Source organism: Ylistrum balloti, unplaced genomic scaffold, assembly GCF_031769215.1.
Source record: "Ylistrum balloti isolate Yb309-2 unplaced genomic scaffold, AGI_CSIRO_Ybal_v1 Utg371640, whole genome shotgun sequence".
NCBI classification, from domain to species: domain Eukaryota; kingdom Metazoa; phylum Mollusca; class Bivalvia; order Pectinida; family Pectinidae; genus Ylistrum; species Ylistrum balloti.
Window position 1 is genome coordinate 139,970 of NW_026782834.1, and position 72,089 is coordinate 212,058.

General features: G+C 35.1%; 2 protein-coding genes across 2 annotated transcripts in view; one reads left to right on the forward strand and one right to left on the reverse strand.

The window, feature by feature from the left end:
* The window catches only part of LOC132563210 (SET domain-containing protein 4-like), an 8,785-nt gene extending 2,190 nt beyond the window's left edge, over positions 1-6,595 (forward strand). Inside the window, exons 3-8 of the mRNA XM_060227964.1 lie at positions 126-543; positions 1,059-1,233; positions 2,096-2,180; positions 3,095-3,175; positions 4,947-5,070; positions 6,476-6,595. Of these exons, the coding sequence (XP_060083947.1) occupies positions 126-543; positions 1,059-1,233; positions 2,096-2,180; positions 3,095-3,175; positions 4,947-5,070; positions 6,476-6,583 (991 nt within the window). The 3' untranslated portion in view covers positions 6,584-6,595. The remainder of the gene's footprint in view (positions 1-125; positions 544-1,058; positions 1,234-2,095; positions 2,181-3,094; positions 3,176-4,946; positions 5,071-6,475) is intronic.
* Positions 6,596-10,745: 4,150 nt separating this feature from the next.
* On the reverse strand, positions 10,746-56,979 carry LOC132563202 (uncharacterized). The gene is made up of 36 exons (XM_060227954.1): positions 56,841-56,979; positions 52,386-52,572; positions 51,855-51,929; positions 49,666-49,747; positions 49,202-49,283; positions 47,051-47,180; positions 46,672-46,763; positions 44,828-44,932; positions 44,262-44,346; positions 43,573-43,685; positions 42,564-42,725; positions 41,888-42,119; positions 41,484-41,629; positions 33,624-41,253; positions 33,020-33,059; positions 29,152-30,183; positions 28,712-28,834; positions 26,603-26,874; positions 26,219-26,548; positions 25,834-25,949; positions 25,498-25,616; positions 24,332-24,450; positions 22,654-22,795; positions 21,943-22,193; positions 21,006-21,063; positions 20,615-20,694; positions 20,023-20,092; positions 19,169-19,276; positions 18,836-18,945; positions 18,594-18,708; positions 17,239-17,376; positions 16,576-16,766; positions 16,004-16,231; positions 15,162-15,228; positions 14,868-15,029; positions 10,746-14,558 (listed from the first exon to the last, which is right to left on the reverse strand). The coding sequence occupies exons 1-36, from the start codon at positions 56,977-56,979 to the stop codon at positions 14,409-14,411; spliced, it is 13,281 nt and encodes a 4,426-aa protein (XP_060083937.1). The 3' UTR covers positions 10,746-14,408.
* Positions 56,980-72,089: the final 15,110 nt, after the last annotated feature.

Genomic DNA, 72,089 nt, shown 5'->3' on the forward strand with positions numbered 1-72,089 from the left:
TCATTTGAATGAAATTGAGTGAAATCTACATAATCCTTCCTGTAACAAGCACACTGCAGCTATATTTTATATTTCAAAAGTTGTCTTGTTGAACTTTTTGTATTTGATAATTGTTTTGGTTTCAGATGGGACAAACAGTTATCTTCTCAACAAGCTATGTCAGTTTTCCTCTTAGTTGAAAGACAAAAACAAGAATCGTCCTTTTGGTTTCCGTACATCAGTGTATTACCTAAGAGGTACACCACTCCTGCTTTTTTTTCGGAGGCAGAACTGAATCTCCTGTCAAAAACTGTGAGGTCAAGAGCTTCAACAGAGATCTCAAAAGTCTACACAGCCTTCAAGTTAGTAACAGATTTTGTCAGATCCTGTTGGCCGGAGATAGTACCACTTGTAACACTTGCAGACTTTTTGTGGGCATGGTATTCCATTAATACCAGATCTGTTTACTTCAAACAAGAATTGTGTGATGAATTTCTAGCTGATGGCAACTTCATAGCCCTAGCACCCTTCCTGGATCTGCTCAACCATTCATTTAATGCTAAGGTATGATCCGTTCAAACTGTGTATACCATAACAGTGATTACTGGTAGCAGTCTATGTAACAGAAATTTTTGTTTAGTAAAAATATGTTTCTTGTACTATTTCTTTGAAACCTGTAGCAGAGCTTGACAAGGTGACTAACTAGCTGACTCTCTTTATTGTCACTCTAGAGGTATAGGCTATTTCCTGAAATTACTGACTTAAAAGGAAATACCTACTTCATACTGAATGTAATTGTTTGACCGTTTTAAGACATAAACAAGACAAAGTATGGATTTATAAAAAAAATCAGCAAATACTGGTTTCAATGCTAAAATCAAATACATATGATACTTTGATTAATGCATTGTATTACTATGAGAGGTATGGCCTTTTAATTGTATTTTGAAGTAGGTCTGTTGTAAGTGTACAGTGATACAGATAAAGGTACAGAAAAACACTAGTCTAATCTGACAAGGATTAGTACAGGATGTAGGCAGAAAAGCTTATGCCACTGTGTTCTATTGCTTGCCTTTCAGATAAATGCATCGTTCAATGAAAAGAATAACTGTTATGAGATACAGACTGAAGACACATACAGAAAGTATGATCAAGTATTTATATCCTATGGTAACCATGACAATACACACTTGTTAGTGGAGTATGGCTTTGTTCTACACAACAACCCTAATGATGTTGTGGAATTTTCTTTTGGTAAGTGGTAAGATATACCTTGCACCAAATAAATATTCGCTGGAGATCTTTTCAGCGTTGAACCTAACTCATTGAGAGAAATAGCTAAATAGGGAGCTAACTTGTTACGAAACTCACTACTAGGTGAATTTACATCCCAAGAGTCTGTCTGATGGATAATTCAGTAGGAGTGTAACTATTGGGGAACTCGCTACCTACAGACCTGACTCATAAATGACTTTACTGACTACATAACTGACTCATTGATGAACTCACTTTCTAAGAACCTTGTTGTTGAACTCGCTATATAGGAATCTGACTCATTGATGAACTCGCTTTCTAGGAACCTTGTTGTTGAACTCGCTATATAGGAATCTGACTCATTGATGAACTCGCTTTCTAGGAACCTTGTTGTTGAACTCGCTATATAGGAATCTGACTCATTGATGAACTCGCTTTCTAGGAACCTTGTTGTTGAACTCGCTATATAGGAATCTGACTCATTGATGAACTCGCTTTCTAGGAACCTTGTTGTTGAACTCGCTATATAGGAATCTGACTCATTGATGAACTCACTTTCTTGGAACCTTGTTGTTGAACTCGCTATATAGGAATCAGACTCATTGATGAACTCACTTTCTAGGAACCTTGTTGTTGAACTCGCTATATAGGAATCTGACTCATTGATGAACTCGCTTTCTAGGAACCTTGTTGTTGAACTCGCTATATAGGGATCTGACTCATTGATGAACTCGCTTTCTAGGAACCTTGTTGTTGAACTCGCTATATAGGAATCTGACTTAATGATGAACTCGCTTTTGATGAAAAAGAAACATAATCATACTAGTCCTTTCAGTTTCAAAGTTTGTTTTAATTTTTACAGATTCTTTATTAGATATTGCATTGAAAATGGAGCATGAACATCTGAAAGAGAAAAAGTCTATTTTACAGGCAGGTGATTTTGATAAGTAAGTATATCAGTTTGTTGATTTTAATGTCTGTTGGTTTCTAATTCATCAATGTCGGATATTTACCTGCTGAAATTACCCTTCTTAAGAATTTTCTGATAAGTACTGTTTCTTTAAAATACTCAGAGATATCAATCAGAATATTCTCTGTGTTTCATGTTTCAGAATGATGACCTGTGTAAAACAACACAATATATATTTACCTGATTATTAAGTCTGAAGAATTACCTGTTTCGTGTTTCTACTCAATTAATTACCTGTATGCTTACACATATAAAATATCTGTTGATCATGTCTGATTATTTACCTGTATGCGTACATTTCAATATGTCAATCATGTCTGTGTTTGATCATACCAGGCATGTGATGGGCATATCTAGATCTTTTAGTTTTTGGTTTAAATATTCCCATCCTTTGACTTAATAAACTTGAAAGTCAAATCTCTGATAAATTTTATGTGAGAGACAAAGATGTGTTGCTTGATATATACACAATTCTGTGCATTATTTAGATTATGTATTTAATATTTAGTATAAATTATGGTTATATAATCAGTGTGAGATAACACTTGTTTATTCTACTGCTAGAATTATTTATACATGACTGAATTATAATGCTGATGGATGCTTTTATAAGGCTGTTGTGTATTGACATGACACTAAGGTCATGGTGAAATTAAAACAAATCTGTATATTCCCCAGTCTGACCAGCTAGGACTGTTTTCTGTTTCACCTGTTATTACATAACAAATATTTAAAAAAGAAAAAAAAAGTGTTGGCTTCACAATGGCTCTGAATTGTAATTGTTGAAAGATCTCCATGACAGGTAGAGTTGATGAACGTCAACTATTGCCAGTATGATCACACATGCATTGTCTGTAAGGTATCAGAACTGTGATGTCATCTGTTTATCAGGAAATTGTGCTGTTGTTCTGATGGCTTGTCCTGGAACCTGCAGGTGGCGCTGCGAGTGCTGTGTATGGATTGGATTGAGTTGTAAGTGGACACACCAGCGTTACAATTACAAATGAGTTTATATCATGTTTTATTTTTGTACTATGCTGTAAATACTACCTTTTATCTGATACTGTTATATCAGGGACACTGAATTCTCACTGATAAATTAGAATTCTCCTCTATTTGTTATACATTATACTATAAGCATGATTAAGTTTGGATAGCTATGTTTTAATTATCAAACAGCCATTTTGAATTTGACTCTTGAAGATTTTTACAAATTCATTTCTCCAGATTAAAAGTACAGGATGGATCATTAAAAAAAATATGTACTTGATAGATCCTTTCGTTTGTAGCTTCCCCTTGATCCCTAGTTGTGTCCATTGTGTTTTGGGAAATGGCTGATAAGCTACCATCTTGGATTTGGAAGTTAAATATCATTACTATTCTTTCTTAACAGGAATGTTCAAATTCCTTATCATAAAGAGCAAAAACAGACAAGAGAAGAGAAAAGAAGGGAAAAGATCCAACTTTTAAAGAAGAAATAAATAAATCAAACAATAGTGAGCACCAAGATCGCTCTGGGATCTCTTGTCTTGTTATGCTCTATCAGAATACCTTATTTACAAACAAGAGGCCCAGAGGGCCTACTCAGCTCATCTGATATTCAATATTCTTCAAAACTATAATCAATGTTTATCACAAATACATTAACACATACACCATTAACATTTAGAGTGAGCACATCAAGTCAGTTTTAACCAATTTTCACAACAAACTTTAATACCGGTACTCAGCTCTAAGCAGTTACAGATATGGCTTGAATTATAGGAAACCATCATTTATTTTCAGGTCATCTGACTCAAAGTGTCAGGATGACTTATTGCCATCATTCACCGTCATACAATGTGTGTAAACTTCCCATTTAAATGACTTCTTGTCAATAACCAAAAGGCTCAGGGTCCGGATATTGGACCTGTAGCATGCTGGAATGAGGGGCTACCAAGTTTGTTAATATGATTGACTTTGCCTACTTTCAAGTTAATAGGGGTCAAATGTGTTCAAATGTTTACCAACTTCTTCTCAACAACAAATAGGCTCAGGATGCTGATATTATGCCCATAGTATGCTTGAAGGAAGTACTACAATGTATGTTCATATGATTGACCTTGACCCACTTTAAATCTTTAAACAACTTCTTGTCAATAACTAAATTGCCTAGGGTGCTGATATTATACTTGTAACATCCTGATGAAGGGCTTTTAAGTATGTTAATATGAATGACCTTGACCCACTTTCAAGGTCACAGATGTCAAAATCTTTAAACAACTTGTCAATGACCAAAAGGACCAGTTTATTTATATGATTGACCATGACTGACTTTTCAAGTTCATAGGGGTGAAATATCATTAAAGTTTTAAACTTCACCTCAATAGCCAAAATACCCAGGGTTCTGATATTTCCCTTGTGGTATGCTGGGATGAAGAGCTTCCAGGTCTGTTGATACTTCTCACGCTTTTGGCTTACTAGACGAGGTCCTCAACAAATTCTAACAAATTTGGCCCCTGGGACCTTGTATATGGTTCAAGGTAGGTTCTTTTCACAATCTTTGTCGAGCTTTGTACCAGCAGCCCACAAGCTAAATGTAATGACATTTGGCCAGTTGATTATTGAGAAGTGGTTTAAATGAAAAAGTTGATGCAGGACAACAAATGCTGTGCCATGGTATAACCTCACAAGGCCCTTTGGGCCCAAAGGTGAGCTAAATGGAATCTCCTCATTGGTGAAATAACTTTCATTTGGTTTTTAGGAAAAACTGGAAAGCTGTGATGCAGGGAGGAATTATTTCAGACAGAAATGAGGTGTCCACCAAAGCAATGGCTACAACTTTGATCAAAACATCGCTGAATACATGTCAGGACAACTTAAAAAAAGTAACAATATAAGGTCTTAATGAGCGAGTTATAGTCCTAAACTTGGAGTAACAGTCTTAATCAAGTATAACAGTTTTAACATAGGAGTTATAGTCCTAACCTGGAAGTAACAGTCTTAATTGAGGTATAACAGTTTTAACATAGGAGTTATAGTCCTAACCTGGAAGTAACAGTCTTAATCAAGTATAACAGTTTTAACATAGGAGTTATAGTCCTAACCTGGAAGTAACAGTCTTAATTGAGGTATAACAGTTTTAACATAGGAGTTATAGTCCTAACCTGGAAGTAACAGTCGTAATCAAGTATAACAGTTTTAACATAGGAGTTATAGTCCTAACCTGGAAGTAACAGTCCTAATCTAAGCTTTACAGTCCTAACATGGGAGTAACAGTCCTAGCCCAGAGTTATTGTCCTTACCTGAAAGTTTCAAAGTCCTTACCTAAGAATTGTTAATCTTTACCTTTCAGTTGCAGTTCCAACTTTGAGTAACATCAATCCTACTTTACACCAGATAATCGACTTATTTTGTTTGCTGAAACACAGCTTTACATGTAAAGGGAGATTACCCCACTTACCCATATGTTGAAGAATCACTGCATTTTGATTTAGCAGATTAACTAAAGCTAATTAATTTATCTACTAATGGTAAAACCACTATTCCCACAAATTGCCAATACATTTTTAGGTTAAAGATTTATCTTACTGATTAAAACTACTTGACTCAACAAGTTAAAAAAGTTTGCTCTAATTTAGCTGCCTTTGAGAAGAATTATAATTGTAAATCTTTCCTCGTCATTATTCTTAATGTCCTTCTGATCCTAACCTATCAGACCTTGTCTTAACCTAATAGTTACAGTCCTGACATAGGATTTGTAATCCTAACCAATGAATTATTATTCTAATCAGGGAGATTTTGAGAGATTAATAGTCCTTACACAAGAGTTACAGTGTTAACCTAAGAGTTACTGGCCTAACCTGGGAGTTACAATCCTTATCCAGGAATTATAGTCCTTACCTTAGAATTTCAGTCCTTACCTAGTTTTAACCCTAAAATAGGGTACAAGTATTTATATTAATGAAAAACTCTACTGGACTCAAGTTAAAGGTTTTGCTCTAACTCAGCTGCTTCTGTTGCACTCTGAAGAAGAAATATGCATCAAGAGCAATTTTTAATGAATCTTTATTCAACAGTTCAGTACCAAAATAGCTCTAACTAATCCCTGCATCAAATTTTAGGCAACATAATGGTGTTTATTAGGTATAAGTTTGTCATAAGGACATCTATTAATGCATTTTCTTTGGTCTGAAGTTTTAAATGAGCACTATATCCACAATAGAAATTTTAAAATGTTCAAGAGTATCTTAACTTGATGTTATTTTTCACTGAAAAAAGATTTGTTCTCAGTTTCAGGGTGAGCTTTGTGACAACATGAAAGAACATGTGAGACTTGCCTATGACTTCATTCTTATAGAAAGGACAACCTTACAATCTGCACTGGTGAGTGTCAAGTAATAGTGTACTAGAGAGAAGATATGACAGATTATACAACAGATGAGACAAACCCTTCTGAAGACTGTGTTATAGAAAAGATTATTCTAGTGTCAGCAGTCATGTGTCCTGTCCCAGATGAAACACCAGAGAGGACAGATGGGATTTACCCTACTGAAGACTGTGTTATAGAAAAGATTATTCTAGTGTCAGCAGTTATGTGTCCTGTCCCAGATGAAACACCAGAGAGGACAGATGGGATTTACCCTTCTGAAGACTGTGATAGAGAAAAGATTATTCTAGTGTCAGCAGTCATGTGTCCTGTCCCAGATAAAACACCAGAGAGGACAGATGGGATTTACCCTTCTGAAGACTGTGATAGAGAAAAGATTGTTCTAGTGTCAGCAGTCATGTGTCCTGTCCCAGATAAAACACCAGAGAGGACAGATGGGACTTACCCTTCTGGAGACTGTGATAGAGAAAAGATTGTTCTAGTGTCAGCAGTCATGTGTCCTGTCACAGATTTTAAAAAAAAAAAAAAAGGACTTGGATATCACATATGTTTACTCTGATGTCAATTATCATGTGTCCAGTCTCAAATTATACAAGTTATTTTTTATTTAACTCAGTCGTTGCAAAAATTCTCTTAGAATATTGTTTTCCAGACCTTTTGGGTTATCCTTTGAGTTATTGAAATGCAATTTGGTATATGGCTTCTTGTTGGAAGGGTACAGATTAGTTTTGACATCCAATTCGATTTCTGGGTGACCGTGACACTTTATGCAGGCAACATATACAGTTCTGATGAACTCTTGTTTTGACTTGTATCAATAAACAAACTGAACTAGAATGAAAGTGAATGTGCTGGTGTTTCCTTTACCAGCTCAGAAGCTACTGAAAGCTTAAAAGGACCTCTCTTAGTTTTGTTTTATTTGATTCAAAGTTAATCATTAAAGTAATTCTTCATCCTTACTTTAAACCACTTGATATTTTGAAAGTTTTGGTTTTCTAACCGTTATTTTTCTCAACTACCAATGGAGTATGCATGTTTCCATTCAGCACAAACAGCTTGTATACATTTCTGGTACTGCCCAACCATGTATTTAATTACAGCTGAGTTGACAAGTGTCACCCTATGCAAGATTATCTGCCCTTGCTTTAGATATTAGGCAGTATTATCTGTTTTGGTTATATTACTGAGTTGATGTTTATAATATTTAATTATTAAGCAGAATTATCTGTTTTAGTTATATGTTCTGACACAAAGTCATTGATCTGTGGGGGACATATATTAAGGTCACTTTACTACGCTGTACTGCTGCTGCTGAGGCAGGTGCACAAACTGCGCAATAGTTAATACCTAAAACGCTGACAAATGTTTATGTGACGTAATTTTTGAAAGTCTTTTGTTTACACTGGGAGACCGGACCTTGGCGTGTGTGGCCGAATTGAAGGCTTTGTATTTGTTTTCGACTGTTTTAGCTCCAGAATGTCTGGGATTCAATTCAAAATTAGTAATAGTTTGACAGCCTTAGTCAACCGGGGTCACCCATCAAATTTGACAGTCACGTAGGCATTAGACATAAATAGGAGGAGACAAGATCGTCCCTCACTCCGGTCACTAGACAGCGTATTGGACGGACTGGTGTCACGAGGCCTGGGACCAGGGCAGGTACGGGAGCGGGAGAGTTTTGTAAGCTTACCGGAAATAAAAGGCGCTTTTCTTCACCTTTGGTAGTCCTTCAATTGTGTCTCTCGAACGGTTTGAGAGGGTTACACAAGAGCATGAAATCAAGATGGTTTAGGTACCAGAAGTTGAAGCAGTGACCCTTTGATCATCTGCCCAACATCCTACAACTAATGATCATTGCATTCGCAAGTTAGAGTAGTAGAGTACAATAAGTTAGAATTGGGGTATAGGTATCGCTCATACATACAAACTCTGTATTAATACCAGAGAGAAAAAGCTCACTCTGGTGGAAATCACCACAACTTTGATATATTCTGTGTTTCATGCAACAAATTTCACGTTTCAACAAACTCAAGTTTTACAGAGTGCAAACTTTTCTTGGTTGGTTCCCTTTTCAGACCCCAAAGGTTAGAGGTTAATCTGCAGTGTTTTCTGGTCCTAGAGTACACTGTAATTTGACCATTTTTATGAAGTGGTGTGTATGTATTTTTTAAGAAGATCAATACAGACCAAAAACAACCTCAACATTTAGTTGACCATTTATTCTCTGCACATACAACTACCTTGTATAAACTCTAACATCACAATACAGACTCTATAACATCTTAATGCAGTTCTTTAATATAAAGATATATATATATTTATATATTATATTTAAAAAATCTGGATAAAATTTACCATTTGTACATCTTTTTTCATACAAATATACCACCCAGGTATTGCACAATAAGCAGAGTGAGCATGTCCCTGATTTAACTTTGAAATATTCATGGAATAAGAAGACATGTAGCTACATACCATAATCTATATACTATCAATTCTTCACATCATTTTATGAGGGTTCCCCCTCCCCAAAAAGATTCAGATTCATGTCAAATCGCGACAAAATGTACACATTAATAAGAACATATTCAAGACTGTAAACTTATGACATTTAAACAAGAAACAAAATGTTTTTTTATATAGCTGTTTTTTTTTTTTAATTGAAATGTGAATATAAAACTTTCTGACATTTTTAAAAATCTCCAGGGAAAAATATATTTTGAGAATTTGTATTAGTGACATACATAACAAGACAATATACATTGTAGTTCTGATAAAATAAATCTGACCAGGTTATGTATTATAAAATAATTTCAAAAATCGACCTTTAAAAAATACATTTGTTTTCTGAAGGAAAAGGAAAAAAATCTTTCATGCTGACAATATGGTACCCCCCTGAATTTATCATTCAAATTCCAACAGTTCCAATTAAAAAAAGAAAAGGAACAAAGGGCAATCGTCCCATAAAAATATGGTTTGTATATATCAAAACAGGACAGACAAACAACAGAAATCATAACATGAAATCATTTGTAGAATGGTGGTTTACAAATGCAGAAATAAGTTTTTAGCAATCTACTTCAAAAGTTCAAAATAGATCTATCATGTGCAGATTCTGATTACAGTCACTTTGATTCACAACATATACTAGTATTTTGGAATTAAATAATAATACAAAAAAATCCAAAAGGGTTGATTTCATGATCTGTTGATATGGTTTCCAACACTTAGTACATAAATTAGAATACAACCATAAGATAAGACACATCAGTCTGTAGGTCTGTCATTATCAAAGGTATAGTGACATAAGTACAGCCAAGACACATCAGTCTTTGAAACTGTCATTGTTATAAGTACGGTCTACACATACTGTCAGTCCTCAGGGCTGTCATTATCATAAGTACAGCCAAGACACATCAGTCCTTGGGGCAGTCATTATCATAAGTACAGCCAAGACACACCAGGCTTTGGGACTGTCATTATCACAAATACAGCCAAGACACATCAGTCCTTGGGGCTGTCATTATCATAAGTACAGCCTAGACACATCAGTCCTTGGGGCTGTCATTATCATAAGTACAGTCTACAATCATCATCAGTCCTTGGGGCTGTCATTATCATAAGTACAGTCTAGACACATCAGTTCTAAGGGCTGTCATTATCATAAGTACAGTCTACAATCATCATCAGTCCTCAGGGCTGTCATTATCATAAGTACAGTCTACAATTATCATCAGTCCTAAGGGCTGTCATTATCATAAGTACAGCCTAGACACATCAGTCCTCAGGGCTGTTATTATCATATGTACAGCCTAGACACATCAGTCCTCAGGGCTGTCATTATCATAAGTACAGTCTACAATCATCATCAGTCCTAAGGGCTGTCATTATCATAAGTACAGCCTAGACACATCAGTCCTCAGGGCTGTTATTATCATAAGTACAGTCTACAATCATCATCAGTCCTCAGGGCTGTCATTATCATAAGTACAGTCTACAATCATCATCAGTCCTCAGGACTGTTATTATCATAAGTACAGCCTAGACACGTCAGTCCTCAGGGCTGTCATTATCATAAGTACAGTATACAATCATCATCAGTCCTCAGTCTACAATCATCATCAGTCCTAAGGGCTGTTATTATACAGCCTAGACAGTACAGCCTAAGTACAGCCTAGACACGTCAGTCCTCAGGGCTGTCATTATCATAAGTACAGTATACAATCATCATCAGTCCTCAGGGCTGTCATTATCATAAGTACAGTCTACAATCATCATCAGTCCTAAGGGCTGTCATTATCATAAGTACAGCCTAGACACGTCAGTCCTCAGGGCTGTCATTATCATAAGTACAGTATACAATCATCATCAGTCCTCAGGGCTGTCATTATCATAAGTACAGCCTAGACACGTCAGTCCTCAGGGCTGTCATTATCATAAGTACAGTATACAATCATCATCAGTCCTCAGGGCTGTCATTATCATAAGAACAGTCTACAATCATCATCAGTCCTAAGGGCTGTCATTATCATAAGTACAGCCTAGACACATCAGTCCTCAGGGCTGTCATTATCATAAGTACAGTCTACAATCATCATCAGTCCTCAGGGCTGTCATTATCATAAGAACAGTCTACAATCATCATCAGTCCTAAGGGCTGTCATTATCATAAGTACAGCCTAGACACATCAGTCCTCAGGGCTGTCATTATCATAAGTATAGCCAGCCTAGACACATCAGTCCTCAGGGCTGTTATTATCATATGTACAGTCTACAATCATCATCAGTCCTCAGGGCTGTCATTATCATAGGTAAAGCCTAGACACAATCAGTTTGTAGGACAGTAATTAGCAGATGTATGATATGCACACATCAGTCCTATGGGTTGTCATCATCAGAAGAAGAGCCTTGACACGTCAGTCCTCAGGACTGTCATTATCGAAAGGACAACCTACACACCAGTCCATAGAAATATCATTATTACAAGTAGAGCCTAGACAAATCAGTCCTAAAGGCAGGAAATCTTATTAAGTAAACTATACCTGTAAATAATGAAGTAAAAAACAAAAAATAGAAACTATGTAACTGGAGATCAGTCAAAAAAAATAAAACATCAGAAAGACAAATCGTTCGTTGTAAAAATATAATGATGAAAAAAACCCTGCCATCTTTGTGTGAACACTATATAATGGCACCTTGCAGTAGTAGGTTCAGGAGATTACATTACCAGCATCACATCACAACTACACGTCGGGACATCAGGATCAAGATATTGTCACCTACCTACACTTTTAAGTTGTTCTGTTGTACATTTAACAACCTATCCTTTGACAATGTTGATGAAAGTATCTGTACTTTTATTCAGAATTAACTTCATATGGAGATAACCCAGTATCCTTTTTAAACATATTCACTAAAACATAATCATAGCATCCAGCACATATAATAACTGAATTAGAACAATATTTCTTCTCTTCAAACATATTTATAGGATCAGCAACGTCTATGAGTGGTCTAGACAAACACTTACTGTACAGGATAAGTTCTATCATTTCCTTATTTACACTCACATACTACGTGGTCAGTATTAACCTATCACAACAATGGACTACCACCACATATTACAGCATCTGTTCCTCATCTATTCCTAATAAAACCACACATTACAGCATCTGTTCCTCATAACACCACACATTACAACATCTGTTTCTAATAAAACCACACATTACAGCATCTGTTCCTCATAAAATCACATATTACAGCATCTGTTCCTCATAACATTACACATTACAGCATCTGTTCCTCATAACACCACACATTACAGCATCTGTTCCTCATAACACCACACATTACAGCATCTGTTCCTCATAATAACACAATTACACATATTAATTTTATATTTGTCTCTACTAACTGACTGCTCATCATACAGTCAACAGGTTCAAATTTATAAACAGGTATTTCTTCTATATGACTTCAGTAATCTTACACATATATACACAATATACATCAACAAATTAGATAGCTGCCTTAGTTTTGATAAACCAATATACATCAACTCAATAAAAACATGTATGATATGGCCAGATTCACTGCTACATCCTTTAGAATCATTCCTTCATAGTATACGATATAGGTACAAAACATCCAGCTGACATAATACACTGGTAAAATATCTCTCATACATCAGGTTTTCTAAAGCACACATTGAGCAGGTGTTGAAGGGAGGAGGCCAACAATTAGTGAGTCAATGATGCTGGCAAAACTGATATAGGGAATATCTTAATGGTAGGTCACAAGTTGAAAACAACATTTTCATGCATGGAATTTCAGAATCATTCAACGTTCAAATCTTTATATTGATGGTAATGAAGACTATGTTAATGACTATTAAGGTGTCATTTTACTCCAGCAATGGTCTTATAAATAAGCCTGCAAACTATAAACCCTGAGAATTTTATCTATCTGATAAATATTAATTCAGGACTACATGTATTGATGATCTTGCCTTCTGGGTAGAGACTGTTACAATGAAGGGTTACAAACTTGATCTGTGATCAGTCAAATGGGTATAGAGAAATAAAATGTTAAGTTTTGTGAGTTCAATAATAAGGGATTTTAAGAGTTAGGATGTTGTGGTATTAGATGGTGTAGGGGAAGTTATAAGAAGTACAAGTAATGAAGTATGACTTTTGTGGAGTCTATTTATTTCAATACCAATAGTTTTTTAACATTTTTGAAAAAAAAATTCAGGAATAACTTTTGCATTGGTGACCTAACGTGAACAGCTGTTACATAGGTAATTTGATCTGCTGGAAAAAAATCACACTATTAACATCAATAACATGTTGATATTTCATTTTAAAAAGATCATTTAAATTCTTTTTTAATAAAGTCAATGGCTATGAGTAGCTCAAAACGCTGTAATTGTTGATTGTCATCAATATTGAGCACACAGCCTTATATAATGAGATTTTCAATCGGTAAACAGGATGTAGGATTAATAATTAAGTATTGTTGTGTAACTTATATTCTCAAGGTTTGTCAACTTGAATAGTATACAATACATGCATTATACTTTATGGTGTACGTCACAATGGTAATGTACAATGAAAAAGAAAGGTTTTTCTGAACATTTTCTTCAACTTGGTTATGCTTGTAGAATTGGAGTTATTATAACACAATCAGAAGAAGTTTTGAGTGTGACATTTCAATGTGTAGCCAAATTGACCACAGTACATTGCTACCATCTACTGTATTATTTGGTCTATAATCTGTTTACCAACTGGTTGCCCTACTATTCACCTTCTTAGTGTCCTAGGTCAATTCCTTACCATCTTTTACACTACCTATGTCACTTCTAGTACCCTCCACACTGGTCATTTGTCTGATGAAGGTGACTGTGTAGTCATCAAAATCTCACATACAATTCTTCTACAGGTTGTGTTATAAGAACTCCAATTCTAAAGTCAGGTTTTGATTTTAAGTTTCATCAAATCAGCAAAATAATTTGCTTGTATGAGGATTATCATTTCCAGTTGGAAGAAGATGATTTTTATGATCTTTGGTACATTTTCTCTCACTTGACATGTTTATTACCAGAAAATATCATCATATCCAGTAGGCAGGAGACGAGTTCTGTTTTCTCAACCTGGTCCTTTCACACAATTTACAGATTTACATTAATAGCGCAAATTTCTATAACTAAATGTATTTCTGCTCTTGATTCTCAGCACATATCTGGAATAGACATCCAGAAATTTGACAGTTACATATCCAGAATGGTTATACTGTACGATAGCCAGTGCAGTTATCTATAACCTGAAATGTAGTGGTCTAGAAGTCTAAAACTTTGATAGCTATGCATCGTAGTTGTTCCCCTTTCATGATGTCCAATTTAGCTGTCCGCCGCCTGAAGAGTATTGGACAATCCATTGAAATACAAGGTTGATTGCCATCCTGAACACTCATACAATTGTTACAAATCTGGAAACAGAGGTATGTATGTAAACAAAATGATATATATGTAACAATCCTGTTTTTTTTTAATTCATAAACATTTCCAGTATTCTTTTGTTTTCTTTCATTACATCTGCAATTTTGATTTGACAAAAATACTATCATATCCAAAGGCCACATGTCTGTGTTCTTTTCAATATGTGTTCTTTATAAATAGATTTTGTCCTGATCAATCATGAAAGGTACTGGCTGACAATAGTTCTCATTTGTTGAAGTGTACATACTTCAATTTAGAATGATTTATGATCAAGACAGAATCATGATCAGGATACACACCTTGGTGAGATTTGCATACACCTGGTCCCACTCCCGGATTCTATTGTTGAGTGTGATGGCCACCTTCTGGGGATCCCTGGCACATATGTTGCATATATCCTGATTAGTTTGTTCATCACACACAGGACAGTTTATCACAGAGAAAAACTGGGAAATTGTGCCCTGTAAGACAAACAAACACTGTGTGCAATCATGTCTGTTCTGTACAATTAAAATCTCAAAGAGACATTAGATACTGAGCTCTGGTGCTTCACAACTTGTACACATGAAATAAATGTAGAGCATTTCTGTTACCTTCTTGCTGTCTGGTGCCAGTGCTGTTTGAGGTACAATTCTTGTCACCTTCGGCATCTCATTGTACCTGTAAAATAGATGTAACTTTATTCACAATAAATAATCCTTTCAGGTAAGTGTATCACATTGATCTTATAAAAGTGTTAAAACTGAACTTGAAGCTCCTGTTTGATTCTTCCATACCTTGGTGTTGAAAAGATTTTGGAATTTCAGACAGTTTGACCCCTTTTGGCACTACCCATCTGCCCTTGGGTCTTAATATGTGCATACCATCAAGCCGTCATTCATTGCTAATAGTTCTTACCAAGTTTAAAATATTTCCAATGGAAATTAAACAAATTATGCTTCAAATTGTACTTTTCATATATAAACTATAGTAAATCATACCCCCTCCCTAGGTGGAAATGTGAAACCCTAGGTCATCAATTTCACAATCTTGGTAAAGCACCTTAAGACCCTTCCTTCCATGAAGAGCATTTGATTCTACAATACCTGGGCACTGAGAAGAAGATTTTTGAAATTTTAGCCAATTTGACCTTTTTTGGTACATATAATTCATTATCTTGATTCATCTTTTGCCACAGAAGATTTCTACAAAATGTCATTGTGATTGGTTCAGGGGTTTCTGAGAAGAACTTAAAAAATGCTAAAAGTTATAGGACGCACGACAAAAGGAGTTCACAATGGGTCAACATGAGACTTTGTCTTGAGGTTACTATTGGACTCATACACACGAAGAGTCCTCAACTAGACATTTGTTTTTTTAAACAGACTACTTTTTTCTCAACTTTACATTTTGATACCAATTAAGCTGTGGCACCACATACAGGTAATCCACTCACCAGGAGAAGACATTAACACCCATCAGAGAGAAGATACGATCCAGAGGAGGCAGGATCTGTTTGGTTATATAGTAGGTAGCGTTGAGTCTGAGAGAGGGGTCAGTGAGAAGATCTGCTGGAGCTCTGACCAGTTGTATAAGTGGAAGACCTGGACTACCATATACGATGACATATGGCACACGTTCACCTACTCTAGGTTCACTACGACGATCATGCTGCAGGCATTTCCTGGCAAAAATAAATTTGTTTCAGCAATCTCCACAATAAGGTGATATGTTGTATCAATATCGGAAAGATCAGCATGCTAATGATCAACCCAATATATTATTTCATATATATTTATTCTATCCTCCAATCACACATATATCTTCAATGATACTATTTTCTATCTGAAAGATTAAGAAATAATTCTATTATTTGAGCACTTACATTCCAAAAGTATCAACCACAACTTCATTTTATGATTTTCTTTGTTCCAGTTGTAAATATGATAAACAGGAGAACGGATGAGGGATGCCTACATCAAATGAATTCTGTCTAATCTATTATACATCTGTGATCTTCTTACTTACTTAGAAATCTCTAAAGCTGGCACACAGGCCCCTGGTTTGTAGCCAGCCATACCACGATACTCTTTAGCAAAGACAAGATCCTGTAGACTGACCTTGCCTTCCATCAGCTTACGGCATTGTGTTTGGACGTATTGCTTTGCCTGGGACACATCACGTGTGGTAAACAGTGTTTTGATTGTGCGCTCAAGAATCTGAAATAACAAATAAGTCAATCTGCTGTAAATAAACGTTGCCTGAGATAAGGAATGTTGTCACGGCATCCTTTGAAATCTGGCGATACCTCAAGTCAAAATTTAACAAATCATCCTTTGTTAACTGATAAAATATAATTCATTTTCCAACAACCAAAATTAAATGTTTAAAATTGACAACAGTTAATCTTAAATTGAAGACAGTACAAGATAACTATGATTGCTTTTGTTTATAGAGAAAACCAGTTCATCAGCATTTCAATGCAACTTTTGGGGCATAAATAAGATGGACCTGCAGATGATGATACAGGTCTTAAAAGGCGTAGTTAAGCCAAATAAGAAAGCACAATAAAATCTGAGAATCTGTCCTTATGTCATAGACAAACATCCCTAGTTCAGCTGGTCAAGAAATGTGAAGAAAGAGAGGTCCTCTATCATCATAGAGCATAGTATTTAACCCTTCTTTATTAACCTTAGCTACAGCTGGACAAGCATCTCTCCTGACAGTCTCTATTCCTTTGGCATCAAATACAGGCTCCTTTTGCTCTGGGGTCTCATAACTAAATCCGACATAACGCTTCTTACTTTGCAGGATGCAAGGGAGATAAACCTGAAGGATATTAATTATTTATATCATAAACATCTGAGAGACTAAAAAATCTGTGTATCCATAATTATGGTCAATTTCACATAATTCATTCTTGATGTATATATACACCAGGTAAGTCCTAACAATAATTCTGAATAAATATCACCAGTATATGTATAATGTGTTAGAGTCCTAACACAAACCATCTGTATAATGTGTAATATCACTTAACACAAATCATCTGTATAATGTGTAATATCACTTAACACAAATCATCTGTATAATGTGTAATATCACTTAACACAAATCATCTGTATAATGTGTAATATCACTTAACACAAATCATCTGTATAATGTGTAATATCACTTAACACAAATCATCTGTATAATGTGTAATATCACATTACACAAATCATCTGTATAATGTGTAATATCACTTAACACAAATCATCTGTATAATGTGTAATATCACATTACACAAATACATTACACAAATCATCTGTATAATGTGTAATATCACTTAACACAAATCATCTGTATAATGTGTAATATTACATTACACAAATCATCTGTATAATGTGTAATATCACTTAACACAAATCATCTGTATAATGTATAATATCACTTAACACAAATCATCTGTGTAATGTGTAATATCACTTAACACAAATCATCTGTATAATGTGTAATATCACATTACACAAATCATCTGTATAATGTGTAATATCACTTAACACAAATCATCTGTATAGTGTGTAATATCACTTAACACAAATCATCTGTATAATGTGTAATATCACTTAACACAAATCATCTGTATAATGTGTAATATCACTTAACACAAATCATGAGTAGAATATTTAAAAAAAGATTTTAATACAAATCACAGGTATAATGTGTAAGAAATCTAAATACAAATCTCATGTATTATGTATAAAAATTCTTAACACAGAACGCAATGTATAGAAAATCTAACATAATTCACAAGTACAAAGTGTAAGAAATTTTAACATATCACAGATATAATGTGTCAGAAATTTTAACACAGTTGTAACATGTTTGAAAGTTTATACCTTATAAAGTTTAAGGTCAATCAGAAACCCATGTAATAGATATAACAAGATACACCCTTCACTATAACAAAACTTACACTTCTGATGTATATACTCAAGCTTACTAAGTTACCTGAAGCATTGAGAGGCACTATCATCCTACCTAATAGTCGATGATTAACTAACCTTCTCAAATTTAAGCTTCATTGGTTTCGGATTAGCTGCGGTCACTGCGTCACAAATCTCATAACCAATCTTAAATGCTTCCTCCTTGCTGCGGCCCTTCAGCTCAATAAACATACTGAAACAAAAGGCTACAAGGTGGCTAGTCTGTATTTGCGTAGAAATTAAACAAGATATGTGTTCAGGTTAAAATTATTAACAGTACTTTATTGAGATACTGATCTACCATATTTTGAGATGTTTACCTGTCAGTGTCGCCATAGACAACCCTAGCTCCCCATCGAGGTGTGTCCTCTACCAACTTGATGGCCCTCTCCAAGGTTTCTCGGGCTTTCCTTACAATACTATCACCAACCTGGCAAATTCAAACATTCCCCAATAACAATCTAATATGCCCATTGAGCATGATTTCACTGACTCAGAGCGAAAGTTTATATCAAGAACTCAATTTGAGTAACTTTTACAGTTATAAACATTGAAAATACCAAAATTTTTACTAAGGTTTTAACAAATGTTTAACTTCACAAATTCAGTAATTATGCCTGTTTTCAAGTTCCTGTCATTTTCTATTACTATACCTCAATGCAAGGCATTCTTCCTGAGAAGTTGGCACCTGTATATCCATAGGTAACATTAGCAATGAGTTTAAGGCCCATTTGTCTGGCATCTAGCAGCTTACTCAGTGCCTGTAACAAAAGCCTGATAGTATGAACTACAATGAAATTATTAAGGATTGGTAACGCTATATATTCCACCCCCACCATAATAATACCACGAGCACAAACAGGATAGGTAACACTATATTCACCCACTCCCCACCTCTACAATACCACGAGTCAGGACAGGATAGGTAACACTATATTCACCCACTCCCTACCTCTACAATACCATGAATCAGGACAGGATAGGTAACACTATATTCACCCACCCCCCACCTCCACAATACCATGAGTCAGGACAGGATAGGCAACACCATATTCACATACCCCCCACCTCTACAATACCATGAGTCAGGACAGGATAGGTAACACTAAATTCACCCACCCCCCACCTCTACAATACCATGAGTCCGGACAGGATGGGTAATACTATATTCACCCACCCCCCACTTCTACAATACCATGAGTCAGGACAGGATGGGCAACACTAAATTCACCCAACCCCCACCTTTACAATACCACAAGTCAGGACAGGATGGGTAACATCACATCTACCCACACCCACCTCAACAATACCACAAGCCAGGACAGGATGGGTTACATCACATCTACCCCCCCCCCCCCACCTCTACAATACCATGAGTCAGGACAGGATGGGTAACATCACATCTACCCACACCCACCTCAAAATACCACAAGCCAGGACAGGATGGTTAACACAATATCCATCCACCCCTATCTCAATAATACCAAAGTTAAATATCACACTTTACCTTGTCCTTCCTGTACGTCTTCATGGCTTTCTTCACCATCAACCTGGTGTTTAGGATTTCCTCTACCATACTATGAAGCAAGATATTTCATGTTTTCATAAGGTTGTAATTTTATAATACTGTCTCCACAATTACACTCCTGTTAAGGATCTTTTAACACACTACGGTTTAAGGTTCATTCTTAAGTTATCACATTTAAATGACAATTCTTCAACAATTTACTACAAAGAGGAGTTCCGATCAAAATCTGTAAATAAATTTTATAACTTAAGTGATCCATAAATTTGACCTACTTTTGCAATCTTTACCTGATATATATATATATTTTTATATATACTATGACCTGACAGATTCCATAGACTTTATCTATTTTTGGAATATTTATATACCTTTTATGACTTGACTGATCTATATCAATTTGACCTAGTTTTAGGATCACTCTATATATCTTATAACCTCACTGATCCCATTGACCTGACCTAAGTAACGACTATAATGCAGATTTTACAAAATTCAATAATTTACTGATTTTAACATCAGATGCTCTTAAAACCTGATCTGATTATGACAAATGGCTGCATATGAAACTTACGCCGAGATCACCCCCTTTCTGATATGTTGCTGGACAAACACCACACCATTGGGAGACACTGTGATGTCATTCTCCAGTTTCTGAAAGTATATAGCAATCTTTGTCATGATTTATAACTGTACCTTACCTCTTCGGGGGCATTATTGCGTAGAAAGATGAAAAGTGACGTAGTGTCCCTTTGGTGCTTTAATGTATTAAGTTTAAAATGAAAAGTAAATGAAAATAAAGCCTGCTTTAGTGAGAGATTTACATGAAACTGGATGGATTTTGTCATATACATGAGATGTCTACTAGAATTCCTTGCTTGCTTTAACATTTAAAGGAAACAAATATATGATGTTTTGATTTGATGTCTTTGTTTTCAGAAGCATGAATGAGTATGTGTATTTACCTTCAGAACTGATGGGGGAACTTTCAGATGGGTACAACCAAACTCAATAGGTCCTTCACTGGAAAACATAAATCAAAATGAAGATAGCATATCAGTTCAATATCATTTTGACATGAAGGCTATAGCGTCTTAATGAGAAAGCAGGTTTTGTGGCTCAACTAAACTTAATAGAACTGCAACACAAATTTAAAGATGTTTACACTGCAAACACCAGCATTGGTTTTGGGTTCAAATGACCAAATGATTTTTCTCCCACTATATTTCAGAAAACATATTTTTGTCAGACTTTATTTCAAATTTAATTTAAAAAGCACTAAATATACTTTTTTCATTAGACCATATATTACAAAAAAACTATAGATCAGTGTTATTCATCAATCATTTTATTGAAATTCAACATATGTCATGAAGTAAAATGAATGATTTCAAAAATAAAAATTCAAAATGGCTGCCATACTGAATTTAAAATCAGCTCCAGAACTGTGTACTATAAGAATTTAAATTTAACATAAAACATCGTTAAGGTGTTTAAGTTTAGCCACATCAGATTTAAAATATCAATGTGTGATCTGACTATATATTAATCAAATTCATCAGTTATGTAAGGGTTGAAACTGAAATTTAAATTAATATAGATTTTCAGGATGGGGGTTATGTTGGAGTTCAAATCAGGTGAAGCATATGCATTGATCATTCATAGTCAAGTATTGCGAAGTTTTTCTTTCATGTCATCAATGGTATTTGAATTTGAAATAAGTTTAGAATATAAGACGTTAATAGAAAATGGTCTTATATGGAGTGCAGATGGAGTGCAATAGTTCAAATGATTCAAGAGAGAAGTGAGTAAATAAAACATTTTAATGAAAGATGATAACAAAGCAAGTGGAAAACAGATGAGACAGATAAAGGAAGAGACTATAGGACCAATATAACTCACTGTGCCTTGTCAAGCCATCTGAGGCGTCCTAGACATGTTGAGAAGCAGTAGTTGTGTGCAATCATGATGGAAGGATAGAGTGACTGAAAGTCTACTACTACCACTGGGTCAGCATAGAAACGTGACTCCGGCTCCAGAGTCAGTGCAATACACTCTGGAGCCCTCATTCGTGCCCTCTGGTGGACACTTGGGGACACAGGGATGTAATTCAGAGGCTTGGCCAAGCGCAGCATCATTGACTCCACACGATACTGTTGGATAAAAATACCAACTGATATTAGAGGCATCAAACTTATAACAAATTCAAAATTCTGATATTTTATTTGATAACTTCTTGGCATATCCTCCTGAACTAGTCATCAAATGTTATAAGTAATAAATAAATAAGTATAAGTATAAATAATAAGTCTGCACATTTCAGGAGTAAGACATCCTTATTTTCTATGTAGTTAACAGAAACAGTTCAATACTATTAATTAAACACTATAGAATTGTATCCAAAATTTGAATTAACATTTTCACTATTCTTTTTAAACCGAGCATCTGATTAAACAGATTTTTCTCTATCAACTCTGATATAGCTGCATTTTCATCCTAAACAAAATTTAATATCATAACATGAATATTACAACATTAATCTACTTAACATCAATGGTCTCTTTGAAAAATTAGTGAAAACAGCGATGAGAAACTCTGGGGCAATAGTAATACCTGAGACCCACGAGACAAGACATGGTAGAACTCTATACCAAACACGCGGGCAAATTCGCTGGTACGGCCAATCAGATCCAGCTGGTCAATCACCTGTAGGTTGCCCTTCACACGCGTGATGTAGTATTCTATCAACCTCCATCTTTAAAATAAATTAATGGAAACAGTCCAATTTAAATTGAAAATTTTAAAATCATCGGGAGTGTTTCCATAACAGAAATCTTCTGCCAAGTATTCTTATTATAATATGCAATTGTATAATAGATTTCCTTGTCAAATGAATTTGTAGGAGCAAAAGGTATAATAGATTTCCTTGTCAAATGAATTTGTAGGAGCAAAAGGTATAATAGATTTCCTTGTCAAATGAATTTGTAAGGGCAGAAATTATAATAGATTTCCTTGTCAAATGAATTTGTAAGAGCAGAAGGTATAATAGATTTCCTTGTCAAATGAATTTGTAAGAGCAGAAATTATAATAGATTTCCTTGTCAAATGAATTTGTAAGAGCAGAAATTATAATAGATTTCCTTGTCAAATGAATTTGTAAGAGCAGAAATTATAACAGATTTCCTTGTCAAATGAATTTGTAAGAGCAGAAGGACACTGCATGTATGAATTATCATAATTAAAATGCAGCTTCTGCCACTGAATGACAGCTGAACTCTTATGACAAAGAATAATGTTGTTCCTGTAATCATATTGTATCTATGCAACTGTATTTAACAAACATTATTATTAAGGTAAGCGATTTTGTATTGACATTCAATATTTCTGTCATTTACATCCAGTTGAACCATCAATATAACATAATTATTTGGGTGTACAGAACCAGTTAATTGTTCACTTTGGATTCAATATATAGTCATCCTTGATACTCCAGGGGTTACGATCACTTTCACTCTCTGCACCCCTAGAACCAGTCATGTTAACATGTCACATGTAAAGTGATTGTAACCCCTGAGTATCGAGGATGATATACAGAAGACCCTTGATAATCTGGACACCTTCATTCCCTGCCAAACATCTTTGGATTACAAATTTTTCAGACTTCCAAGTTTAGTCAACTTGTCAATATATGTATAACCAGAGTTACATCCCTTGATTACATGACAATGAAGTCATCAGTATGATGCTGTTGGATGTTTCAGAATGTCGATGTAGGATTAACTGTGAATGCAGGTATTTATGAGCGTATTTCTTTGTCAAATTTCTATAAACGATGGTATATTCATGAAAATTTACAAAGGGAATGCTTCTATTATTTTGCATGTCTGCTCGATATCAACGTCTTTTGACACAATTCTAATGTGAATTCCCAATCAATAAGATGATTTGCTGTCGTCCGAAACTTTTCTATTTTTAGAATCAAGTTATTGGGAAAAACAGCTGAAGACATTTACTGCATCAGGAGTACAAATGTGGGAGACCCGTTGGAAAAACCCATTCTGTTCCCAAAATATTTGACCAGGACTGGAATTTCTGGATTGATGAATACAATTAAAATTAAAGGAATCTGTTAATGACATTTCCATGTAGACTGAGTTCTCTTGACTATTGGTATCTCGATTATTGATGATTCACTCTACTGCCTTTAAGGATAACTTAATTACAAGACATTGCCACAATGTCCACTTAATTACAAGACATTGCCACTTAATTACAAGACATTGTCACTTACCTGTACAGGTGAGTTCTGTGGTTGAACCAGTTAGACAAGGTCCTAAGTGAAAACTGAGGCACGCGCTGATGAAGGACGTGATAACAAACATTCTCAAAGGAATAAATGTTCAGGGTTATCTAAAACAAAAAAATATAAATATTGATAAAGTAACAAAAACACAAGACTTTCCACAACGCTAAATACTTCTTTATCTAGTATAAGATCATACATGTTATAACCATCAAATCATACAACACTTGTATAACAATTCTGTCCCCATTATTACAAAGCCATTGCAATGATGATATATACTCAAGGGATGAAGACATGCAGGGTGACATTATTTGCAATATCTTGCAAATGTGTTATTCAAAAACAATGAAAATCAGTCAGCAACTCTCTAGGTTACAGAGCATGTGGTCCTGTATCAAATGTTTGCAATGTTGTAATGCATGACAATGTCTTCTGGGGAAAGCATAAAATGGGAAAATCTCCTGCACAGTGTTGTGACATTGAGTTGTAATACCATTAGAGACGCATCATTTTCTTATATTTTGAGTAATTTAAGATAGCATTAAACAATGCCATGGCTAACGAAGTTCAGAGGGGTCAGGTCATTGCAATGATTATGCAAGGTTAACGGCAAATACAGGTTGCCAGACATTTCGGTGTCCATATTTGCACTGTAGAATGTCTTGTTAGATGCTAAGGGAAACTGGGTGGGTTGCTGATAGACCTAGGTCTGTGCATCCGCAGATCCACAAATGCTCATTCATATACTCTCACAGATGCACCAATACTTATTCAAATATCCTGGCAGATGTATGAGCATTTATGTACCCTATCAAAACCCAAAACAGCAAGTTGAACTATCAAAACCTTTCATTTTGCTTTGCAGTATGGCAAATATGTAAACCTATATATTCTTGATTACTTTCAGCTGAGGACGATAATGATGGAAAATAATTTTGAAAATAAAAACTTAAGAATAACCTGTGTCAAAAAGTACTTGTAATATTTTCTATATAAATACACATATTTGCTATGACTCCACACATGCCATACCTTTCCAGAAAATATATGCAGATCATGTTGTGGAATTTAACAAAACATTTTGAAACATGATCAGACTAGCTGAAATCATGTGCTTGTGCTCCAATACAGTTTTAGGTTTTTCAGATTACCTCATGTCGCAGTAACCGCCACAGGTTGAGTACAATCCGTCCAACAATATGAATCTCTGACATATGGTCAGCCCCGTATTCATCTTTGGTGGCACTGAAGTGACTTCCTGTTTTCTCCTCTGAAATACAAATCCAGCTGTAATTTACTCATCTTACATCAATCATTGTTAACTCACTTTGTTTAGTATTTTTACTCACAAATAGTAATCAATTACACATTCTGTACAGATTGGTACATGAAAGATCATTCTACATATATTCTGGACAGCTTGTTACAGAGAGGAACCTTCTATCTATAATATGGCTTACAAGGCACATTACAATATACTGACTTACCCGGCACTCTGGATAGTTTGGAACACAGAGGAATGCTGAGGTGGGAAGCTCTTTGTAGCAGATATCCCCAGGAAAAGTTCTGTATCTCATATCCCACGAGAATATCAGGGTCCCACCTACAACAACAATATACTAATCACAATAATATCAACAAAACAAGGTAATAAAAGATAATAATCACATTGTAAAACTCATTTGTTTTCACATGTCCCAGTTTTGTAACAGAAACAACACTACAAGAGATACTATTGGGGAACTAGAGTACAGAATACTGAACATCTTCAAACATTATCATTTGAATTTAAAAGGTTTAAATTTACAAGTTTTTTATATTTTCATCAGGACTGAGTAATAATAAAAACAGACAGTAAGAAGATAAACATACTTTGCAATAGGATCCTCTAAGAATACATGATACAACTCTTCCTCATCCCTAACATAGGTCACCTGAAGGTCATCAAGGGCGATTCCTGATCGCTGTAAGAATGTGCTAGGTATATCTTCTGTACTATCATAACGACGAGGTGGTGGGGTGACAGCTCCCTTGGCCTTAGCCCGCCTTCCTCTTAGAGTTGAAGGTTTTGGTGATGGACTCCTACATTTTGAAGTTGAAGGTTGGGGTGATTGACTTGAGGATGACAAAGGTGATTTTGACCTTGAAGTAGATGCTTTTGGTGACCTCAATCTAGAACTGCAGGGCTGAGGTGACCTTGATCTAGAACTACCGGGCTGAGGTGACCTTGATCTAGAACTACCAGGCTGAGGTGACCTTGCCAAGTTGGATCCTGATGGTATAGATAAAGGAGATGGGGTTTGTGAGTCATTTCTTTTCTTTTGTCTCTCTTTCAGTGCCATTTCTGCATCTGCTGAGACCAAATCCACAATGATGACCCCAGTGACTTGTGTCTTGCCTTTGGCTGGGTTCACGTCATTAGAGATGGAATAGAATACAGCTTTAATAGCATCAACTTCAGGGTCAGGTCGAAGGTCACCTCTGGTCTCTGCATGGAGTTCAAGACTTAGGACTGTTAGGTTCTGTACCTGTCACAATTAATCAAATTCTTAGTAGTGACACATGTATCATACATATCAAATCTAAATATATTTCAAGGACAAAACCAATGACAGATCTTTTTGATATGTCGGTTACCTTTTTCATTGAGGAAGACATAGAAAAGATGAATAACTAATTGATCTGAACTGATGAAATTTATGCTTTCATATAAGAAGTAAACATAAGAACAACTGCCCCACTAATTTGCAGAACACCTGTAAAAGTGCACAAAGTAAACACAACTCAAGCATAAGGTACTATGAGTGATCACTAAACAATTATATTGGTCAATCTAATTGTCCCTTCATGGGGCTTTCCACAGATGATTTACAAGACTTTGACACACTATTTACACTACGATTTTTATTACAGGTCAATCTAATTGTCCCTTCATGGGGCTTTCCACAGATGATTTACAAGACTTTGACACACTATTTACACTACAATTTTTATTACAGGTCAATCTAATTGTCCCTTCATGGGGCTTTCCACAGATGATTTACAAGACTTTGACACACTATTTACACTACGATTTTTATTACAGGTCAATCTAATTGTCCCTTCATGGGGCTTTCCACAGATGATTTACAAGACTTTGACACACTATTTACACTACGATTTTTATTACAGGTCAATCTGACACAATTGTCCCTTCATGGGGCTTTCCACAGATGATTTACAAGACTTTGACACACTATTTACACTACGATTTTTATTACAGGTCAATCTAATTGTCCCTTCATGGGGCTTTCCACAGATGATTTACAAGACTTTGACACACTATTTACACTACGATTTTTATTACAGGTCAATCTAATTGTCCCTTCATGGGGCTTTCCACAGATGATTTACAAGACTTTGACACACTATTTACACTACGATTTTTATTACAGGTCAATCTAATTGTCCCTTCATGGGGCTTTCCACAGATGATTTACAAGACTTTGACACACTATTTACACTACGATTTTTATTACAGGTCATTCTAAGTGTCCCTTCATGGGGCTTTCCACAGATGATTTACAAGACTTTGACACACTATTTACACTACGATTTTTATTACAGGTCAATCTAATTGTCCTTTCATGGGGCTTTCCACAGATGATTTACAAGACTTTGACACACTGTTTACACTATGATTTTTATTACAGGTCAATCTAATTGTCCCTTCATGGGGCTTTCCACAGATGATTTACAAGACTTTGACACACTGTTTACACTACGATTTTTATTACAGGTCAATCTAATTGTCCCTTCATGGGGCTTTCCACAGATGATTTACAAGACTTTGACACACTATTGACACTACGATTTTTATTACAGGTCAATCTAATTGTCCCTTCATGGGGCTTTCCACAGGTGATTTACAAGACTTTGACACATTGTTTTACACTACGGTTTTTATTACAGGTCAATCTAATTGTCCCTTAATGGGGCTTTCCACAAATGATTTACAAGACACACTGTTTTACACTACGATTTTTAGTAACAGTTAAGTTTTCAGAAATAAACCAAGTTAACAAGATGAATTTGGATGTACTATATGCCATATATTACAGAAGGTTGACCTAAGGATATTTTCAATGTACTTTTTGTATCTGTGAAAATGCTAAAAGATGCAAAATAACTCAGAGAGTATATATTGTAGGAGAACATATCCTTGCAGCTACTTGATAGCAGTTGTTTTGTTATGTGTATATGATGTGGGTGCATTAGATAATTCATTTAATTTAAAAATTTCAGGGTGCTAACATATACAGTCTTACAGAGAAATCTTATGGGGTGACCAATTTACAGTTCATTTAAAGAAATGTTCATATATACCTCATGCAATGCTTTGGCTTCTTGCAGGTTGTCCTGGCTGATCTTGAAGCCAAACGAGTTTTGTGGTGTGGGACCATCTATCTGTGAGGTGTGACCTTTCTGGTCCCGAGGAGTAGCAAATTGCTGAAAAAAGAATCCTCACATTTGTTATAAAATTCTGGTAAAGAATATTTCTGGTATTCTGATGAATTATTTCTCTAAATTATTGATTCCCTAAAGAACTTAATTTCTTTTAACCAGTTTTATGTTAGACATGCTTTAGATATGCTTTGTTGGTCCATTTGAAATATAGACAACATACAACAGCTTTAAAACTTCCTTGCAACAAACCAATCTCCTGTTTCAGAATGTATTGATCAGTTGTATATGTGCTTTGCAAATGGAATTTTGTCGCATACACACCATTACTTTTTTCTCCACAGTATGCCCACTTAACTTACCTGCAATTGAGATAACCGAAGAGCCTCTTGCAGTGACTTCTGTGTGTTGGATGACAGTCTTCGGGGTAGTGGCACTCTTTTTGGTGTAGCAAATATACCTGGACTCTTGTTACCTATGCCAACAACTTGCAATTTGTCATCATGACTCGGAGTACTTGTAGCACTAGGTTTTCTTCCCGACATAACTGGTGTGAATGCTGAGTTATATAGATTTGATATTTGTCTGCCATATATAGGTGTCTTTACATCACTTTTCACCCCCGACATATTACTGGGCATCACAGGCGAGCCTACTATAACAGTGGCAGGCGTCACAGGTGAGTGACCAAGTTTGTCTCTTAAAACATCAGACTCTGTATTTGGAGTAACATGTATACTGTGGCTCACCAAAGGTGTATTCTGGGAACTTGTGATCCTGGACCGTGAGAATTTGGAAAACCTTAATTCTGAAGGAGGAGAAGGGCCGATTACTTCATTATCACTATCAGAGCTATCTCCTTCCAAAAACAGTGTCCGTGGAATGTCCAGGAGTTTGCGGTCCTTACTGCTTTCATTAACTGTGCTATCCTCATGTACGTCTCCACTCAATAAACAGCTGTGTTGATCGCTAATGTCCATCACATCTGACCGATTAATTTTGTCATTTTCATACATTAATGTTTTATCTAGTTGATGTCCAGAATTTCCAATATCAGAATCTTCCCTTTTTTCAGAATTGTTTTTTCTATTAATATTTTTGTCTACATCAATTATATGTTGTTTCTTTTTATTCTTCATATCCTTTAAAATTTTCCTTCCATTAGCCCATCTTTTAACAAGCTCTGTACTTGGGGGTGGATTACAAGGGGAGATAATAAAAGATTTATCGCCTAGAAGAGCAAAGCGGAGTTGTGGCTCCTTTTCCATTCTATTCATTAGTGTTTCATTTTCAGACTGACTTAGAATGATCTGATCCACTGACATCATTCTGCTCCTCCAAGTTAGTAGCCCAGCACAGTCTGTATTACTGATAAAATCATCATAATCTTTTACCTGAAAAGAAAACACAATGTTTTTCTGATCTACTGTACTGTAATACTTGTATAGTAAGTATGTATTTACATTACAACTGATCATTTAAAGTCTCCCTTCAAAGAAAATCAAGTCGCATGAATGTTTTACAATAGAATATATAGTGGAAATGAAAACTATTTCAACAAATGATATATCAGAACACTTTAAGCCAAGTAAATAATATCATTTTTCTAACATGCATAGATTTTTAATTTTCTACCACAAATATTGTGATAAAATCTTATCTTATCTTCATGCTTATTTCACAGCACCAACTATGAGGTACAGTGAAACCCACATAATATAATGTTCCACTTCTTATGGGAAATGTGATAATAAGCAGAACGTGAGATTAACAGTTGACACATTTTTCCGGATGTCTAAACCTGGAAGTTAATTTTCTGATGCACCAAACTGATTTGTTTTCAAACAGAAAATGTTTGAAGCCAATATATTTAATTGATTTGTATTTCCCAAACAAATCGTTAGTTCCTTGATTGTTGTTTGTTTATTCTTTTAAATCCAAACTGCTACCATAAATCACTGTGAATGATTATGACCGAATATTCATGTCATATTAACTTTGTAAGATAATCACATCCAATACTCGGTTTCCCAATTTCTGGACATTTAGAATGTATTCATATTGTGCTTTATGAAAATATTTAGACTTTACTTACAGAATGAGACATCTCTCAACAATATTAATCTTGGTACGACAAGCTAGCCACACAAGTCTCATTAGATTATATTTGAAATACATAGGAGGACTTGTTGCCCGCACATGGTTTGTTGAAAAAATGATACATAAATGTACATGTATAAAGGTTATAAAACAAAGAGGCAGTGTTATAACATCACTGATAGGAAGTATTACATTTTGTCTCCTCAGGTTTCTATCTCACCACGTAAAGAGTAAAAAGATTATCAAACAAGTTAGTAAAATAACACAATATAAAATCCAGGATTGAAAATGTTATATACTGAAAAGGTGAATATTATTAGTATAGAGTGGAACAAACCGGAGAGTGGAAAATTACAATAACCAATCAAATAAAACAACAAACTGTAAATGGCTGAGAGGGCCTGTAAAGCTCATTCATTATCTAAAGTTTTATATAATATGGAGCTATAATAGGCAAATTTTCTACTACATTCAGAGATAACGAGATAACAAAGCTGTGGTATACAATTGCTTGATCTAAGGAATTACCTTTGGCTTCATATCATTTAAATGACTATTGATGGAGGGTGGGAAATAAAACAAAGTTTACTACTAAAGTTATCAAGTGGGTACCAAGTGTACCCATCTGCCCTGCCATCCGCATGCTCAAACACACTATTAAAAGTATATTGGAACTGCAAAATGGAAATACTTGAATTGAAGCGATTAATTACATAATCACTATGTTATCAATATTCATATTTCACTTTCTTCATCCAAATCAGGATTTATTGCCTTCTGCATGTCATAATACAACAGTCTGAAATGGATTTTTCCATATCTAATAGATACTCTTTCATTCTAGTATTATTATCATATTATTCAAAAATCAAATGACTTACACTCAATCTGATTAAAATGTATCTATTAATAGGCCTACACTATGAGAATAATAAAGATATGGTTTTAATCAGAGTGAGTTTACACTTACACCTTATCTCTTTTCCACAATGACCTCTCCTTTACCAAAGATAGCACTGGACATGGTATAAAATCTTTTCCCAGCTCAGTTTAACACAAAGGCAAAATGAGAGAAAAAGAAAAAGAAAAAAACAGAAAATGACCCTTTATTTGATCTCCTTTACAAGTTAAACAATCAACATAAGCTCTGTACAGCTATTATTATAATGCTGTTTTGGATGTTGGAGAAAACCCCGAGTAGGGATAACCAACATGCTACAGTGGGGAAACATTTGACCCAACAGACACCATCCTCTGCCACCAGTATGTCTAGAACCTATGTTCAAAGAAAAAGTGGTCCGAAGCTCATGTTTGATTGCACAACTTGTGACAGCTATTCTATCAGCACATAAGCGATTATGGCTACAGTGGCACCCTGATTACTCATGACACTCAGTTTATCTCAGTGTTGAACATTATGTTAAAAGTATGAATGAGTGATGAAAATAAACTCTGTTAATATGGTAAGTTAAAAAATAAACAAACAAAAACAAAACAAAAATCAAAAATCTTCAAGAAGGACCATTTTTTTACCAAAGAGGGCAATTTAAGCACCTCTCTCCTATTTTCAAGCTATTCTCAAAGATTGAAGAAATGACATGTGTGCCCTCTAACAAAAGACATTGTACCATAGTGTAAGCTTAGACCATGCCAGCAAATGAGCTTGACAGAAATCTATTGTGCACAAGCAAAACCATAACTTCATGCTACTATGTACTGCTCTTCAAAATCTTCAGTCCTTCAATTTGAACAGAACATTTAATTACATATTTTTTTTCATTTCATAACATTAAAGGATTCTTGAATTACCAGATAATGCTAATATGTTTCCATTCTATTGCTTTACCTGTATACCAGTATCCTTACTTAGATGTTATACTAGTGACTATTAACTGGTTCTTTTCAGTATCAACCTAATGATAAAGTCAATGTGCCCTAAACATTTAAGAGAAATAACACATTGTGTTTTTTGAATAGTCTATCAAGTCCAACACATCAGATTATTGTCAAATGTCACACAATTTCAGAAAACAATAGAATAAAGACATTTATCTATGCAGAAATCACAAAAAGAGGGAGAATGTTAACTGAAAATTTTGAAGAGATTTTCTGAAAACTCTTTTGGCTCACCCTGGTAGACTGAACTTCTAATACTCGCCCACCCAGTTCCCTACAAAGGACACAAAAAGCATGCATGTCAATCGTGCTGTCTATCATATTTTCTTTCAAGAATGACAAGCTACATTGATTAAGATCAACACTTTAACAAATATTGATGATAAAAGAAAGCTAAATAATGTAACACTGTAATCAATTTTGATATCATACCCACACAAGCTGAGCCATTAAACATTTTCATTAGCCAAAAAACTGTTTGTTTACTATTGTACTAGCATTTACATAAAGAAATGTTCAATAAATTAAAAAGAAATATTTCTCTTTGGACTCAATAGCTCAACATGATGTCATAAAGTTTTGGGTGATGAAATCAAAGGTGACTTGTGTAAATTGTATAAAAAAAGGGATAGAACAACACACAGCAACATAACACACAATAGAAAATTCATTTAATATACCAGAAAATAGATCTCATTTCTATGGAAAATTCAATCTGTATTCTGCTATAAAATCATCAGGGAGATCCAACATCTGACACAACCACTCATCTCATGACCTGTAACCAGTCAGATGCTAAAATGGGAAATTAATGTAAGGGTAGATAACTCACTCTTACCTTGGTCGCTCTGGTAAATCCTCTGGATTACTGCAGTAGGCACCTACAATCTCTGCCGAATTCAATCCATAACTAGTGGCGGTATTCTGCACCATTTTTCGACTGGGTGGTAATATATCTGGAGTTATCACTTTCAGACATCTCCCATCATTAAAATTTCTTCCATACTCTTCAGTAGGATTGGATTCCTTTGAATTGTTGTCCATGTTCCTATTTTCATAACACGTAAAACTAGCTCCTAATGGTTGACTTGAATTGGAATTGTTCAGAGGGCTATCTGAATATTGTGTTGAATTGGTTCTGTTGTCTCCAACACATTTCCTTGCCATACTATCTACAAAGATGCTATTGTCACTTTCAATGCTGATCCTTTCTTTGATGAGGGATGGCATATCCCCATCTGATCCTGATCCAGACAAGGAAGGCACACCTACACTCTTTATTTTGTCTGGAATCCAAGGTGATGAGGTGGCCCGCTCTTCTTCACTATTACTAGTAAGGTGAGTATCAAGTTCATCATCATTTACTTCCAATTGCAAATGCAGATCCTCTTCATCATCACTGATGTCACTAAATCGATCACTGTGGACCACATTGAGCGACCCATTACTGCAGCTACTTACCGGGGATTTATGCTCATACAAACCAAAACCCATGTGACCTTGGGGTGTTCTGATCATCTGAAGTGTGTCCGGTGAGGTAGTCGACATGAGAAGAGGTGGGGATCTGGATTCCTCTGTAATATTACCAGTCTTCGGATATTTAGGTATGTTTGGAGGTCCTAGGTCTGGTGGTGAGTTGGATCCTTCACTTGAAGACACTGAGATTTGTTTCTCATATACTGGAGAACTAACTCTCTCCAGATTTGCAGGAATTTCTTCACTAGACTTCCCACAAAAGTTCTCAATGTCTGCTGATGATAATGGTGTTAATCTGACAACTGCTTCCTTTAATTTTTTTGTCTTTGTATAGCTTTTAACCATGTTTGAATTCTGTGACTCATCTGAATCTTTGCTATCACCCAAGTTGAAATCTACAGGAGATCTGGTCGTTCTTTCCTGACCAAGGCCATATGCAGGAGTTTGTGAGGAAGGACTTCTCAGAAACACCGATGAGAATGGTTTAAAGTCAGCATCACACATGGTAACTTGGTTCATCAGTGGCTGATAAACTGGAGATATATCACTCCCTGAAGAGTTAATCCGCATTGTACTCTGCATTGAAGAGTAGACAGGTGACTGACTGTTATCACTAACAGGCAAGACAGGGCTCTGCGCCTCAGATGTGGACCTTGTCAGGCCTTGATGATCCCGTGCTAGCTCCTCAGGGGTCAATGGAAGAGGAGGTGAGATATTACCCTTTTCTGAATCAGAAGATGAAATAAAAGACATCTTGAACATAGCATCTTCATATCTGACCTTGAAATCTTCAGTGTTTTCATTGTAAGAAAGTCTGGTGTCATTCAGATTTGCTATTGTTGCTTCATGGAGTAATGACAGACTGTTCATCAATTTTCCACTACTGGGTGCTTTTTTGCGGCGAGATTTTTTGCTTAGAAAGGCTATCTGAAGCTTTTGGTTTCTGGTTAGCTTCTTTTTCTTCCTGTTACTTTTAGATAAAGATTTGGGATCATCTGAATCAATGTCAGCTTGCTGTTCTTTACTGTCATTTGACCAATCATCACAGATTTCTGCTCTTAAATGACTTTTTTTTTCAGGAGATGACTGACAAGATGAGTGATTAGACGAATCTTCTGAACTCTCGTTCTTACACTTTCTGCTATCTTGAGATCCCGATGAATCATCATCATCATATAAGCCCTGTTCTCTTCCACAGGATGAAATTGAAAGTCTGTTGTTGTAAGAATACTTCTGACATTTTGGTTGTGTCACCAAAAAGTCTTTCACATTTACACTTTCATCTTGACCAATCTCCAATCTTTCTAGACACACTGCCATTTTACGATGACCTTTGAATCTTCCAATAACAATGTAGTCTATTCCAGCAACCTCTTTTTTTTTCTTTTTACGTTTTGTTCTTTTTAACTCTTTATTTTCCTTCTCAAATGTGTAATCAACATCACTCCCAGAGTTTTCCATTCCCCTAGATTCAAGTCGATAACTTTGTTTTTCACCTCTTGCCAAACTGGAAAGTTTCCTTTTTCGTGGTTTGACCTTTGTTTTAGAAATGTCTGAAGTACTCAATGAACTTTCTGAAGAATCCTTTCTGGAAGTTGTCCTTGATGACAGCTCTGACCATGATGCTGAAATGGGGGATTCCATTCGACTTTGACAGGTGATGTCTTTCTCTGACAGACAGTAATTTTTTACAGACTGATTAGGTTGGTGTTCTAACTCATTTTTTAGTGTTCTCAACTTGGCTTCCAGTTCATTCCGACTACATATGATATCTGAATCAAACAGTTTGTAGTTTTCCATGCCAAACCCATTACAGTTGTGACGAATTGGACTCCTACCAGCTACAGGTGTCTGGCTGGTAATGGGAGTTAGGACTCCATTCGATGCTTCTGTCAAGTTGACATCCTTTAGTATCACATTCTGGATTTCCTCTCTATCAGGGTCTACAACAGGAGGCACATTATGGATGTGTCCATTAGCTGTGATTTTGAATCGCCTCTTTGTGGAGAGATTCCTTCGTCGGATGACCTTGAGACCTTTGTCATTGAACCTTATATCCTGAAGTCCTTCATTAGTGTGTATACCCACAGAGGGTACAGCCGCTGATACTAAACAACCTCCATCAACTCTATCTCTTTGGAACATTTTTTTGTCAAGTTTATCATCGAGCTTGTCCTTCAAGACTGATGTCATAAGAACTTGTTCAATAATGTTACTAAAATTAGCATTATGTATACTTCCATATGAGCATGCTATAGTTGGTGATGCATTCTGTTGATTGTTGTTTTGTGGAAGGACTTTGGAATGTGAAACTTTTGTCACATGATGATTAATATTTATACCTTGTGACTTGTCTCTTTTCTGTTCTGGTCCAAAATCACCTCCAGGCATTTCAATGTTGTCATCCAAAATTTTTGAATTCAAAAGTTTTTCAAATATGTTCCTAGTGTGGGAATATTCACGGACTCCAGTTTTTGGTGTCATGCCAGAATGGTTGGCTCTATTAAAATCTTTCTTTCCAGGCAATGTAGTTTTGTGACCAGAGGGACAGCCCCCCTGGTCACTAAGCCCTAAAAAATTACCGGTGTTTTGATTTTCATTTCTCTTAATCTCAGTTGAATGTACTGAATTTTCAGAGGAACTGTGTACAGACTTTGGTATGTTGTTCAAGGTTCCATCTCTGTGGTCACTATTCAACTCATTCTCTCGAACGCTGTCATCTCCTACTGGTTCACCATCATTTACTCGTAATGGTATGTGATCTCTTGTCTCATGAACCCCAGGCATTCGACTTTTAGGCAAGTATTCCCGTGGTGTTTCAATCCCTGGCACATGACCTTGAGGTATTGTCCTTGGCTCATGACCTCGTACCATAAATCCTGGCAAATGACCTGATGATGTATGACCTCTTGGCATTTGATTCAACATTTTGCCCTGCATACAATCAACTTGCATATGATGTTGAGGTATATGACCACTCTTAGGTCTTTCAGATATATGACCATCTGCCCCATAACTTCCAGACATCTGATTTTCAGATGTATGATTTCTTAATGTGTTTCCTTCAGAACTTTGACCCTGATGTGTGTAACCTTCTGACATCTGTCCATCTGACCCATGAACTCTTTGATTATCATTGCCTGACATGTAATCTGCTGCTATTTCACCAGTCACATGTCTACCATTATTTCCAGGAAATCCATTTTTTGGAGCAGAATCATATTCTTTATCATCTTTATGGTTTGTAGTAGAATGAGAATCAGGAGAATTTCGAAAATCATTCTCACTTGAATTATCCTGTTTCCCATTTTGTTTTTCCTCATCTGATGATTTTTTTTCTCTTGATTTCCCTGTATCAGAATCAAAAGAACTGTAGCCTCTACTCAAAAAATTCTGGAACTGACTGAGAAAACTATTCTGTTGTGTCTGTGATCTGCCTTTCAAACCTTGAATGGGAGGTCTTTCCCCCATTCCATTTTTCACATCACTTTCATGTTTGAATTCCCTCCTTTTTACATTACATATCTGATGGTTTTGAGCAATACAATCCTGTTTTTCAGGGCACATGCATTTACCCTTATCACAATTGCACAATTTTATGTTAGCTCTTTGTGATAAAGAAGAATTTTGTCCCTGAACATCCTCATAATTTGGCAGGCTAGACATGTTTCCCCTTTCCATGTTATGAAGCATAGGTTGCGGGTGACCTTTATATCCATCAGTGAAATTTTGTATGCCTGCACAGCTTCCTGATCTGTTTGAATCCTTCATGGCCATACGTTCATGCAACATCTTCTTCAGGTGCAAATTGCTAATGTTCTCAGATAACTTTGCTTTCAATAACTTTTTTTGTGGACTTACCCCAGATTCAGTCTGGATCTCTCTCACATGATTTTCTTTTTTAATATAATTTTCATGTATTCCTGAGGAAGAATCCATGGATGATATCACATTTGGTTGTTGATATGGCTGACTGGAGCCTGAATCATCAGAAAACCTCGGTTCTGGTACAACTCCAAATAGATCTTGAGCAAGAGTATTGCGTGGATGATGTATGTTTGACATGCCTGTTGGACCATTCTTCTGGTTACAAGAAAATGTCTGCTTACCTGTATCTGAATATGCAGCTTGTTTTCGAACACATGTTGAGGGAGTTTGTGTACGAATACGTTTCACAGCTTTCTCTATATCTATAGTTGATAAATTCTGTGCTTTTACAATTTCACGTCCAATTTTCAACAAACTATATCGTCTTGCATCCATTGGGTGCATTCTGACAAATTTAACCGTGTTAGGATTGTCCAGAGGTCTTTTCTTGTGGAATTTCAAACGTTTAAATACTGGAGTTGGAACTTGAAATGAAAATGTATATGAAGCATTTGAACCCGATGATTTCCCAATAGAAATCTTGTCTGCCACAGAGTTGGACCTACTTCTTGGCTGTGAAGGTGTTGTTGGACTTTGGGGAGTAAGTGGATACTGTTGATTCTGTGCATTGGATGGTGAATCATACTTTCTTGGTCTTCCACGCTTCTTAATGACAGACAAGGACCTCCCAAGTTTTGGAGAAATCCTTCCCGTTGGTACCCCTGTTCCCATACAATGTGCTGATGTTGGATGTCTCATTGGAAACTTCATAGAACCATGAGTTGGTGTGTTATATTCCCTTGTACCATATGTTGAAGTATTACTCACAGGTGGGTAGTTACCTTGGGAAACTGGACTCCTGTCTTGAAGATTCCAGTATGGTTGGAACTGTTGATGACTTGAATTATGGGACTGTTGAGGATATGTGTTCAAGTTAGACTGAGAATCACTCCACATTGGTTTAAACTGAGGAGAAAACTGCTGATATCCCATTTTGCTATGAGGATCAGGATGAGCAGAATGACTTTGATGACTTTGTGTTTGTGGATGGCTTTGATGAATTGGTTGACCTTGGTGCTGACCTAATGCTTGATGACCTTGAGATAGATGACTTTGAGGCTGATGACATTGAGGTGCATGAACTTGTGATTGTGACTTGTGACTTTCTGGCGATTGACCTTGTGGTGGATGAATTTGAGATGGTTGACCTTGACATGGGGATTGGTAATTTCCCAACTGCCTCTCCTGTTGAACATTGACACCATAGTGGGGGTCTTTGTTAACACTGGACACCAGACTTTGAAGACTTTGAAGACAAGAAAATGTGTCAGAATTCTTTCCTTGTTGTTGGTTTCCTGCAGCTACAGCAGATCCCTGAAAATTACTTGAACAGTCAAGTTTTGGACTCTGTGATGTCTGAGAAGATGGTCTGGAAAATGAATGATTAGTGGGCGTGTCCTGAACAGGAGAAGATAACACTGATGACTGTGACTTAGATAATTTATCCATAAATAGGTCTTCCTGACTACCAAGAAGAGATGAATTTGACAACTGACTAGAATCTAAGATGCTGTCCCCCATGGATGACTGTTTTTCTAATACTTGACTAGAAGGCTTCATCTGAGAGAGTAAATCAGATACCTTCTGGGGCTGGCCTTTAACATCATATGGTGATAGAGGTGAGGTGATAGGGCCCATGTTAGGTGAAGGCATGACTGGTGTTGTTGGTCCAACAGAAGTACGTGATGAAGCTGTGGATAAGTTTGAACATCGACTTACACTCCTTTGTACAGGCTCTGTTTGATTTGAGCAGTCTTCATCCTCATCCCCTAGCAAAAGTCTTTCTAGAGTACTCTGAGGTTTAGTAGTTTGTTCATCTTTCGACATTTTAGCTCGACTTTTATTGGTTGAAACACTGACTGGGACATTATTATTTGACTGAAGTGATCCTGGACTGACCTGACTTGAACCAGTCATCGCTTGTGATTTCTTAGTTTTCCTGCATCTCTTTGCTGCACTTTTACCAGCATTGGCCCACTTCCCACTAGCATTCTGTGTGCCCTTTTTCCTACCCTGGGCTTTCCCTTGTATTGGTGCCTGATTTCCAAAGAACTGCTGAGGCCATTGTTGTTGGTTTGGATTCAACTGCATTTGTTGTTGGTTACCCTGGTATTGGTTGTATTGATAGCTACTTTGAGTGAAGTTCTGTTGTGGTATTTGTCCTCTGCCCTGTTGATCTCTGACCTGATTATACTGGTTCATGTATGTGCCCGGGTTGTAGTCACCACCTGACTGGTTGCCATAGTAGTTCTGGTTATAGTTGTTATAGCCTTGACTCTCAGCATTAGAGTAGTCACCCATACACATTTGAGCGGGTTGCATGGGTGTGATTTGAGGACCCCTTTCACTCGTGTCCAACTGGGAGCCGATTGAAGTTGCAGTTGGGGATTGAAGGGGCTGCATTGGCTGCATTGTTGTGAGAGCTTGTGGTGAGGGCATGGAGGAATGAATGGAAGTGGAAGGTGATTGGAGTGTGGGCGACTGTTGTGTGGACAGTGGTGACTGATGGGAAGAATGAGGTGAGTGGAGCACTGGAGAGGTCACCGGCTCTCGAGGCATCTTTACTGTCTGAAGTGTTTCTAGTGGTGATAGAACAGTGTCTGTTGTGGACTGGAGCTCCCCTCTAGGGACATGCTGTACTGGACTAGGCAGGGGCATTGAGTTGTCCCCTCCCCAGCCTTGGTTTCCCTGACCCCATGACATGGACATGTTGTTCTGCTGGGGTGATATTTCCTGTGGTTGTTGAAAGTTTTGACCCCAGCCACTGTTGTCATAGTTATCAGAACCATGATTTCCATAGTTGTTATCAATGCCATCCATACCATAGTTACAATTGTATCCATGCTGTTGTTGGTAGCCCTGATTATACTGCATGGGCGAGTTTCCTTGATTTCCATACATAAATTGAGAGTTGTCTGTATACATCATCTGTTGGGACTGGTTTTGATATTGAACTTGGTTCTGCTGATATGGTTGATGGCCTTGACCCTGTTGTTGTCCCATCGTGTTGAAGGAAGACATGGAAGAACCAGACACTGCCAGACTCTTTTTTGCCTTGGATTTGGCTGAAAAACATTAATCATTTATCAAATACAGATTTTTGACTTTTAAATTAATCGGACAAAACACCTAATGTATAGCTGCTAAATCTATATTTTTATTTTTCAAATTAATTTGTTTAAAAGACTCAATCAAGAGGTTAAACCTAGTTCCCTTCTTTATAAGTTAATACATTTACAGTTTGTAAATTTGGTGAATCACTTCATCACATAAAAGTATCAAAAGTATTCCTTACATGGCCTTTCATCAGCCGCTCCATCAAATTGTGGAATCATTTCTTCAACTTCCTCATCATTCTCATCCTTGTCAGTTTGTTTCAACTGAGAGTCGTTCCAAGTATCATCCATTCCAGTCCAGTTGAAGTTTTCCTCACCAACACCACTGTGGGTGGAAGGACATATTCTACAGCATTATGTTTCAGCTTCATTTCTTTATTTAGCATATACTGTATCTGTTACTAGTTTTATTCTTTTTATGACAAAGTCAATAAATAAATTTCATTGAAAGGTACTAGTAATTTGTATGCATTTTGTACCAATATATTTATTGATATTAAAGGAAAGAACACATTTTCTGGTTAACAGATTCTAATATAGGAAGAAATGATCCTTTATCATATGGTTGTACATGGTCCAATACCTTGGTCCCTGTGCAGGCTCATCCTCTTCACCCCACATTCTCTGTGACATCTCGAGTGTCTCTGCATCCTCAGACATTTCTTCAGCTTCATTGTCAGGTTGCTGAGTTGTGTTATGAAGGACACTGTCTTCTTCCTCTAGAGCCTCTATCTGACTAGCTGCTACCTGTGAACATACTGGGGAACTCTCCTCTGCAAGAGACGCCAACATTTCCGCAAGTACCTGGCTTGACCCTGCATAACATAGAGCAGAGATGATTTTAATTCAGTTTTCATTGGAGGCAGCCCTTGAGATTCCTTTTCAATTCACTTTTAATTTTCACCAGATAAAAATAGACAAAAATATCAAATGAAATTAATGGAAATTAAAGGGCTCAAAACTTACATGAAACATATTAATATTTAATGCCAATCTCAAACATATGTACAACTGTCACAAAGATTCCTATGTGTTGCTCCCCATAAATCAACAGTTAAATTGCTAGTGTACAGAACCATGTGGACTTCATTGATGACTAGAAACTGAAGTGGTTGAAAGCCTATTAATCATAGTATATCAACAACACATAATCTGCATCGAGATGTCTTACTGTTGCCGACGCATTTTTTCATTTCTTTCTGAAATGTTGAGTTATATTTTTTCTTTCCTTGTGGTTGACCTACAGCTTGTGTACTCACTCTGAGGTTGAGATGATGGAATGCTCTCTGCTGGTGACTCACTAAAGCTTTGACTGAAGGACACAACTCTTTTGATGGACTCCAGACTAATCACTGGGGTAACGCTTTCCTCCTCCTCCTCCTCAGATAAATCAACAGTGTCCTGGGAGCTAGACAGGTTCTCTGTTAAAACAGAAAGGAAGGTCATAAAGGTATGCATAACTCCATATTACTTATCTCGAGCAGGAATATCAAGTGAATTTAAACATCACATTAATCATGAAACAAATGTATTTCCTTAAATATTAACTTTTCTCTTACACTATATCAGTATAAGAGTGACTTACATATACCTTTACCATGATAAATGTCATTTCTCAATATCAGAGTGACTACCTTGACCATGATAAGTGTCATTTCTCAGTATCAGAGTGACTTACCTCGACCATGATAAGTGTCATTTCTCAGTATCAGAGTGACTTACCTTGACCATGATAAGTGTCATTCCTCAGTATCAGAATGACTAACCTTGACCATGATAAGTGTCATTTCTCAGTATCAGAGTGACTTACCTTGACCATGATAAGTGTCATTTCTCAGTATCAGAGTGACTTACCTTGACCATGATAAGTGTCATTCCTCAGTATCAGAGTGACTTACCTTGACCATGATAAGTGTCATTCCTCAGTATCTGAGTAACTGAATTATCTTGACCACTATAGGTGCATGTGTCATTTCTCAGCACTGTATGGGGAGTGACTTACCTTGAACATGACAGGCATCATTTCTCAGTGAGGCAGTGACTTACCTTGAACATGACAGGTGTCATTTCTCAATATGAGAGTGACTTACCTTGAACATGACAGGTGTCATTTCTCAGTAATGTAATGACTTACCTTGAACATGACAGGTGTCATTTCTCAGTAAGGCAGTGACTTACCTTGCACATGACAGGTGTCATTTCTCAGTAAGGCAGTGACTTACCTTGCACATGACATTTGTGATTTTTCAAGTATAAGGGGTGACTTACCATCTATCTGTGACATGTGTAGGTCCACTTCAGAAGCAGGAGTAGGGCTAAAATCAGTCTGTGATTGGTCATCAACCTGAGACGCTTCAGATGTTGTATCAGATTGACTGTCCCTATCAACATATACACACATACAACACAAACATTGCAAACATTAGTAGCAAGACCATTGCCTAAGAAACAAGAGGCAAAATGGGCCTGCAGCACTCACTCTTCAGCCAGGTGAGCTAAAACTGTCATTTTCAGAAAAAATAATGAAATCTTAGATTTCTATCTTAATTTTTTTCTCAAAGTTAAAAGACACATCAATCAGAAGTTTCAATCAACATATTGCAATTTTCCTAGTTTTACCAAAAGCTTGAAGGACACAAAATAAATTACCTACTTATTTGAAAGTATTCTGTATAAATTTTATTTTCAAGTCAGTTTTTTTCCATTTCATCCTCAAGAAAACAATGAAACAGGACCCCTTAAAACCTGTGACATTAATTCTTAAACATGATAAAGTACGAGAAAAGACAGATAAGGTTTTTCATCACAACAATTGAAGGCATCAAACAACTGCATAATATAGAATGAATATGCTGTGTAAATATCAATGGTACTGATGTCAGTATCTGCAGCATATTTACGAATGTCACAATGGTGTTATATAAAAATCCTGCTGTGAATTCAGATCCACAACTTACATATAAGGTTGAAGTTCCAATACCATTTCATGGAATCTCTGTCTCTGCTCCATATCACTCACTGTTATTTCAACATTTTGATGCTCTGAAACAATGACACCATATAAGACTGTTCACATCATTTCAATTTGTTAACTAAGGATTTATGTAGACCAAGGACATTTTGTAAGGTTATGTCTTAAATTCTTTTATCTTCATTATCATTTAGCAGTGAGCTGTAGTATTAATTGAAAAGCATAGGTGACACAAATATAAGCTGATGTTTATGAGAAAAGTTTAAAATTCACAAGCAAGTATGATGACAATAGGTTATCATGTGATGAGAGAGAAGCACTTACTGCTTAAGAAACACTTAAACAGACATGAAATTTGAATAGGTGTAAAAATGCAGTCAGTCAAGTTCAAACATTGTCAATATTAAAAAAATAAGTTGAAACAATGGACAATAATGTTATAATGAATTACACTTTCAAAATTGAAAAACAAATCAAACATTATCCTTGGTATCACTTTGGAAAGATTCCTAATCAAAAGTTTTTTATTCAGAAATATACAAATGAAAAAACCTTGAGAGTCAGGGGGAGCCAGTTGTGAGGACTCGCCTCTATCCCTTCTCCTCTGCTTCTCGTCTTCCCACAAAGCTGCAAGTCCAGGGTTGGTGCCAACATTGGCTGATAAAGACAGAAACAAATAAATAAACTAAAAGCAATACTTTATAAAGGAATTACACAGCTTGGTGCTTACTTATACATTTATGTGTAGCATAGGGTAGAATAAAAATTAATGATCATGTGATATATTCATCATCATTATTTATTGTCCTTATTCCTTGAAACTTTCTAAAACATTCTCTTGACCATTTATCCTCTAATTACCTTGCACATTGTATATACATGTCATTATACCACTTACCATCTACCTTCACTGTTAACACAATGCTTTACAAAATGATTAATGTTATTCAGTGTTACGTCATGTTTTTGCATGTGAACCTATATTATATGACCAACTCCGACATCAGGACGAGATTATGAAAAAGTGTCACACACTTGCTAATGGCATTGTGACATTAGAATGGAGACCATTGATATACAGTGACATGTCCTAAGTATTGCCACAAATCCAAATGAAGTTGTAGATAATTTCCTTATGATTGTCGTTTTTTCCTTTGTGGTGGCGTTCTCATAAACTCAGGTCAACTTTTGGCCAGAATAAATTATATTTCAAGGAGTGTTTTGTGACATGAATCTACCAGATGTTTGAGAAGCAGATGATACCTGGTCTAATTTAATGGTGAATTATAGGGGGGGGGGAATATATATTGCAGTGAATTGACAATTACGATTACAAAATGAATAATACCTTAAGGGTCATAGGTCAAAAAAGGTGAAATAGTCAGAGAACTGGATATATCATAGTCTATAATCAACTGAGACAAATTTTGACATGCAGGAAGGGTGGAAAATAAACCTGGAACAGATAGGCCTAGATTGACTAACAGCAGAGGTGATTGGAAGATATTTAGGATATTTAACAAGAATAGCTATCATTACAGGATATTTCTGCGAATTTTAACACTGTTGCACCTCCTTATGTCAGTAAACATACTGTTCAAAGAAAATTATTTGAGGAAGAATACTCAAAACATCAAATTTGGAAGACAATCATGATCAGCAAGGTAAACAGACAGTGCCTTATTTTGTTGTGTAGAATTGAAAGATTTTGGAATTTAAGACCATGGCAGGAAATTATCTTACTTTGGATGAAACACAGGTTGTAATTGGCAGAAAACCCCAAGAGATTTGGTGACCTTATTGTCTAAACCAACATAAGATTCTAGTAAAGGCGAGTTGTATTGTATGGGGGCGTATCGCTCATCGCTGTGAAATACATAGAACTGTTAAATTTGTGGCTAGTTATTGCTTATAACTTTCCAACAATGTCAAGAGTGTGACACAAAAACTAACAAAATGGAAATTATAAGTGTTGTCCAGAGAATATAAAACTGGTCTTTACCAAACTAAGACAGCTGATGTGCCTCCATTCCACCAAAAAATGTGACAGGTTATCATCCAGAAAGTTTCAAAATCTGATCTCTTCAGGTATGTACTTATTTTACTCAATATTACATTTTTTCTTACATGGAAATGATATCATTGATTTAGACATCAGCCATCTTTGTTGCAATACTTATGGTATGTCGCTGTAGAAAAATGACTCAAAGTTTGTCATAAAAAAAAGATTTTCAGCGATATTTGCAAAATGTTTGATCATATGTTAAAAAGAGGATTTTTAAAATTTGATTCCACCTTAATGTTTCTCATAAATTTAATTTAGTTTGCCAGCAGCTAAATAAAATGTAAAATTTAAGACTCATAAATCTGTTATGAAATGGAAAGATATCACTTACCATCAACCTCCAGTCTGTTGAGAATGTCAGCAGCTACAACATCCACCTCAAGTTCACATGTACTCTGTCTCACAATGTCTAAACACAGCTCACTGGAATACATAAAAGCCAATATCACAAAACAGTTTATAGTAGTACAGAAGTTGAAACTATCTCCACATCAAGATAATTGCATGTAAAGGATAGAATTGTTAAAACTACGAAAATGGAAAATAAACATCATATGTAAACGAAAAATTGCAGTCAATATTTAAACTCCAAAGAAAATCCAGAATGGCATTATTACTTGATCTGGAAACTAATGTAAGTGCTAAATGACCTACTTATTACATAATTACTAAGTATCTCAAACTTGACCTTCAATTATATAATGACTGACCTTGAGATAGTAGTGTCATCCCAAATACCAGTGCCCTGGTTGTCATCTTGGTTGAAAGACAAGGATCTAGGGGTTCCAGTGTTACTTCCATCTGATCCCTGATTTTCTATCTCCATAATGTTACCATTATCTAAAAATGTTCAAAAAAAGTATACTGGGTATTAATAAAGTTTTGCAATACATCATTTTCTATTGTGACACTTGTCAAGACAGGCCCATATCACTCACTTGGTCACCTGACTTTGCTCACCTGAAATTGCTTCATAAAAACTAAAGAAAAAGAAATTCTAAATGTGAAAACACAAAACACACATAATTATCCATTTTCCCATAAGGTCCCATCCCTCTGTTCCTAAAGAGTCAGCCAAACCATTCATGCTTCAGACCAAATTGAGACAGAATCCTGGGATTCGACTTTGACCTTTCTAATGTTTCCCTCCTGTGTCTGGGTAGGAAAATGATTCACAAGACAACCATAAATTTTATCGCAATACATCTGTCTACCCTCCTCAGTTTTATCTTCAACCTGTTCAGACGTTCAAAACATTGATTCTGTTATACACTAAACAATGAAAAAATGAAAACTTTTTTTCTCTCTAGCAATTAAGCACTGGAAGCTATCCAAGGTTGGCAATGCAGTGTGACTAGGGTTAATGTATGGAAAAGAATGTCTTGATGTCTGAGTAATACAATACTAGGTAGCTACTTGGTGATTACTTGTCAAATGAAAACCGTTTAAGATTCACATGTAAACAAGAAAGGACAATCATCCTCCTAACCTTCACAGGAACACTTATAATATATAACAATGTTAAAAGTCAAAATCTAACTGCATCATAATACAGATCCCAAATTTCAGTAACAATGATCTATCTTTCAGAACATTTTCTTCAGTTTGGTAATATCAATAGAATAGAAGTTCTTACAACAAAATCAGTGTAATATTAAAGTGTGACATTTAAATGTCTATAAAGTGTCACTGTCAGACAAATGACAAGTCCAAAACATACTAGTACTGACATGTGTAGTGTATGCATTTTTCTGGCAACACTATGATCCCTTTTCTACCACGATACCCCGTGTTATTCAACTCCCAGGGCATTGGATAATCAACATTTTGTTTATACCACACATGGTATAAACTCTAAATGCATATTTTATTTTGCTGACACTGTGAACTTTGACCGTCCAACACTACTTTTATACCACATGATTTAATGCCACATGCAGATTGTTTACGTCGACGTCATCTACAGTGACAGTGATAGTGAATGAACTGATTGGCAGGAAAGCCGCTTCACTTAACTTGACTTATGTCCACAAAGAAAATAGATAAAATTTGTGATAAAGAACATTTTATACATATTCCTATTCATTATGAGCGTTACTAAACATAACATTTTTGTTATTATTGTAATAAATTATAATAGTTGAATACATTTTTTTGACTTGTCATTTTCGCATATTAATTAGCAACACTCACTACTGGTCATATTTTTGCGCATCAAGCGAAAACGTAAGCAAAACGACTGTGAGAAAATATGTCAACTTGATTGCCTCGGCCAATGTTTTGTATTGTTGTAGAAACAGGTCACACATACTCATGGTCATTGTATATTGAATTTATTCAACTCAAGTTAATTATTTTTCAAAAGTTGCAAAAAACACTCGCTAAAGCTTGTGTTTTTTCTAACTTTTGAAAAATTACTAACTCGACTTGAATAAATTCAATATACAATGACCACTCGTTATGTAACCTCTATGTACACTGCAGTAGCAAATAGTGATGGTGATAAAGATTATAGGGAAATAAAAAGTAACAAGATGGTAAAAATATACAGTAGTTGGTTCAGCAATGCTTCGTTCAACACCTGATCATCCCCTTTCATCCCTGTCTTTTCAGAATTGGACTTCTGCGGCTTATTGTTTATGATGTCATAACAACTATCATTGAAAATGATGTCACTATAAACATATATGTGTAGAATAATCCTATGTGCCAACTATTCCATCAAAACTGAACATACTGATAAAGACGAATCAGCTTATCCCGATCTCATTGCAACTGATTGCTATTCTACTGGTTGTGTTGTAAAAACATCTATTCTATTGATGATCTCAGTATACCTATTTAATGAGTGTAAAACTTACCGTCTTCCCTCCGTCTCCTCCTGAACTTAACAGCTGCCACATTGATTAGATTCATACCATACAGGTTATAGTCAATGAACATCTGAAAACAAGAGACTTTGTTGTACATGAAAGATCACAGTTGATTTTTTCTTATCACTGGCACCAACCTCTATATTAGTAAAAAGGCATCTATTATTTATGATAGTTTGAATATTTAATCCTCTTTTTCCTCTCATCCTTTTTATACAACAGAAAAATTATATATAACTGAATAAAAAGAAATAAAAAAAAATAAGCTGCAAATATTATCTCATTTCAATCTTGTCAATATTAAATAAAGAAATATTTTTATGTTGAGCGGTCATTATTGTTGTCACAAGTAATTTTACAGACTCCAAGAACATAGTAAAATCTTCCAGCCATCCACCTCCAGTTTGTGGTATTAAGCACATAGTTACATTACAACAAGCTGTGTACTATACCTGTAATGTGTATGGAATATGTGACTCATGTGGCTGGTACACCTGATTCATGACTGCTCCTCCTAACAGGAGATCAGCAACCCTGAAATCAAACCATAAAACACTTACAATTCCTATTGCAAAGCATGCAAATTATAATTAGTTTTTGATAGACAAATATTATATAATATGCCACATTTATATGTAAACCCAAAACATATAAGCTTTCATAATGTATGATAAATGTTTAACGTATGTAGGGGGATGTGCCTGCTGGAGCTTACCTAGTTTTAAACAAATAATGTAACACATGTAAAGAGACCCTAGTAGATTTATAAGAAATGAATTAGTCCCAGTGTGTTAAAATTCTGAGAAGCTTGTAGGATTAGTTGATTTAGTGGTAACTATCACCCTATCAGTCATCTGTTGATTATATGTTGTATCTACAACTGTCATATTCTGTACAGTTCTGAAAGCTTGAACGGTTTTCTGTGGTTTAAGTTACTGATATCTCTTAGTAAGCAGACAAGTTAAAAATAGGATATTCTAGTTAAAACTGAGCATCTATACCCATGTTAAATGTTTTACAGAGTTCTGAGATCCATGTTCTTAAAAGAATCATTCAAAACTAGATATATGAAGCACTTTCCAATTTTCAAAAGTAAATCTAAGGATGCAGAAATATAGTAAAGGATCCTCAGCTGTATCTGTCAGCTTATTACAATTCTCTGATATGGACAATACAACTTCAGAACTTGTTATTCAATGAAGTCACTGAAGTACCTCTAGCTCAATCATCAGTTAAACATCATCATATTAGCTCAATGAAAGGTAATACATAACAGTTAATCAGAGAATTGAACAAAAGATAAAACAGATCTGTTTCTATATTGCTCTTACCCATAAACTTGTTGAGCAAGTACAGTATAAAAAAAGCTTAAGAGTATCAAAAACACATGGCAGTATGCAGGGGCAGGACATCAGAAAGGCTGTTAAGATTTATCTTTTTGTACGGAAGTCAAAGATGTCACTGTGTAAGAATAACACTATGATTCTATCTAAAATACAAATCTCTTCCTTCACCACTGACACAGGTAAAATGAGTTTTAGGTCATATATTTTTCTTTCAGAGTATGATAATATCAACACGAACTTCTTCTACCATACAATAAAACACAGACATATTTGTGTACATCTAAATAAGCTTGCCTGTAATGACACATTTTCCCTACAGTAGTTTGATTTCAGACACAACAGCTAATCTACAATCTGTTTATTTTTTTTTCTATGCTGTCCTATATTAGTATCAAACAGGACAATTGTTAAGAGAAACCAGCTTAGCGTATCTCGTTCAGAAAGTTCACATAGATTCATCTTACACCCATCGCCTCAATACCTGTGCAGTAACAAAAGGCAGACTTACATTACACAAGTTTACCTGGATATATATAGCTTTTGATGCAGGATATACTGAATAATTACTCCATATTTGTTAAATATATTAAGAGTTTCATAAACTGTATTTCAGCAGGTGCTAAACGCTGTAATACTGACTTTATATTGAGGAAATAGTTATCCTGATTTAGTGTATATTCTTCATTACTTATTTTTACACTATTTCAATGTAATAGTTACCTAAATATGAGAAAACATTTTCCCCAAGAAAGTGTTAAATCTCACTATTTCAATTTTAATGATCCATAATTTCATTTAATGCATTAAAAGCTAAGGCGTTCATATCCTCAAAATGGACATATGTAAATATAACCCTTTAACCTTGACCCCCCCAAGAAATGAAATAAATTTCAGAAGCTGATGTTGCCACACTATGGTGTAAATATAAACAAAATATGTGAAATGGCCCATGAGATTTCACATGCATCAGCTTTTTTTTCAAATTTTTTCAAATTTTTCCAATATCTACTTAAGTGTTCAACAGATATCTCATTATTTACTATACATGGACAGCTAGATACATGGACACATTGTCAGGTCTAATGATTTAAATATCACAATTTTACAGTAAAAATAAATCCTTACAAGGATTTAACCTGACAATACCTAAAATTTCAGCATCCAGATCACTGTTTAGACATTGTCAGGTCTAATGATTTAAATATCACAATTTTACAGTAAAAATAAATCCTTACAATGATTTAACCTGACAATACCTAAAATTTCAACACCCAGATCACTGTTTCTGTACTTACTTTCTAACAATACCTGGATTATACAGGTAAATCTTAAGAAACTGTTGCTCCTTGTCATGGTAACCATACATTGGTCTGAAAACAAAATTCAATGAAATAGTAATGATAAAAACTGAAAATGGTTATGATAAACATGTCCTTGGTATTTTTTTATTTGTGTTTATTCATCTATCTACTTATCTGTTTATCTAAATTTATTTCTAATGATAGAATTAAAATCTCATCGACAAGGATGAATTCTTTTGAACATGACTAATATACTGAATAAGACTTGTTCCATTATCGCAACCCCATACCAAGTCAATAAAATGTATACACCATCAAGTGAGAAAAAGGTAATGATAAAACTAACTCCCATGATCCTTTTAACTCAAGCAGACTTGTAAATATTGTAATGACAAATATTACCAGTTAAGATTCCTTTTACAATTTTTGAAAACATAATATCAATAAAAAAAAAACACTGAATGCATTTCAATATTCTGAAGATGAAATGGAAGTTTATCCATAGAAGAGAAAAACTGAACTTACATTCCAGACACCATGGTTATTTTATACACATGTTGTATGTTTGAAGTTGGATGACCCTGGGCAACATTGACAGCTTTATCCACACTGGAGGCAAATAGTCGCATGTACCTGTCCCAGGGTTGGGTGCCGTCATAAGGCACATAGAGATACGGAAACACACCATGCACATGCATACATGTCTTTTGACCTGCACAAGAAGAAACATCAACAATAAATCAAGGCAGGTGATTTTCATTTCATGTGTAATGTTATGATGACATGTTGATAAAACAATATACATATACCATATACACTGTGCCTATAGCAGTGATCAATTTACAATTTATTTCCATGGGTCCTTTTCAACTTTATTGCTAAAAAGAATGGGGCTTGCAATTTAAATTTTTTCCAGTATTTCCTGAAATTCTGTGAGTCCTATCAAAATTCTACCAATACAGGACTCGGGCCTCACATGTAGATTGATCATTGCTATAGCTACAATATCCTATGGGGTATAGGCATAAGTTTGACTTAGAAGCTGTAGGTCTAACTTGATCTGGTAGCTGAAGATTTGATATAGTAAGTAAAGGCTTAACTTAGTAGGTGTAGTATTTATCTAATTTTTAGGTTTGACTTAGTAGGTGTAGTTTTGATACCATAGGAACAGGTTTGACCTAGTAGGTATAGGTCTGATTTATAAGGAATAGGTCTCGCTTAGGTGCAGGTTTGATATATTAAAAACAGGTCTGGCTTAGGTGCAGGTTTGATATATTAAAAACAGGTCTGGCTTAGGTGCAGGTTTGATATATTAAAAACAGGTCTGGCTTAGGTGCAGGTTTGATATATTAAAAACAGGTCTGGCTTAGGTGCAGGTTTGATATATTAAAAACAGGTCTGCAGTTTGATCTATTAGGAATAGGTTTTGCTTGATGGGTGCTGTTATTATCTATTAAGAATTGGCTTGGCTTTGGTGTAGGTTTGCTCTCATATGAATAGGTTTTTCAGAAAGTATAGTTCCGAGGCGTAGGTTTGATCTATTAGGAATAGATTTGATTTTAAACATGTAGTTTCAAGGTGTAGGTGTGACTTAATAGGTGTAGGTTTGATCTATAAGGAATGGATTGATTTAAAACGTGTAGTTTTGAGGTGTAGGTTTGATCTATAAGGGATGGATTTGATTTAAAACGTGTCCTGGTTTGTAGTTGTGGGTTTGGCTTTTAGTGTCGTAGCAACCTGTGTCTGCAGATATACAAAGCAATCTTTTTCCCCACACTGGTGATGAAACAGACAATTTTATAGTCTCCAATTTAATATCATACACATATTAAATGACTTAAATGACAGAACAACAATATATGTACACCTGAAAAATACTGATGTTCTGTCAAACACGTGAAATATGTATATATTGCAATTTCAGTGGGAAACCTATATGCTTTGATTTTCTGGAATATTCAACTACAATAACTAAATGCTTATTTTGACCAGATTATTTTCTAGTAATATATTTTAGTTGTCAAATATCAAATCAATATGTTCAAAGTCTTATAATGAAATTAAAATAAAAATAATTTTCGACATGAAGACTTGTATTAACACCTCAATCTGAAAAATTGGTGGTTCCAGGGAAATCTCTTGGGAGTAATCCTTTGTACACACAAATATATCTGATACAATATGCCCAAGACAACTTCAGATAATGACAGTCATCCCTCAAACCTAGTTCTAACATAAAAATTTCATAAATTATGTGTGCTTACTGGCAAATACAAAACATTTGTAATCTATCAACTTTACTCAATAATTCAAACCAATCAATAAGCTAAATACATTGGTGGAAGTGAACAAAGCAGGATCTCACAAAGATCATAGGTTTGAACAAGCTTTCATTCCTTTACTTAAAATATTCAAATCAATATTGGCATGGATGTGCAGTTCATCTTTTCAGGCAATATATATATCAGTCTGACCATTTACAGACAAAATAATCATCTAAAAGTGTTACAGAACAAACTGCTTCGTAGTCAATGAGATATGTATGCAAATTTTACACACATTGTAGTGAAGACCAACAGGTATCAGGAAGCATCATATCCTGATAACATGCTTGTTAAAATGTAGACTTAATTCATTAACATTCACTGTGCTACTTAACATATGTAACAGGCTGAAATTTCCATGTTATTATTCATGAAGTAAAGTCGTGATGTAGGTAAATGATATGTAAGACATAGATCATTCCTGTACTCCTCACTAAATTTCCCTTTCAAATCCACTGCAGATAATTTTACATTTTCTTCTTTTGAATTCTTTGAATTAAAGATCTTGAAAAGGATTTTTATGTCACAACCCACAGGGAAATGTGTACAAGACATTATCGTGACTATATTTATCAGACAAATTACCTGTGTAGTGTGCACTTCCAGCTACACTAAAACCTTTGTACACTAATGAAAATATAACATAAAACCAAACATGTGAGATATAATAAAATTGTTTTGAAAACAGTTTGATTTGGTGAGTTTCCATTCATACTTAAAAGGTAGGAATAACTTACATTTTAACACACAAAAGATGATTCTACTACACTTTGTCTGATGCAGGTGACAGTACAGTCATGATCATGTCAAACACAAATTTTCTAACTGGTAGGATTATATGAAAATCTAAAGGTTGTTCTTCACTGAAATATTTGTTAATGAAAATCCTTTTTTGGAGTTAATATATTGTCTGGATCATAAGTAGGAGCACTTATTTTAGGTGTAAATAACATTCTTATGGTATCTGAAAGGGGTATTTATCTAGATGCCTGAATGCTACTTATTTCCGGGTGTACTTGTGGGTTTTCAAATGAGTTTACCAATTTTTGAGGGGTATCATTTATAGAGTACTTGATGTGGATAATATTTATCTGCAGGGTTTTTGAAGGGGCACTGTTTTTTTATGGTACTTATCTGCAGGATTTTTGAAGAGGCACTGTTTTTTTATGGTACTTATCTGGAAGGTTTCTGAAGGGGCACTGTTTTTAGATGGTACTAATCTGCAGATTTCTGAAGGGGCACTGTTTGTAGATGGTACTTATCTGCAGAGTTTCTGAAGGGGCACTCTTGGTAGATGGTACTTATCTGTAGGGTTTCTGAAGGGGCACTGTTTGTAGATAGTACTTACTGTAGGGGTTTTGAAGGGGCACAGTTTGTGGGTGATGTTCATCTTAAATATGCATGAGTAATGCTCATTTGTTATGACATTATTCTGTTTTTTTCAAAAATGTGATGTGCGCTATACACATAAACAAGGTATATGCATCGAAGTTCATGCTTATACTTGGGTCCATATATTCGTCTATCAGTCTATATGTCCCTTCTGAATAAGCATTTAAATAACACTTGAGATCTTTTAGATCTACTGATGAAGCCAGGTAGCTTTGCCCATAATTGATTGATCAAAACAATGCATGTATATTGAGTTGTAAATCATTTGAAATTACACATCATTTATGTTACAGATGTTGAAAAATGTTTCTAGGACATTTTAAACCATGTAGTGACATTGTTATTGAAGAAACACGTCAAATCATCCTCCTTTTCGAGTCAGTTTCGTCAATCCACTTAATATCGTAGAATCAGATAACCAATACAAAATAGCTCTTACTCTTGAACTTTTCCTCCTCTGATATAAGACTATTTAAGACTTATCCAGGATGACTGAGGTACAAAGAGAAGCTTTGATCAGTTTGCAGATTTCAACATTGCTTGTTGAAGATGCAAGATATTTCTCCAAGCATAAATTACAACTTGAGTGTTGTCTTTGTGAATACGTTAATGTATTACATCTAAAAAAAAATCTTATATCAGTAGGTTTTTCTGGTGTCTTTATTCTCTTGATGATTTACGTCTTTCATTGTCATCCCAACAGTCATGACAGAATCGCAGTGAAGGTGTGAAAATTTAATTAGTGTTGACCTTGTAATTATGGTTTTGTTTAGCAAGTAAACTCTGTAAAAACAACTCCGTTTCCTGATCAGCAGACAAGTGATTTGATCAAGCTAAGTGTCTATATTTGGTGGTAAAATTAACGCTACACTAAGATTTTTTTTCTTTCTTTTTCTAAAGATTTCTTCCCAAAACTGAATATTACACATGAGTGTACATAATAAGCAGACATCTACATTATCTGTAGTGGATTTGAATGGGAAATGTTTTCTAAGGTTTCTGGAGGGGAAATTTTTGTGGAAGATACAGTAATCATTATTTCGCTGTGGATGCCATATGATGGGCCTCCTGTATGTTGTTCAGTGAGATAGCCACCAGCTACTACAGGAGACTGCCTCAAAATAACCTGCCTGTTGATTGTGATAAACCCAGCAAACAACCAACAACAAATAAAATCAACAAATGAAAAGATGAAACTGATGGAATAGAATCAAAGATGGACATTTAAACTAACTTTACTAAATACAATGTACTAAATTCTTACCTGCAGGCGTTGCTCCATACACTCGGATGACTGGTACTTTGAACACATCTGAGCCCCTGAAGTCAGAATGTAGCACATCAAGGTCTGGAACAGGGGTAGCCTGATAGTGGTCAGTAGTCACTATCCTCACAGAAAACATGGTGGTCCTTTGACCAATCACTTCCTAGTCTGCAGCTTGTTGCTTTATACCAGTCAAAGCCATTCTACAACAAAAGATATTACAATGACTGTTAATTATAGTAATCAACATCCTTTCAGTTTAAATTCATTTTCCATAAAAAAAATACATACATTCTCTAATAGGGTTAGATAATATTACAATTTCTCAATGAGAAGCAGTAACCCTATATTACAGTTCCACTAAAGACACCTTTAGCTGATTCCTCTTTAGTAAATTAATCAGTAGAGAATTTGTCTGTCCTGTCATTTGATTCCTTACCGTAGAATTGAAAAAAATAAATGTTGACACAGGCCTTAGTGATTTCTAAAATAATTGCTGTTATCCCTGAGAAACTTAATGATGAGGGAGAATACATCTTCTCAGTATTTAAGATACTAACCACTTTCCGTTGACTCAACTATGGCAAATTTCATTAATTCATTAGAACACTAGTCTAGCAAGAGTTTCCCTAATGTGGCATCAATAAATATTTTACATAGTATGAATTCATAGTACAATGTATTAAATACATATAAACATATCTACATATCATGTTTATTCATATATAATGTATACACATATACATGTAAGCTGTAATACAACGATATAGAAAATGTATTATGTAACATATATAAGTATAATTATGTATACACAAACAATATTTACGTTGATTCAGGACAACATTATGTAGATTTTGTTTTACAATGAAACATTACTCCCATATTTTCTCACAGTTGTCATATTTACAAAGGGTTTCTATGAGCAAAAATCCCATTTTCTAGCCCTACAATTGTTTTATAGGACATAAAAACTTTTTTATTTCCTTCAAATCATTTTTTTCTAAGAAGTTGATGTTATTAATTGTGTTTTGGGATATCATAAACCCTTGTAATTGTCAAGACAGTTGAAGATTGCAATACAAAACCTCACTATAATTACAGTAACAAGTAATTCCTAGGGAATGCAATAAGGTCTTCCCTTACCAAAAGGTTAGCAGAGTACCCAGACTAGACATGCTTTTACTGGGAACCATCACAGGAAATTGAATTTCTCCTCTTTTCATCTGTCAGATATAGGAGCCTTTTACATCCAATGGAAAAAAATCAATGTCTCAAAGAAAAAAACACAGCTGATCCTGTGAGCATGCCATACAGCCAACCCTTTAGGCTGGTCAGTTGAGTTTATATATAGGAAGGATAGGACAAATGTCTTGAATTCAGTGATTTATGATCCTGTTTTCCGAACCATGGCATTTTGTAAAGATATCAGCAGACCACATTGATCTTATAAAAGGTACTTGTAAAGATTTACAAAAGACTTTACATACTTTAGTATTATTTTAAAGTGGAATTAATTTCACTGTCCTCTTTAAACAGGAGGATGGATACAAACCTTCATGAATTTCATGAAATAATAGGTAGCAAGGATTCCTACAATAAGCTGAAGACTAGCATCATAATATCAATTAATAAGGTATATGAGCACATAGAATTCATTAGCCTATTTCCATTTTATCAGCTGAAAGGTGGACTTTTATGCTGTCAACTCAAATAAGGAGAAAAATTCTACCACATGACATTGGATACCAACAAGCTACCTGGAAATATATTACACACTTTATTTCTTCAGTTTGTTTGATAAGAAATTATATCTGACTTTGTCTGACACATGATATTGTGATTTCTTTGGAATGAAATGACCATGGCACAATTAATGTCAGGTAGATATTCATTAGTACATGTATAGCCAAAATGAAACGGTTGTGAATTGTTTAGCAAATACAACCAATAACTAATGGAGGAATTAATGTAAAGTTCCTTTTAGTTCCATGTAACTATACACCTGTGACAAAATGATAAAGACTAAAAGATTTCATTAATCAGTCCAAAACATAAACTCATATTTTCATCAACTAATATATATAAATATATGAAAGACATATTTATAATCATCAAAAATATGAAGTAGATTATAGTGCTTTACATGAAGTATTTCTTCCTACAATCACCTTCTGGTTTAAACTGGTTGAAACATGTAGTTGTGAATTATGACTAGAATTCCTATGCTACACAAGTACCACCTTGTGTTTGTCTGTTGCTAATTCTCTAGCTCCATCCCTAATTCCAGAGGAAACAAGAATTCATGCCAAACACATCCACACAACTTGCAATAGACACCATTATTTTAACATGTTGTGTACGAGTGCAACTCCAGGAGTTTGGAAGACACACTTACTAATTATAGCACATCTCTGGCATAGTATTGATCCTAGAAAACCCAGCTGTGAGAGACTGGTGTACAATGTCAGCCTTCTCTGACCATAGCCTAATCAATAGTCTCTCACAGACATGTAAAACCCAACACCACTAGTTCCAGTCACCATCACTAATCTACTCCTCAGATCACATTGGTCACCCCCAATAACCCACCTCCCACCTACACTTAGCAACCATTATCAATACACTATTTTTGCCACCTTCATCCATCAGTCAATTTTATTAGTCCACCTGTCCTAATCACCTTCATCACTCCACCTGTCCTAATTGCCTTTATCAGTCTGTCCTAATCACCTTCATTAATCCATCTCTCCTTACAAAATTCATTAATCTACCTATCCTAATCACCTTTATTAATCCACATGTCCTAATTGCCTTTATCAGTCTGTCCTAATCACCTTCATTAATCCACCTCTCCTTACAAAATTCATTAATCTACCTGTCCTAATCACCTTTATTAATCCACATGTCCTAATTGCCTTTATCAGCCTGTCCTAATCACCTTCATTAATCCACCTCTCTCCTAATAAAATTCATTAATCCACCTGTCCTTATCACCTTCATTAATCAAACTCTTAAAATCACCTTCATAAATCTACCTGTCCTAATCGCCTTCATCAATCCAGCTGTCCTAATTGCCTTTATCAGTCTGTCCTAATCACCTTCATTAATCCACCTCTCCTACTAAAATTCATTAATCCACCTGTCCTTATCACCTTTATTAATCAAACTGTGCAAAACATCTTCATAAATCTACCTGTCCTAATCGCCTTCAATAATCTACCTGTCCTAATCGCCTTCAATAATCTACCTGTCCTAGTCGCCTTCAATAATCTACCTGTCCTAATCGCCTTCAATAATCTACCTGTCCTAATCGCCTTCAATAATCTACCTGTCCTAATCGCCTTCATTAATCCAACTGTCCTAATCGCCTTCAATAATCTACCTGTCCTAATCGCCTTCAATAATCTACTTGTCCTAATCGCCTTCAATAATCTACCTGTCCCAATCGCCTTCAATAATCTACCTGTCCTAATCGCCTTCAATAATCTACCTGTCTTAATCGTCTTCAATAATCTACCTGTCCTAAATTCTCTTTATTCATCTAATTATCCTAATCACCTTCATTAATCTACCTTTCCAAGTCATCTTCATTAATCCACCTATCAACATCACCTAAATTAATCTGTCCCTAGCTTTCAAAATCACCTTCCTTAAATTACCTGTTAAAGTCATATTCAATAACTGTCCAAGTCACCTTTATTTATACAAACAAACTACAAACAACATTGCTTCCTATATTTTAGAAATAAAAATTGTCTTATAATTAAAAAGTAGGCAAAGAAATTATCTAGCTTACAACCCTTTATATAGATACAGTACTACAAAATTTTCTGGCTAACACACCTCCATATAGATACAGAGCTACGAAATTATCTGGTTAACACACCTCTATATAGATAAGTACTATGAAATTTTCTGGCTAACAAACCTCTATATAGATACAGAGCTACGAAATTATCTGGTTAACACTCCTCTATATAGATAAGTACTATGAAATTTTCTGGCTGACACACCTGTATATAGATACAGTATAATGAAATTTTCTGGTTAACACACCTGTATATAGATACAGTACTATGAAATTTTCTGGTTAACACACCTGGTTAACACACCTGTATATAGATACAGTACTATGAAATTTTCTGGTTAACACACCTGGTTAACACACCTGTATATAGATACAGTACTATGAAATTTTCTGCCTAACAAACCTCTATACAGATACAGTACTATGAGAAGATTTTTTTGCTATTCTTTGCAAAAGTTTAGATAGTGAAGCAAATGATGTAAACCTATCAAAACTGAATCTTTTCTACGGTGTCATCAATAACATTCCTATTTACAGTAACCCTTGGACCAGAAAAGCAATCCAAAGTAAGCACTTTTGGTAAAAAAGCACTGTACAAAGAAATGAAATTATTGAGAAAAAAAAACTAGTTTTCTATTTATAGTAACACTGACCTAGACCTTTGGACATGAAAAGCAACCCTAAGAAAACACATTTGGTAAGTAAGCACTCAGTTTGGGCTTGATCAGCCACAGTAAACTCAAGTTATCACAAAAAAACCTTTATGCGGACAATGGCGCCCATGATGACGACACCTCCGACACAGAAATACCTATATGTTGCCTTTGGCAAGCGACACAAAAACAAAGTGAACAAGGGCTCAAATAGATAGCTATACCCCTGTTCTAATCTTGTACACAACCTTCAACTTTGACCCATGACCACCAAAATTCAGATGTACACCTTGATGTAGTAATGCCATAGTGTGAATCGGAACTGAATATTTTGCACTCAAGATTTTTACTTTCTAAATGGTCAAGGGTGACCTTTGACCTTAAACTTTTAATCAATGACCAACAAAATCATATCCAGTGTAAACTTTGTTTGTATGTTGCTATGGTGTGAATATGAACCAAATCTGTTGAGTTGTTCGTGAGATATCGTGTACCTTACATTTTCAATGATGCATACCACCAACATGGTTGCTAGCCCCAACCCCAATCCCCACCCCTCTACCCTTTACCTAACAAGGAGGTCTACAACAGCATCAAAGTCTTCCATATACATCTATTTAATCATAACACTGAGTAGCTACATGTCAACATAGTTTCATCCTAATTTCTCTACCTCTCCATAGCATAGTGACATAGCAATATAATATCTAACCTCTTTTCACTATAAGAAGATTGTATGTTTTTTTTATTCTATGACTGTATTACATTTTGATATATTTTCTACATTTGTATCAATCAAATTTACATTGTAAAGCTTTTTAGCTTTCAGCAGGATTTAAATAGCAATATGCTGGCTGTTCCATCTAGTATACAAAATATACAAAGGATATTTAAAGACAAAACACAGCCTGGAAGACCGTGGTGACCCCTTATATAGGCCACTAGAACCTCCAGCTCCTTCATTATTTACTAGGATGAGGATGTCACACTGTACGCCCTAATGACTGTATATCTTGTAAACCTGGTCACACTACAACTGCAGCAGCCTCTGTAGCTTGCCAATACCTGTATTGATTAAACACAGGAATACTTGATGTTTACTGATACCTGAACAAGGTAACAATGGAGTAGTCATTAAAGCACTTTAACTGTGTTGAAGGGAACAGCAGGACAATTCATACAAATGTGTATCAGGTTATGTCAACTGCTATGAAAAAAAAGATGATATGATAAAACATCAATCCATTAAATATCATTTAACACACAACTGTAAAATACTATTTCCCATTAAAATGTGGTTTATAATTATAAAAATTATGATCATAAACAAACATACTCTATTGCCTTTCTTTTTTGTCATTTTCATATGGCTTCTAAATCAGAATCTTCGATTTTTTATGTTTCAGATTCATTCAATTTCTGTTTCAAAGTAGCTTAGGTCCTTTATGAATATTTATTATGATACAATATCCAATGCATAGAATTTTTACCATTATCCAACTCGAAAATTTTTTTAAATTCATTTTGTTTTGTGGGAATCCCTCTGAATGCATTGATGATTGAATAAAGTGCTGTCCGTAAATAAAATGGAATGTTTTAAGTAAATAAGACTTAAAACCATCCCATCCTGCTAAGGCAATCAGGTTTGGTCATCAGTCACATACACTAGACGTTATTCGGGTATTACCTGCCAATTAACAAGATACATATATGATAACATTATAGTTAATGGAAAACCATTCAACTAAACATTTAAAATCCATGTTGGCATGTTAATATCCCTTCCTGTAGATACTGTACATGCTACCTCATTACACTGCCTTCAATCACAACAGACCTATTGTATGACAGTAGTCAAACCACTATGTAGTAATCTATCCATCCCCACTCATTGTCTGGACTACTCTTCCATGAAGGTAGAATGACTCTAAGACAACAGCTGCTTATGACAGCCAGACCTCTTCATAAGACTCTGATAATGTGTTATGAGGATATGGCATTCTCAGGACAACAACCATCTCCTAAAACTACAAAACATCCAGTGATAGGAAGAGTCACTGGGGTGAGAGTTCCAACTAACAGTACAAGTATACAGCAATGCTGATGACAATTCATACCTACCTACATAACAGTACAGGTATACAGCGATGTTGATGACAATTCATACCTACCTACATAACAGTACAGGTATACAGCAATGCTGATGACAATTCATACCTACCTACATAACAGTACAGGTATACAGCAATGCTGATGACAATTCACACCTACCTACATAACAGTACATGTATACAGCAATGTTGATTACAATTTATAGCCAAACAGATAACACAACAAATATATGAACTGTTATTGGTGACAATTTATACCCAAACAGATAACACAACAATGTATACAGCAATGTTGGTGACAATTTATACCCAAACAGATAACACAACAATGTATACAGCAATGTTGATGACAATTCACACCTACCTACATAACAGCACATGTATACAGCAATGTTGATAACAATTTATAGCCAAACAGATAACACAACAAATATATGAACTGTTATTGGTGACAATTTATACCCAAACAGATAACACAACAATGTATACAGCAATGTTTATACCCAAACAGATAACACAACAATGTATACAGCAATGTTGGTGACAATTTATACCCAAACAGATAACACAACAATGTATACAGCAATGTTGGTGACAATTTATACCCAAACAGATAACACAACAATGTATACAGCAATGTTGGTGACAATTTATACCCAAACAGATAACACAACAATGTATACAGCAATGTTGGTGACAATTTATACCCAAACAGATAACACAACAATGTATACAGCAATGTTGGTGACAATTTATACCCAAACAGATAACACAACAATGTATACAGCAATGTTGGTGACAATTTATACCCAAACAGATAACACAACAAATATATGCACTGTTATTGGTGACAATTTATACAACCTGTGTGACAATCAATTTACCAGTATGACAATATACCCAGCATTAGAGAATCTACCACACACTCACACTCACATCAGATGTGAATTCAAAGTCATTCGTAGCTTCCCTCATCAGCACTAAAAAGGACTGATCATCATGCAAATTTCTATCCCACTAAAGCATTTATCACACCACATATATGTAACTGATAGATAATCAGGTAGGAATCCATATATTGATCACAGTATGCAAACTGACAGTATTCTTTATTCATCTTAAGGAGATTTAAAGTATTTTGGAATCAATGGTTTATGGGACAGAACAAACTATATTAGTTCAAGGTGAAACTTGGTCCTCATAAAAAGCAAAAACTCAAGCTTGTTGGTTAAATAAAAGATACATGTTTTGTATGTAAATACTGCAGGAATATAGCTTACATATTCTGCATAAAGTATAACAAATGTATCTGACAAAGCGTAATATGTATTAATGTTTATATTTACATATTTTTTTATTTAAATAAACATTTATTTAAAATTAGATGGATCAAAAAAGAATACAATGTCAGCACATCATTTTACATAATTATAAAATGTATGTACAAGTATGTATACCTTTGAAAATTCTTTTTAAGTATCATGGTATATGATTTGTTTTCTTACTCAAGATTAAAAAGATGAAAATTTCTAATGCAGTTGACTATGTACCTTATAGAATTTCGGAATAAATATTTTCAATCTTGATGTTTCTTTTTGTTTCAGTTAACCTTGCTGCAGTGACAATGTGGCATTTTAGCACTCTTTAACACCATATTTAAATGATGCCAAACATTGACAGCATTTCTAGTAAGAAAAAAACCCTACTTTTTCTCCAATTGAAACAGGTTTCTTCCTTATGAGATGGGCAATTTATTTTCCAGATTTTTATCCATTTTTATTTCCTTATTTCTGATCACATAACTTGATAATCTGTGTGCCTTATTTTCATGCATAAAACTGATGTAAATAAGCATTCCCACAACTCTGACTCCCCAATGTCCAAGTTGGCGCTACGCAAAGAGATATATTTCAATGCTCAACATAGATAGTCTAGTTCTCATTTGACAATATGACATTACCTGGAGGTGTCATCATATCAGCATTTATAAAATTTTAGTTAGAATCAGTTATCGATTAGATTAAAAAACCTCTCAGCAATGCCAAAGAAACAAATTAAATTAACATAACAGTTTTTCACAAGCTGATGAAAAAACCCATAAAATTTTCACAATTTGGACCCAAGTGGCAATTCCCAAAACAGCCAATAATGTCCCTGCTTTCATAATGTAATACATTTCCTTTTATTTATGTCAACAAAAAAAGTTCACATAGCTAGGAATTTCATAAAACTTCAGCCAATTGTCAAGTTTTTAATTATGACTCCCTCATGTGACAACATTACCACCAACATTTTAATAGTGTAATTTAAACAACGCATCAAAATTATTAATATGCTAATACTGTCTCAGTAGGCAGTGATTTTAAATGCAAATTTAAGCCATTTATAATCAAGGAAAAGTTACTTAAAATCAAGGACAGTGTGACAAATTTCATATGAAAAGAAACTCATCTAAACAAGAGACCTAATTGGCCCAAATTGCTGATCTGTTCTACAGCTTACAAAGATGATTTTGTTAAATCGTAAAATAAATTTCTGCAAATTTGAAATTCTATTCCTCATACATGCAACAACACAAATACCATAACCAAGGACCTGTTGCTTCTTGAAAGAAAAAATTTTCAGTTCTCCAAAACTTATCACCTCGAGTCTTCTGTTATCAATATGAATTGTTTAAATATTTTAACACATTTAATTCCTGTGACCTGTATTGTTTAAAACCTTTAACACATGCTGCCCCTTTGACCATGGACATATTTGGTGGTGTGACATGTAATCTATTACCTGAAGACGTTACAGAGACATATAGTTGTATCCTAATCATTTTCACTGTCATTGTACTACACATAAATGTATATTTTGAACAGAGATGTGTATCTGTTAAATCTGAATTTTCAGTGAAGGTAACATCACATTAATTCTTTTTTCAAATGATTGAACATTATAAATGTCTCTCAGGAAGTAGATTTGTAAAGCTCCTTTTGACAAATTTAATAACATCAAAAATTTATTTGATGCTTTCTCTTTCTGAAGGACTAAGTGAATTTTGAATTATAAATGATAGATTTTACTGATAACTTATTGTCATATGAGAATTTTCCTCCTCTCCTTCCTTTACAGAGATGGACTATTATAAGGTACACTGATCAGGATATTACCATGCTACAGACATAATAATTTTATTTACAGCCATATCAGGCTATTATCTTCAGGTGCTTAGCCTAGAATTAGATGTACCTGTTACATATACATCAGGCTCTGCATGGTGGTAAAGTGTATTAGATATATTGAATAAATGACCAGTGATGGATGTACATGTAAATATTGCTCGAAGTATAACTGCCACATGTATGGAAATGATTTCAGTTCAAAAGGAGTAAATGACCAAAGATGACCCCATTTCTATCAAGTATGATGGATTTTACTGCAAATCACTAACTATTGATTCGGACCATGTCCCAAACTGTAGAACTTCTTGTGTTTATTTTTATTAACATGAAACTGACTTCATGAAACTTTTAAATGCACACCCAATACCAATGCTTGTCTATGGCAAAAGAAATGATATCTCAGATTTTGGAAGACAGCTACTTCTAAATGACATTTCATGTTTACAACTTCTTTTCACAAAAGATTAATGCAATTTTTGACCAACTTGTATAAGGAATTCTTTTTAACTGACAAAATTAGAAATAAAACTAAATCATTAAATTACAACATAGAACCACAGACTGTCAGACATTCCTGCCTCTCCAAATTCTGAAGGCATATAGACAATACCAGAAGCCTTTGTTGTCTGTTCCAAATATAGCATGCCTGGTAATGGCTTGTCCCCTGAGGTTCTACAGACTGGTTTTCAATCAGTGGTTCACCAGTATCCAAAAAGGCCAAAAGTCAAACCAGTTCTGGAATCTTTCCACCAGACAGACTTATGGTGGTGATGGAAGAATGGCCACATTGTATCCACCAGGGGGCAGCACTGAGCATAAATCACAAGTTGTCCTTAACGATAACAGCATCAACAAATGGTTTTCTACCCAAAGATATTTACATGTGTTCAAATACATAGAAATCCCATTAACATTAAATTTTTGTAAATATTTTTGTGCATCATTCTCTTCAGTTTTATCAACAAAACTCCAATTACTAATAGAAATGATCTTACTGACAAAACATTTACTGACAATTCACAAATAAGTCTTCTACATTAATCATTGTGAAATTTATGGACAGATAATGATTTAGTAAAATGTATATAATGCTGGTTACCAAAGAAATGACAATAATACATGAGTTGTAATATTCCTTATGTTCTGGTATGACAAGCTATTGTGCTTATTGGAAAATATGTGTACCAAAACTTCAAACATTACAGGCTTCCTAATCTATCCAACCCCTAATAATTAAAGTCTTAACAAGACTGCCAATAACACAATCAAGTAAATGGGCATAACTCCTATAAAAAGCATCACACTGAAAATTAAACTACATCTGTACAAGTTTTATTGATTATTTCAAAATGTTGTCTTAATTTTGGTAAATATAAACATATGTATATAGAAGTTCAAATATCACAACCAACAAAATATATGTATGGAACATTTCAATGTCTAGTTTAGTACGTACTGACAAAATGGCCATTAAGTTATGTGTATACCAATAATTAGATGTTATAAAAGAAAGAGAAGACAATCATATGCACACTAAGATATTAACAATGTATGGTATAACATTCTACCAGAACTTTTTCTGTTAAACTTGATGACAGATGTGCCATAGTCTACCAAACCTCATCTCAATTTCAAAGCTTTCCTACTATAGGTTTCAGTTTCTTTATGACTGAAAGAACAGGTCATTCTCTGTCAACATAGGATTCTCAATGTCAGGTCCTCTCTGTCAACATAGGATTCTCAATGTCAGGTCCTCTCTGTCAACATAGGATTCTCAATGTCAGGTCCTCTCTGTCAACATAGGATTCCCAATGTCAGGTCCTCTCTGTCAACATAGGATTCTCAATGTCAGGTCCTCTCTGTCAACATAGGATTCTCAATGTCAGGTCCTCTCTGTCAACATAGGATTCTCAATGTCAGGTCCTCTCTGTCAACATAGGATTCTCAGTGTCAGGTCCTCTCTGTCAACATAGGATTCTCAATGTCAGGTCCTCTCTGTCAACATAGGATTCTCAATGTCAGGTCCTCTCTGTCAACATAGGATTCTCAATGTCAGGTCCTCTCTGTCAACATAGGATTATCAATGTCAGGTCCTCTCTGTCAACATAGGATTCTCAATGTCAGGTCCTCTCTGTCAACATAGGATTCTCAATGTCAGGTCCTCTCTGTCAACATAGGATTCCCAATGTCAGGTCCTCTCTGTCAACATAGGATTCTCAATGTCAGGTCCTCTCTGTCAACATAGGATTCTCAATGTCAGGTCCTCTCTGTCAACATAAGATACTCTGTTGAGTGACTTGAACTATGATCTCTGATTTATTGGTCAGGGACCATGGATTCCAAAAGTTTTCATTTAGACTTGGTTAATTTCTTTTTCTAGTTTGCAATGCCTTTCTGTGATCAATATAATCAAATCCCAGGTCTTTGACATACTGTTTACTTGCATTCTGTGTCAATTTCGTAGGCCGTTCAATCGTATTATGTTATTCCATGACAGTTACGATATTTCCTTAATACAAACTCTTTTAAAGAAAGAATATACATAATCATTCATTTTGATCTTCTTCGAACGTTGATTTCTTTCATTATCTTTGAACGTGATTTTCACTGGCCCATACATGTGATTCTGTTCTTGCTTACTCAGCATATTTTGTGCACTTGTATTGCATTATATTCCTATTAATTCCTGACCAACCAGCTTGTCACTGTAATGTCAAAAAAGATGCACAGTTCAAATGAGTTCCTTTGATGTAAATGTAGTCATATCCAGTATCCTTCTGTAACCCTTGCTTGACTGTTTCCACTTGATTAGGGCATAGCCAATGAATATAGTCAGAATTTTATAAAACCTCAGTGTAGAATATTGTTTTTAAATCATTCTATGTAATTATGTTGAAAACATGTTACATCGACAAAGACATATACTTGATACTTTGTCTTTAGATAGGATTTTTCATTAACAACAGTCGACAATTACTGCAAAGCATCATTCACAATCACCATGATTAGCCAAATGGTTCTTGGTGTTGAAACTATTTAACAGCAAACATACAAACACACAGGAAGTAAGTGAATAACTACAAAAAATGTCTTGGTTTTCAAAGTGTATTTACACATGTTTGCAGCCTATTAAAAGAGTAGTGTGGTGTACATCATAAGTAAACATTATGGCCAGGATGAGTCATATGTGTCCCCCAGCTACACTGTAATCCTAAAGGAAGTCCATCATCCTCCAACTACTGGGAAACACGCTACATGTTTCAATTACTCTGAAATCAATGCATATTGCTCAATGGGGACATGGATCCTAGACCTGTGGTTCGTCAGAGTCAAGATCAGAGATAAAGCTACCCTAACCACAGTAGTAGACACTCTGTATGACCAGGACAACGCATTCGGGATTCATCACAGCAAATATGATATTTATTTTGCACTAAGGACAAAACAATAACCCAGGTAGTATCTATGAGTATTCCCATTATTTAAACGCTTAGATATTAACACATCCCTTGGTTATACAAAATTTACCTTTCAGTGTAAAGGGTCACAGAATGGACACTTAGTTACAAACTGTCAACAAGTGGACCAAAACACTGTTGGACATTTAGTAGTAATATGAGGTTTCTGTTATATGAAAAAAGAATCACATTCATACTATACAAAGTGCTATGGACAGGACATGACTTTTTACAAGAATGATATATGTTTACTGATATTAACAACTATTTTCATCATGAAAACTCCTCTGGTATGGAAAATAATATGATACCATACTACTAATTAAAAGAAGACAACATGCCATCATTTTACTGAGAAAACAAAATACAGATACTCCACGATACAGTAATCAAGAAGATGTGAATTTGTACTAATCACATGACAATAATTTTGTGGGAAGCTTGGGGGTTATCATATACGAATATCTGGGTCTAGATGTTTTACACTTAGTATTGTATTGTATTGTTTATTCCGTTTAAGCCTTACATCTTGTAAGTAAAACAAATAAACATCTTGTTTACAGAGACCAATCGTCATCATAGTAGGACAGAAAACACTTGTTATACTATAGAAAGGTATGCCATTGGTAATTCTATAATATAGGAAGGTTACACTTTCTACCAGCGCTAAGTGTTTTGTAAAGAATTTCTGTTCTGAATTCTTACAGTGTATTATCTCCCCCTAATTCGAAACTTAGAATCAGCAATATCGGAGAACCAAAATATAAGCTCAAATTTTTTTGTAATTTTAATATTCTGGAGATGGGCAAGTCTACAGGAAGGTATAACACAGGTTATTTTATACTTTGCAACTTCAGGAAAGTATGACACAGGCTTACTACAGGAAGGTATGACACAGGTTTACTTCAGGAAGGTATGACATAGGGATTTTTATACCACAGGTGTGATATAGGTAAATACATCAAACAGGCAGTTATATGTCATAGGTCATGTTTAGTCTCAACTATCACCATAAGCTTTGAATATTTGAATATTATTCCTAAACTATATCAACCCTCTGTTTATGTATGTACCTGAAGAATGTTTATGGACTTAAGAGTATGTAAACTACTCTGGACAAAAGGTTAAAGCCAACTGTAATTATAGGCGAGTAAAAATATGTTCACTGCACTAGTCCAGACGTATTCATTAGTGATAGAAAGAACAAAAGTTGAATCAATGGTAATAAGTGGTTGGCAAATAGAGGGCTAAAATCTATGGACCTACTTTAAAGCTCAGTAGGTCAATTCTGTTTCTAAGGGTTTTTTCCCCTTCTTATGCTGTGATCTTACAATAATATATTGACAAAATATTAACGATTTTGATTCTGTTTTTTGGCTTCTCAGACAATCTACAAAACAGACATCAATGCATTTATTTTATTGAAGATTTCGTTTCAAAAATATAAATAAGATGTAAACATCTTTATATCATCAAAGAACTTTTGTTTGACAAGAAAATAAGTCCAATCTATCTTAGTTAAAAGCATATAACATTTTTGAAGTAACTGCATCATACCTGAATGTCTGCCTCTTTAGAATGATGTCAAGTCACTTCTTTCCTTCTCAGATTTATTCCAATAATCAAATGACCTGAAGAAGGGAAATAAAAATATCAATTATCAGGCAATTTTGTCAGAAATTTGTATCAATTCATTGCAAGTAATAATAAAAAACATCCTCTAAACTTATTAAAGTTTCTTAATTAGCATGAGGAAATTCAGATCTAAAGTGGCTTTATATGCCACTACTTACACAGAGTTGTTCTACATTCACATTTCACACATCAATCCACTGATTTTTTTTTTCTTTGCTATATATATGTGTGTGTGTGTGTGTGTGTGTGTGTGTGAGGGTGTGTGTGTGTGTGTGTGTGTGTGTGTGTGTGTGTGCGTGCGTGCGTGTGTGTGTGTGTGTGTTTGTGTGTGTGTGTTTGTGTGTGTGTGTGAAGAAGATTTTTCACCAGCTCAGAAATGTGAGGGTAATGAGATTAAGTTGTACAGCTGGGAAC

Excerpts from the sequence above, each read along its gene's own strand:
- LOC132563202 (XM_060227954.1), bottom strand. The coding sequence starts at position 56,979 with ATGTTTTCTGTGAGGATAGTGACTACTGACCACTATCAGGCTACCCCT. Across the intron at positions 51,930-52,385 it reads ATAACCATGGTGTCTGGAAT|ACCAATGTATGGTTACCATG; the intron begins GTAAGTTCAGTT and ends TTTTGTTTTCAG. Across the intron at positions 22,796-24,331 it reads CACAGAACTCACCTGTACAG|ATGGAGGTTGATAGAATACT; the intron begins GTAAGTGACAAT and ends TTTATTTTAAAG.